The 69,181-nt window shown below is 51.7% G+C and overlaps 2 protein-coding genes, 1 long non-coding RNA gene and 1 other non-coding gene across 5 annotated transcripts in view; 1 reads left to right on the forward strand and 3 right to left on the reverse strand.

Annotated features, from left to right (window-relative positions):
- The first annotated feature begins 21,761 nt into the window (after positions 1–21,761).
- On the forward strand, positions 21,762–21,843 carry TRNAL-UAA (transfer RNA leucine (anticodon UAA)). Its single transcript has one exon. It is a non-coding gene; the product is annotated as a tRNA-Leu (tRNA).
- A 9,523-nt stretch (positions 21,844–31,366) lies between these two features.
- On the reverse strand, positions 31,367–59,727 carry LOC128823058 (zinc finger protein 501-like). The gene is made up of 3 exons (XM_054005121.1): positions 59,502–59,727; positions 35,975–36,086; positions 31,367–35,596 (listed from the first exon to the last, which is right to left on the reverse strand). The coding sequence occupies exons 2-3, from the start codon at positions 36,012–36,014 to the stop codon at positions 34,419–34,421; spliced, it is 1,218 nt and encodes a 405-aa protein (XP_053861096.1). The 5' UTR covers positions 36,015–36,086; positions 59,502–59,727; the 3' UTR covers positions 31,367–34,418.
- Positions 59,728–67,406: 7,679 nt separating this feature from the next.
- LOC128823134 (uncharacterized) lies at positions 67,407–68,378 on the reverse strand. Its single transcript, XR_008441686.1, has 3 exons — positions 68,285–68,378; positions 67,806–67,876; positions 67,407–67,590 (listed from the first exon to the last, which is right to left on the reverse strand). It is a non-coding gene; the product is annotated as an uncharacterized LOC128823134 (long non-coding RNA).
- Positions 68,379–69,083: 705 nt separating this feature from the next.
- The window catches only part of LOC128823068 (uncharacterized), a 3,040-nt gene continuing 2,942 nt past the window's right edge, over positions 69,084–69,181 (reverse strand). For both annotated transcript variants that reach the window (XM_054005145.1, XM_054005144.1), the window contains one exon: positions 69,084–69,181. This exon is cut by the window's right edge. The gene's annotated coding sequence lies outside the window, so the exon portion shown is untranslated.

The raw sequence follows: 69,181 nt of genomic DNA on the forward strand, positions 1-69,181 counted from the left end.
CCGGCATTCTATGGCACATGTGAGCAATAACAGCTTTTATACCTGTCTCCTGTAGAAGCCAAGTTCCACGGTAATTAGAGATATGCCAGGTGGTGGCAGAGATTTTTCTCCTGCTTTACAACACCTGGCAACATGAAATATTTCTAGTTATCTCCGTCAGATCTTGTTTCACATTTAGCCAGCTACAGGGGTGTGCCTAAGACCCAAGGGTGAATGGTGAGTTTATTTCCCTGTGTTGGGATGGAATGAAAATGACGAGATACAGAACCTCTAACCAGAGCTGAAAAGAGCAGTTCTGAACAGGATGCAGTGCAGCAAGTGACATAGAGGCTGACTGATTCCACTGCAGAATTTAGCAAACCACACCCGAGTGCAGAAGCAGCTACAGAGCCAACAGTCTCAACAAGATGGAGTTTAGGATCACCAAAAGCTCCCTGTGTCCCCTCTCTGCTGGGATCTCTGGGTCCTGCCATCAGCTGGGGAACCAAGTCCCAGGGTCTCTGGCTCTTCACCAGACCTGAACTTGGAGGGGTCCCCCTCAGGGGTGAAAGGGACATTCAGTCCTTGGCCTGACATTGCTAAAACGTGTCCATCAGTGAGGGCACCTTTCTTATTTTAAAAGTGTATAAAACAGATTGAAAAGGGGGGCTGAAGCCTTGGACTCCTGCTCTCAGCTCAGGCTGAGTAGAAGCTATTCAGGCCAGTTGTAATGAGCATCTATGGATGGCACCTTCCAGGAAGCATATGTGTTATGATATAGTCTTTAGTTGCACAATCACACACTTTCCCACAGGATCCCGGCCTCATTCAGTGCACAGAATGGATAGTGCTCTGGGGACAAATCAAGCTGTGGACTGAAGGAGGCTGTAGTCTGTAGGACCCCAGCCTCATATGCTGCAGAAGTTGGAAAGTGAGCAGTGAATAAGGCAGAGAATTTCCAGAGGAGAAAGGGTGGTCCCATGATTTAGACAGATGAATGCTGCCCTGGTAAACTGAATTTTCTCCCTGCCTCTGACACAGAGGTCTTGTGTTACATTTGGCAAGCCAAAACTTTCACAGGAGGCCACTGGGTTCATTTTCTGGATACCCAATTTACTGCATTAGAGGGAGATCTGCAGATGGAGGGAAAGCAGGACAAAGTGCAGCAGCTCTATGGGCATCTATATGGGTAGAAATATTGGGGGAAAAGCATTAACTGTTCGATCATGTAATGTTATTGTATTAATATTTAGTTACCTCAGAACTAAAGTGTCTGGCAAAGTATTCACCATTTCCAAGCTGAAGTGGGGAAGGCTTCACAGCCCTCAAATGGCATCACCCTAGTTATACAAATGAGAGAAAGACATTGAAGCTGTATCTTAAACTGCATGGAGCATGAAAGAAATGGTGCCTCCGCACCCCAGAGATCAGCAACTGAGAATTAAATGTGAGCAAACCAAACCTCACTCAGATAGATAGATAGATAGAAAGAACATGAATCTAATCTATCTATCTAATCTGATTGGTTTATGGCCATGTGCATATATTTGTCTGTTTTAGGGCTGGTCTGTACTTACAATTCAGATTGACCTAGCTATGTCTCTTGGGGGGAGAGGCAGTGATGAGCTCCCAAAATTCTAAGAACCGGTTCCCTACCAGGTCCTCAACGGCACTTCGGCGGAAGGGGGGTCTTCACTTGCTCCGGGTTTTCGGCGGCATTTCGGTGGCAGGTCCTTCACCCGGAGCGAGTGAAGGACCCGCCACCGAAGTGCCTCCAAAGACCTGGTAGGGAACCGCACAGTGAGTACAAGCCCCACGTGCTTGTTTCCCCCCCCATCTGACACCAACCCACATCCTGCCCCGACTGCCCCCCTCAGAACTTGCAACCCATCAACCCCCCGCTCCTTGTCCCCTGACCACCCCCTCCTGAGATCCCCACCCTAACGGCCCCCCAGGACCCCACTCCCTACCCAACTCGCCCCACTCCCTATCCCCTGACTGCCCCAACCCCATCCACCACCACCCCCGACAAACCCCCGGGACCTCCGCCCCCTCCAACCACTCCCTACCCCTTATCCAACCCCTCCTCCCAGCAGAGGCGGCTCCAGGAACCAGTGCTCCAAGTGCGTGCCTGGGGCTTCCCCAGAGGGCAATTTAAAGGGCCTGGGCTGGAGCCCCAGGCTGGAGTCCCAGGCCCTTTTAATTGCCACCAGAGCCTCACTGCTGGAGCCCTGGGGTAGCAGCAGCGGGGCTCTGGGGGCTATTTTAAAAGTCCGGGGCTCCCACTGGTTCTACCGCCCCAACCCTTTAAACAGCCCCCGCAGCCTAGGGGTAGCGGGGGACTCCAGGGGCTATTTAAAGGTCCAGGGCTCTGTGGGGGGGGGGATGCAGAGGAGCTTCCCCAGCTGGGAGCTCAGGTGGGCCAGACAGGACGATCCCGCGGGCCAGATGTGGCCCACGGACCAGAATTTGCCCACCCGCCCTCCCCTTTAGGAACCGGTTCTACACTGGCTTCTAAATTAGGGTTACCATATTTAAACATTAAAAAAAGAGGACACTCCACGGGGCCCTGGCCCCACCCCTTCCCCTTCCCCACCCCAACTCTGCCCCCTCCCCTGAGTGCCCCACATTCCCCCTCCTCCCTCCCAGCCACGCGAAACAGCTGCCAAGCGCTGCCGGCTTCACGGTTTGCCGGGAAGCCCCCAGACTTCCAGACCCTGCGCCCCCGGCCGGGCGCTTCCCCAGTGCAGCTGGAGCCTGGGAGGGGAAGCGCCCGGCTGAGGGCGCAGGGTCTGGAGGTCTGGGGGCTGTGCGGCAAGCCATGAAGCCGGTAGCACTCGGCAGCTCCGCTCTTCAGCTCTTCAGCTGCTGGAGCCGCTCTAAGGTAAGCAGGGGACTGGGGCAGGGATGCTGGCAAAACAAAGCTGGGAGTATTTTCCCGGACATGTTTGGCTTTTTGGCAATTCCCCCCGGAAGGGGATTTGAGGACCAAAAAGCCGGACATGTCTGGGAAAATCTGGACGTATGGTAACTCTATCTAAATTTAACAACCGGTTCTTGCGAACCGGTGCGAACCAGCTCCAGCTCACCACTGGGAAGAGGGGTTGAAAAATTCACCCCCCCCCCGAGCGCTGTAGCTAAGCCGACCTAGCCCCTGGTGTGGACATGGCTGGGGGTGATGGAAGAATTCTTCTCTCAACCTAGCTACTGCTACTTGGGGAAGTGGATTCCCAACATGGCAGTAACCCCCATCTCTCAGTGCAGGAAGTGTCTACACTCTAGCGCTACAGCTGCAGCAACGTGTCGCTGTGTTGTTGTAGCACCCACAGTAGAGCCAGGCCCTTACGTTGTGGGTCTCTTTGAAGCAATGATACCCCAAGATGAGCCCCTGTCACTTTGGAGTCACTGGTACTGTCCCGAGAGCAGGTTCTGTCAGTGATGTGACCCACCAGCTAGGCACTGCCCAGAGAAAGACTTTTGAGTACAACGGACCATCCCAGCTTTTTTGAAGTCTTTGAAGTCCACTGGGACAATCCTCTTCACTTCACCAGTCGTGATGCTGGGAGCCCCGTGGATCTGCTTGTCCATCCACTTGCTGCACGTGGGCAAAGAGCTCACAAACTAACAAAACCCAGCTGACAAACCTTTCTGCCTGGTGCAGAGCTGGACTTTCAGGCTTGGGAGCTCTGCTGTGATTCATTCATTTCAAACACCAAATGCAGATTTGGTCATGCTGGGGGAGCTCACAAAATCCCATGTATGAAAAGAGTCTTTTCTGAGTCCTACACGTACAGCAGCACCGCTCTTAGCCCCTTTTGCTGAGAGTCGCCTAAGTTACGCCGTGTACTGCTGCAACCATTCTAGTGACCCCAGTTTTACATACAGGTGTGTGCAGCTATGAGGTGCCTGAACTCTCCAGCAGCCTGGGAGGTGTGTGCTACCTGCCCAGACCTGGCAGAATTGCAGCAGAGGAATTGTTGTGCCCAGGCACTGAGAAGATGGTACTTTGTTCCCAACACGAGCACTGCACCGCAGGGACTGACAGCAGCATGCTGGGCCTGGCAAGGGGGTGTGGGGCGAGTGCTGTTAAGTTGGCTCGTTATACAGACAGTTGCACACGCTAAATAAATTCTCTCCAGTGCAGCGCAAGGAGCAGACCCGACCTAGGAGGCTGCCAAAGGCTGCCGGGCAAAGAGCAGCTGGAGAATTTCTCTCTCATAGAGACTCTGCCTCTCTTGTGCCATTCCTGCTCCAGGGCAGCACCACGTTGGATTTTGCACTAAGGCGGCTCTATGCCATGGGCTGGAACAGAACCAGAGATGCCACCTGCCCACTTTGCATTGCTATAAAGAGAGGGGACTCCAAACTGGGGCCCAAACAGCCCGTCCCCTTTGTGCTGAGCCTGGAACGATGTCTCTTGGGAGGGACTGCGCTTGCTGGGCCACCTCTGTCCCTGCCGTGTGGAGCGGGTCAGACACGGGCGTGTTTCCAGGGGAAACGGTGACTTTTTGTTCTCACGCTGAACATTTTCATTACAAACCCAAAAGGTTTTGGTTGGAAAGTTTTCAATTTGGGGGCTTTCGAAAAATGCTGATGGCTCCTATTGACGTGAACTCAATCCGCTTCCACTGCCCCAGTGGATGGTGCCGCATGCGCACGGCCAGGCCTGTCCCTCCAGCAGAGTTCACATGGGCAGGGGGAGGAATTGGGAGCTCCCCACCAGCTCTGCGATCGCTGTATCTCTGGCTGAAGCCTCTGGGGATCCGGCTTGTCAGGCTTCCAGCTGAACCCAAACAGGCAGCTGCTCGGCTGCTCGGCAGGCTCCCGTTCTTGGCGCACGTCCGATGGCTCTAAGGACTGGAGAGCTGGAAGCAGGGGCTCCCCTGTGGGCTGCTGGCGGGTTTGGTACCGGTGAGCGAGACACAGTGTGTGCGTCGGCTTCACTTGCAGCCCCAGCACCAGCCATCGGCCCCATTTCCCAGCCTGGAGCCAAAGCCGGTTTCCCCAGGAAACCCCTGATCAGAGCTGCAATGCTGCCGTGTGGAGCCTGGCCAGGCCGTCTCTCCCTGGGCTCCATCGGTTAGTTCTGTTGGGCCCATGTGAGCGCGGTGCCCCCCAGTGCACATGCTGCACATCTGCCCAGGAGAGCTCAGGAGTTAGAGCTGCGGCTGCACCAGAGCTGGGCGCCCCCATCCTGTGGAGAGGCTGGATGTATGTGACTGGGGGAGACAAGGGGGATCCTCGCTGTGCTGCTACCAGGACAATTAGACCTTTTCCTTCTCTCTTTAGGGGGCAGAATGAATCCCTCTTCTCCAGCCAGCTGGGCTCCCACCTTCCCCCTCTCCCACACGTTCATCAGAGAAACCAACGACTTCTGAGTGACGCCCAGTGCTTGGGGCCTAGACACCAGAAGTGAGAGCCGGATCCCACCCTGGGCCAGGACGGTTTGTGTTAAAAGGCCCCATCGTTGCAGTGGACGCATGCCAAGGGTATTAGTTGGCTCAGACTGGTGACCTAATGGATGTGGCCACACCACACACCCCTCATCCCAGGGCAGTCCCATCCGAGAGCCTGAGAACCAGGATCCATGGAGCGACATTCCCCCCCTGCCCCCACAGTATGCTGATGGAGGGCAGCAGGAGGGAAGGTTGCACTAGCGCTGCCTGGGCTGTATCTGCACCAAGGATAAATGGAGGGGGTCACGCAGCCTGTGCCTGACACTCAACAGTGCTACATTCACGCCGAGCACAAGTCAAATGCTGCACGAAGGGTGGTGAGTTCCCCTTGAATTCTCATGTGAGCGCACAGTGCCCCTGTCCTCCACACACACTGCACATAAACACACACAGTGCCACTGTCCTCCACACACACTGCACATACACACACAGGGCCACTGTCCAGCACACACACACACACCCCGCTCATGCGGCGCACACATCGACTGCAACGAATAGGGTGACAGTCCCGATTTTTGGATCTTTTTCTTATATAGGTTCCTATTACCCCCCCACCCGTCCCGATTTTTCACATTTACTGTCTGGTCACCCTAGCAACGAAAGAGACACAAACTGCACACTGCGGAGACGGCTGGTTTGTTTCCAGGTTGCTTTTATTTACAAAGGTGCTGACATGTGATCGCTTCTTTTCCCCTGGGCAGAACCGCAATGGGTGAGAGTCTCACACCCCGGCGCTGCCAGGGGACAGGGGCAGGAGACAAACGCAGCGCAGTGACATTTAAAAACACTCACAAACAATGTAACCAGGAGAAGTAATTAAATAAACACGAATCCAAATGGCGTCCTGAGCGCTGCACCCACTTCCGCTTCCCACACCTTCCGCTTCCGGCCTCGCCCTGGGTATAAGCATTTCAGGGCTGGGGCACTGGGGAGGCAAGAGGGGGCGTGGCAGAGGGATGGGGTGGGAAGGGGGGAGCCTGGCAGGCACGTGGCAGCCTGGCACAAGGCAGGGGGGCCAGGGCCGGAGCTGGGCTGGGGCACTGGGGAGGCGGGTTACAGGGGGTGGGGCATGTGGGAACTGGAGGGCGGAGCAGAGGGAGCCCGTGTAGCCTGGGCCCGGGCCCGCTGGGCAGCGCGTGTATCAGACGCTGCGTGGGGGGCGGGGCCGGGTCAGTCTCCGCACCCCAGAGCAAGATTCCAGCCCCAGCTCCCGCCCCTCTGGCGCTGGGCGCCTTCCCCGGCAGCAGCTAGGCCCGAGCGGCTCTGGCCGGTCCATTCTCAGCCCGGGGTCGGGCTCCGCGGCATTTTCTGCCCCGGCCAATGAAGCGGCGCCGCCCCCGGGAGGGGGGAACTCGGCCCGTCCGACCCCGGGGAAACTGCAGCCCAGAGTGGTGCCGTGACCTGCCCCAGGCTGCGCAGCGGGGCCGGGGTCAGGGCCGGGTTCACTTTCTGTGGGGCCCCCGGGAATGAAGGCGCCGGGGCAAGAGCCCAGCTGTCCGGGGGCATCGGAGTTAAACCCTGATTTCAATCACTAGCCAGGAAGTCTCGAGTCAATCCGGGTTTCTACAGAAAAGTGAATTCTTGTTATAACCGTAATACACGTTCTTCACAACTCAGAGGTGGACGTAGGGTTCATTTTTAGAAGATACACACGATATATTTTTAAACAGTGATTTATTTTGAAAACTTTTCAGATGAGTTTTACAGCTATATCAGAAAATGAAGGATTGTTTGGTTATTTCATTTACCAAAGATAATTGAAGCAGATATTTATGAAGTCATTCGGAGGTGAACTATCTCCAATGCAACAGGTCAATCATTAATATTTGGAGGATTTTCTTGCCAGACTGTATTAGGAGAACATCACCAGACAGACATTTCAATTGTTTTATTTAACTAAAACAACAACGTTAAGTATTCTGGATTGTTTTCTTCAACAGCAAACATAATATTTTAACGAAAAAGCATATGTCCCTCGCTTCTCACATTTATCTACAGATCTATTCCACCCCCAATAATCGTCTATTCATTGAACTTTTTGAAACTTTTCACTTTTAAAGAGAGGTAAGGGATTGACTCTGTGTACACACATTAGCAGAGGGACAATAGAGTTGAGGTCTGTTATTTCTGACCTCTATATATTATTTATTTATTTATTTAAAACATTTTTGCTGTTAACAAGCATGTTACCTCTGGAGACACAAATCCACAGTTTGAGAACTACAAAACTAAGCATCTCTGATGGTATCTTCTAGACTCAGCACTGAGTCCCATTGGGTAGATAGAAAGAGTAACCTAAATAATCTATTCAGAACCTCTGGAACCCCATAAGATTGGGTCCCTACTCCATGAATTATTAGAACTCATTTACAAAACTTTTCTTAAACATTACATGAATATATTGTCTCATACTATAGAATTAGAATTTATAATCCCTATTCCATGATGAGATATAATGTATCTTAATTAAAACGATCTTTAGATAGTTTTTGTCCTCAAAAATCCGATTTTTTTCTAAAGAAGGGCTTGGAGGGTCTTTTCTCCTGTGACCGTGTGGCCTAATGGATAAGGCATCTGACTTTGGCTCAGGCATTTGAGGGCTCAAGTTCCTTCATGGTTGTGCTTGTGCAGTTTTCCCATTGTGCTGAAAGTCCTGCTCCCTTCAGGACTGGAGCCTCTTCTTGGCTGCTCAGGCCAATCCTCTGGCTTCAGCTACAGCCCTGGGAAGGAGTTGGGGGCTGGACGTCACAAAGGCTGGGGAATGAGCCCCAGGTGCTTCCAGTCTAGCCTTTGCCATTCCTGACTTGCCAAAGAAAATGGGCGGCTGCCCAGGTTAGTGTGTAGAGCAGTTTCCCTCTTCCAAATGTGCACCTGTCTCTGTGCTTGAGGGGGTTTGTTAAAGAGCACCTTTAGAGCCTGGGTGTTTCTTTGCATCTCGCCAGCTGGGGAAAAGCCTCTTCGGGAATATCTCCTGTCCCACTGCCAAAGTGAGCACCGTGAGTGGGAACGGTCAGAGGCCCCACCAGGGGGGCTGGCCCTGCTTTCCTACCGTCTTCTGATGTTGGCCACAGAGCATCAGCAGCCGCCCCACATGCTGGTCTGTGGGTGGCCTTCAGTGGGTGTTTGGCATGCCAGGGAGCAGCCTGGCTGGGTGTCTTGTTTCCTGTCTGCTGGCCACACATAGGCATGGTCCTCCCCTCGTCGTGTCCCTCCCTCAGTTGCTCTGTGGCTTATAAACCTTCCCTTGGAGCTGTCAGCAGCAGCTGCTTCTGCTCTAGGTGCCCAGAAGAGGAAAGGTGTGCTGGGCTCCAGCCTGGGATTCTTCCCCCTCCTGCCTCTCCCTGACTATCAAGCCTGGCCCTGGCACTCCTTCCTTTAAATACCATGTGGGCAAGAGGAAAAGCATGGTAGAAAGTGCAAGGGCCAAACTTGTGGGCATTAGGTGAAGCAGCGAGAATCCCAACCATCAGTAGCCACTTCTAGACCCCATCCCAACCACAGACCTGGCTTCAGTCAGCATGAATCACCCAGCAGGAGAGAAACAACTTGGTCTTGCACAGCTGGAGACAGGAAAATGAAGCACTTTGAGCTCTAGGGTTTTACCACAGGGGCCCACTGAGATTTGAACTCAGATTGCAGGATTCAGAGTCCTGAGTGCTGACCATTACACCATGGGACCAGCTTGTAATGCCTTTTCTGGACATCGGTGAGCCTCATGGGGCTGGCTTGTGTACGGGGACTGTTGGCCCTTTACTAAAACTTAGTGGGGTTTTTTGGTTGGTTAGTTCCCAGTACCAATAGAAGGGGGAAGGGCCAATGGGAAATCAGGACCCTGAGACTGACAGTCGCCAGGGGCAATGGTCACCAACTGGTAGGGAACAAGTGAGGCTCGTTTTGGGTATGGGGTGTTTAGATGGGCTTGTTACTGGGCTGTGGACCTTTTTTCTTCTAGAAGCAGCAGTGACTAGCAATTGCTTCCCCTGCCCTTAATCTGGAGTTGGCATCCTTGTTACCTAAATAGAGAGCAGAAGGGTGGGGGAGGGGAATTGAGTTTCTTGCCCTGGTGGTTGCTGGCAGGAATGACACCAGCTTCCTAGTGCAGGCTCTTGGTGCGGGGCTGTCTGGGTGCTTGAGAAGAGGGGCAGTTCTTCTTGGTGGGCTGGTGTCGGCCTGCCTAGTGTTTTCTGACAGATGATCTTCCATTGGCCCTAGTGAGGGTTGAGTCTCTGAAAGCTAGTCTCCCATGGGGGTCTTAGTGGGGGGAGGGATAGCTCAGTGGTTTGTGCATTGGCTTGTTAAGGTTGTGAGTTCAATCCTCAAGGAGGCCACTTAGGGATCTGATACAAAATCAGTACTTGGTCCTGCTAGTGAAGACAGGGCTGGACTCAACAACTTTTGAAGGTCCCCTCCAGTTCTAGGAGATGGGATATCTCCATTTATAACAACAACAAAAAAAGTGAGAATTTGTTGATGGAGAAAAATTCCTGGTGAAAATTGGCAAAGCTGTGGATATTTTGAAAATTTACACATGAAGTTACAAACAGAGAGACAAATACACAGAGAAAAGAGAAAATCACACACTGCACAGGCCCACACAGACATAAACAAAAACCACACACACAAACCCACACATTGCCATATACACATCAGGGAAAGCCACACAAAACATAGAAAGATCAAATCAACACCAAAAAATACAGCAAAAGCACACAACAAGAAAGCACAAAAACAACATACCAAAAGAATACTTAGCAAAAAACAATATTCATTGAAAAATCATACACACACCATACAAAATTATGCAAGGCATCCACAAAAATCACACAGGACCCACATGCACATCAACACAACAGATGAAAAACACATCAACTATGCAAGGTTTTCCCATCCCTGTAATAGCTGCATTGACAGAACAATTCTCCCTCTTATTTAGCACTATCTAACCAGGTCTTAGGTCACCTTAACTATATTGGTTTGGGGATGTGGATTTTTCACACCCTGAGAGACGTCGCTCTGCCAGTTAAGTGCCCAGTGTACACCAGCCCTTAGATCCCTCTTGGTATTTCAATGCAGACACTGACCTGTGAGAGGAAAACATCAGCTCACAAACACAGAGACTGAATTCCCCACATTTAGTCTCTCTGCACTTTCCAGAAAGTTACAAAAGTAGTTTTGGCCGAGTGGTTAAGGTGATGGACTAAAAATCCATTGTGGTTTCCCCGTGCAGGTTCAAACCCTGCCAGGGGAGGGATAGCTCAGTGGTTTGATCATTAGCATGCTAAACCCAGCCTTGTGAGCTCAGCCCTTGAGGGGGCAATTTGGGGCAAAAATCTGTCTTGGGATTGGTCCTGCTTTGAGCAGGGGGTTGGACTAGATGACCTTCTGAGGTCCCTTCAATCCTTGATTTTCCATGATTCTTGCTAGGAAAGAGGGAAAAAAGTGACACTAAGTTTTAGGCTTGATTAACTAAAGTTAAGGGTTTAATTAATAGAGTAAAACTATGTCCTGATTCCTCTAAATAACACCAAAGCGTGAAATAAGAACAGAGACAAATCTTGTCAGTGATGACTAATTTCGCAAATGATCTTCCCGTTATTAATTTCCACGCCAATCCCAGTGGAGGTCTGGGCACTTCCAGTGTCACTGCTCTGCATTCACCTTCCCCTTAGAATTGTTCTCGGCCATTCCCAAATGTGGAACATTGGGCAGTTCAGAATGTGACTAGTGATCCCGGCTCCTTCCTGCACCGGCTCTACATTGCTCCACAGCAGCGTCTCCCCCTGCAGAGTCACCCCAGCACTGCCGTGCAGCCACCCAGGGTTCAGCAGAGCCCCTGGCAAGGACAGTGGGTGCAGCTAACAGCCCGGTGTGCCTGGCAGTGAGGCAGGGGCAGCCCGAGGCTGGAAGCTGTGAGTCAGCTGTAAAGAAACAACACCCCCGACAAGTACAGAGATTTAATTCCCCAACGTTAACATCATGACACCCTGTAGAAAGCCACATGTCAGTTGTGTTTTCACAGGGAGATGCAAAATTCAGGTGACACCAATTTTTAAATTTGAGCAAATAAAGTTTAGGACAGGGGTCAGCAACCTATTGCACACGTGCCAGAGATGGCACGCGAGCTGATTTACTGTAGCACGCTGCTGCCAGCCTGGGGTCCCCGCCGCCGGCCCTGCTCAGCCCGCTGCCAGTCTGGGGTTCCATCTGCCAGCCCCTGTAAATGTAAAATGTGTTACTGGCACGCGAAACCTTAAATTACCACGAATAAATGAAGACTTGGCACACCACTTCTGAAACGTTGCCGACCCCTAGTGTAGGAGATAGTTATTAAGCTCTCAAAAATATACCAGAGATCCCTCTACATAACACCTGAAGGTGAAACATGAACAGAGACAAACCTTGTCAGCAAAGGCTAATTTCCCAAACCATCCTCAAAATGTCACTAGTTCCCCACAGGAGCTCTGTGCAGTGTAACTGTTCTGAGGCAGCTTCCCATTAAATGCTGTTGTGGGACATTCCCAGACCTGGACATTTATGATCGACAGAATTTGAAGAGCAAACCTGGCTCCTGGCACCAGGCAGGATTTGAGGATTTTGTCCCTGTCACTTAGTCTTTGTCAATAGTACAGACCCTCCCGTGCCCAGCCAGCCAATGAACTCGGGGGAAAGGTTGCAGGAAGCAGAGACCTTAGAAGCAATGCAATAAGAGGCCGTTCATCAGGCAAGGTGGCTGAGCATTAAAGCAATAGTCTGCTCATCTGATGCCATTCCTGAGCTGCCTGTTATAAAAGCTGGTTCCCCAGTTCAGTTCCAACGGCTCTGCTAGAAACACCCCCAGGTCCCTGCTCACCCCAGCGGGAGCAAGACGAGAAACCCCCCATGGGCACTGCCCTTAGCTGCAGGCTGCTGTCGCAGGGGTGGGGGGATTGATTGCTTGGTGCTGAGGAGGGAGCCAGTACAGCCTCTGGTGCTCTGCTCCTAGCATCTGCCCAGCCCAGGCTGTCTGCTGGCTTCAGCAGCTGCCCCTTCATGCTCTGGAGCAGGGGACTCATCACAATTGTTTTGGTGGCCTCAGAGTGCGGCCACCAACTCTTGCTGGTGGCCACTCTGACCATTTTCCCAAGCCGGAGCCCCACCACCCCGGGGGTTGAAGCCTGAAGCCATAGCCCATGGGCTGTAGCCCAGAGCCCGCTGCTGAAGGCCTGTGGCTGGAGCCAGGGAGGGGTGGAGGTGGGAAGGCTGAAGCCCAGAGCCCCAGGGCTGACGCGAGGGTGGGAGGGGCACTGAAGCCCCAAGCCCACTCCTGGAGCCCTGGCAAGCTGAAGCCCAAAGTCTTCCCCCAGAGCCTCTCAGCCCCTGGTAGGTGAGTTGGGACCTCACCAGCTGCCTGCGGAGTTGAAGGTTCCTACCCCATCAAGAACACCCCAGCCCCACATGCCTGCAGATGTGCTGCCTGGATCCCCCAGGAGGCTGGGTGGTACATGATGCCAATCCTGTGCTGGTAGCGCCAGCAAACACCCAGGCAGTACATCCAGGAGCAACAGCTGGACGCTGCAGGGAGGGGCTGCTGCTTTCCCCCGACCTGCATCTCTGCCCAGGAGTCTGTCCTGGCTGCAGGAAAAGCCCCTGGTGGCTGAAGTTGAGAAATGCTGCTCTAGATTCACAATGCAGGGCCCCAGTGGGGCAGAGGCTGGGGCAGGGCAGCAGTCTGTGTTGGGCTGGGAAGATGCTGGGAGTTCTGGTGCCCAGAGAACTGGCCTGACTCTCTTCTCAGCAACCAACAAGTCAATTCCACGTAGCTGGAGTTGCATAACTTAGGTCGACTTAGCCCCGTAGTGTAGACCTGCCCTTAGGCTGTCTACACTTAAAACACAGCTGTAGCACTTTGGAGTAGACAGTCGCTACAGTGATTGCAGGGGTTTTCCCATCGCTGTAGTAGCCAGGTTGACAGAAGACTTCTTCCATCCACCCAGCACTATCTATGCCAGGGCTTAGGTCAGCTGAACTACACTGGTTAGGCGGGTGGCTTTTCACACCCAGAGAGATGTCGCTACGCCAGTTAAGTGTCCAGAGTACATCAGCCCTCAGATCTCTCTTAGTATTTCAGTGCAATGAACTGTGAGAGGAAAACATCAATTCACAAACACAGAGATTGAATTCCCCACATTTAATCTCTCTGCATTTTCCAGAAAGTCACAATATTCAGTTCATTCTTGCTAGGAGAGAGAAACATTAAGTGACACTAAGTTTTAAGCTTGAATAAATAAAGTTATGGATTTAATTAATATAGTAAAAATTAGGGCTGTCAATTAATCGCAGTTAACTCAAATCCACGATCATAAGCAAAACTCCCACCCCAGAGTGCGCTGGGCAGTGCCCTTCACCTCAGTTTCTCACCTTGAGGTGTGACAGGCTAATCCAATGTTCTTTTAACAGACCCCTCCGGTCTCCTTCCCCCAACCCCCACTCCCCTTGGGCAGCAAAGCCCCAAGGATGAGGGAGGGGAAGGCATCGAGTGATACCTCAGCTTCTGCTGCCGCCACTCCCTCAACTGGCTCTCGGTTTGCCCTGTTCACTCTGCGTCGCTGCTGCTCCACGGCATTGTCCTTCACCCTGCTGCTGAGAGCTCCTGTGTCGCCACTTCCCAGCTGCCACCTGCCTGTCTCCTGCAGCTTCTGCGCGACCACGTAGTGGGGGAACCTCACTACAAGGGCAGACTGGGCAGCCTCTTTCATTGCAACAGCATGGGCGGGGCACGAACCACCACCTGGGGAAGATTAACCTCCTGCCCCACCCCTCCCACCCGAGGCTCCGCCCCTTCCGCAAACCTCACTGGAGCCCCGAGCCCCCCCCCCCACAAGTTACCTGAGTATTTCACTCTCTGCAGCTCCCCAAGAGGGGAGCAGAGAGCCGAAATCATACACACACGTACACAAAACTATGCAAGGCATCCACAAAAATCACACAGGATCCACATGCACATTAACACGACAGACAAAAGACACAGCAACATACAGAAAAGCCAGGCAGGGTTTGAGTCTCACAGTGAATAGGGTGGCACAAAGGTGGTTTGGGGAGCAAAGATTGAGGGGGGGAGTCGGGGGTTGAAGAATCACAGGATGGGCCATGCTCTGGGCTCTGCTTGACCCCTCCTGACACAGGCGCTGGTGGAGAGCAGAGCCTGGTAGATCTGTAGAATCTGCCCTGCTCTCTGTAAAGCAAGGGGATCTCGGTGTCTTCTGAGCTGGAATTGTATTTTCTGCAGGACAAAATGATTGGCAGAAACCATTTGCTTAAAGAAAATTAGTGCTTTAGGAGAAGGTTTGAACTCACAACATCAGTATCACTCCACACAGGACTGCTCTATAAGTAATGTATGCTAACCCATTGCACCATTGGAGTCCACGTTCAGGAAGTTGTCGCCTTGTTTCATGGCTGGATTAGGGAGGTGGGGGGGTTGCGTTAGCTAAAACAAATCCATATTAAAGGCTGCAGGATGGCAGCAACAGACATGGGGAGCCTCCTTCCATCTGTGATAGAACTGGGTCCCCCCTTCCGTTGCTGAGGGGAAGGTTGGTGGTTTGAGCCCACCCGGTGCTGGAACATCTCATGGGTGAGATTAACAAGACTTTTAAGAAGGGAAGGGAAGGGAAGCCTTTTCTATACCTGTCAAGCTCCATTGGTCTTCTGTGGCCCTTTCGGCTCTCTGCTCCCCCGCTGGGAAGATGCAGAGACAAGCCCCCATCTGGGTGAGTCACAGAGAGGCTGTAGCCCATGGAGTGTGTGGGGGGGAGGGGTAGCGTTGGATTGGGCTCAAGGGGAAAAGGTTGTGTGTGGGGGAGGGAAGGGTATGTTTCTTAGGATAGAAATGATGGAAAACACAGGGGTAGTGACAGTGAAGCCCCGTGTCTGAGTGTTATGACCCTGTGTGGCGCTGCCATTCACCTTCCCCTCCTATGGTCTCATTTTTCATTGAATCCAACATTTTTTCAGCTGTCATCACCACAGAGGTGTCCCACATGCCTCAAATACAGAGTGTCCCTCTTAGACCCTGAGGACTGGAACTGATTTCAGCTGCTGGACAGCTCTGCTCGGTTTTTATACATTTGCACAGGAAAATGCTGAGTGTTTAAATTCATTTCAAGCCCTCCCCCCCCTTTCAGCGAACTCCTGAACACACTGGAGATGGGTCTGGAAATCGATTTTCATTTGAAAAAGTTTTTAAAGGGAATCACTTGGATTTGAACAAGGAACCTATTGCCCTGTAGGCAAATACTCACCCACTGAGCTATACTCTGAACAAAGAAGGCCTTATACAGCGTAGAGCAGGAACAGTGCTGAATGTGGGAGTTAGTAAACTTTATCTCTATACAAACACCACAGCTTACAAAATCCCCACCCCCGCTCTGTGTCACCAGAGCACAACTCTCCTTGGCATACACACGGCTCCCCAGCTCCGTGCCCATCAGTCTCTCCAGCGTTGCTCCAATCCCTTACAGCAGGGGCCCCGTCTTCCCATATTGCAAGCTCCCAAGACCAAGCAAAACGTGCAGATGATACAAAACTACTCACACTAGTTAAGTCCCAGCAAACTGCGAAGAGCTCCAAAAGGATCTCGCAAAACTGGGTGACGGGACAACAAAATGGCAGATGAAATTCAGTGTTGATAAATGCAAAGTAATGCACATTGGAAAACGTAATCCCAACTATACCTAGAAAATGATGGGGGTCTGAATTAGCTGTTACCACTCTAGAAAGAGATCCTGGAGTCATTGTGGATAGTCCTCTGAAAACATCCACTCAATGCACAGGGGTAGTCAAAAAAGTGAAAAGAATGTTGGAAATCATTAAGAAAGGGATAGAGAATAAGACAGAAAATATTATATTGCCTCTGTATAAATCCATGGTACGCCCACATCTTGAATGCTGCGTGCAGATGTGGTTGCCCACTCTCAAAAAAGATACATTGGAATTGGAAAAGGTTCAGAAAAGGGCAACAAAATGATTAGGGGTATGGAACGGCTTCCAGATGAGGAGCGATTAATAAGATTGGGAATTTTCAGAATGGAAAGGGGGGATATGATGGAGGTCTATAAAATCATGACTGGTGTGGAGAAAGTAAATAAGGAAGTGTTATTTACTCTTTCTCATAACGCAAGACCTAGGGGTCACCAAATGAAATTAATAGGCAGTCAGTTTAAAACAAACAAAAGGAAATATTTCTTCACACAACGCACAGTCAACCTGTGGAACGCCTTGCCAGAGGATGTTGTGAAGGCCAATACTATAACAGGGTTCAAAAAAGAACTAGATAAGTTCATGGAGGGTAGGTCCATCAATGGCTATTAGCCAGGATGGGCAGGGATGGTGTTCGTAGCCTCTGGCAGAAGCTGGGAATGGGCTACAGGGGATGGATCGTTTGATGATCACCTGTTCTGTTCATTCCCTCTGGGGCACTTGGCATTGGTCATTGTGGGAAGACACGATACTGGGCTAGATGGACCTTTGTTCTGACCCAGTCTGGCCATTCTTGTGTTCTTAAGCATGTCGGGATGCAAACCTGCCCATGTCCTATGAAGGGAGACAGTATCAGGCAGACAAGGAGAGCGTGTGTTGGCCAACAAAATAGAGAAGAGACAGTGGGAAGAAGGAGGAAATTAACTCAGAGCCGGTGGATACTTTTCTGGATCCAGACCTCAGCTGGGGAAGACACATTACTATCTGTCCTGGGGATCAACAGCTCCCCCCATCAATGGGGAAGTTATCTCTGCCTAGAGCCACAGCCAATCAGCAACCTTTTCCTAGTAACCCAGCCTGTAGCAGGGTTAGTGGCCCCCAAAGCATTGTCTTGTGACCTGAGGTGGATCTGCAGAGCTCTGCCTCAGTTTCCCTTTCCGCTCAGGGCCCTTTAATAAGTCCTCACGAGTCAGATAAATAATCAAAGCATTCCCCTTCTGGGGCCCGTTTTAATAAATCCTGCAGCTTCTCCACCTCAATCCCAAGCTGAGCACAGGCCCTCAGCCCTGAGCGTCTGCCTGTCCTGCAGAATTCAAACACACTCCTCCTCCCTTGAATCAAGAGTCCCCAGCCTCCTTCCCAGAGCTGGGGTCAGTTCAGTCTCTCTCCTGGTCTCTGGAGCCCCCAGCTCTCCTGCTCAGAGAGGGCTTCTCTTCCTTCCCTCCCTGCACGAGCCAGTCTTGCTCCCTGCAGCTACTTCCTCACTCCAGCTACCACTTCTCAGGCATCTTCTCTGCCTAAAACACTGGATACAGTTACACAATTGTTAGACAAGCTTTTTAATTCAGAGATCTATTTTGAGCCCCACATTGGACGCTAGGTAAATATGGGATCATTACTGTTTGAAATGGAAAAAGATCAGAGAGCTTTGGTTATTGCTTGAAAACAAGTTTAATATGAAATATATTTTATAAACAATGGGTTAATAACATGGAGCTTCCCTAAAAGTGTTATTACTGGGGGGAGGAATAGTTAACAATCAAACCCAGGGTCTTCATTTTTATTTCAAGGGTCCATTTTCATATTATTCTAAATAAGGAGGATTTTTGACCACGTGTTTGTAGATTTACTATGAAACAAACGATTTTCTGTCCTCACCGAGCATGTGTGAGCGTTGCCCTCGGGTGAAGGCTACTGAAGAAGACAAGCAAAGAGGCCAAAAAGCCAGCAGAGTGGTGCAGTAGAAACGTGCTGGGCCCCTAACCCAGAGGTTGATGGATAGAACCCACCCTTTGCTATGCATGTGCTTGTTTCTTTTCGCTCTGGGCCTTCAAGCGAGGCGGTGACCAGCAGAGCACCAAGAGCCTCGGCCATGAGGCAAAAGGTGGCTGAGGCGGCAGCCTGCCAGGGAGCTCCTCGGCACCTCTGGCTGCCTGGGCTGAGGGCAAGCCTGGGCGTGGTGAGGGCTTCCTCTCCCAGCCTGAGGCAGCAGTACCCAACTGAAGATTTTGCACTTGGATTAAGCCCGAGTCCCCGGCGTGGCTGCTCGGAGACGGACTTTTGCGGCGCGGCCCCCACACTCTTCCAGCCAGCAGGTGACCCCACTGTGTCCAAGAGGGAGCCTTCGAGGCGGCAAAAGGGGGACATCACGGCTCCCAGCAGACTTTGAGGCGCCCACGAGGAGACTTCAGTGGCATCCCTGGGGGAGCAGAAACCCCCCTCCTTTCCATTAACAGCTGAACTCACTGACCCAGGATACCACAGAGACACCAACCAGCAGCTGGTTTGCCAGGGTCACTGCCCAGCACCCTGCACCGCTTCCTGCCAGTGCCAGAGCTCGCAGGGCACTAGCCTGGAGCCAGGTGCTGCTTACGAAAAGCCAGCAGAGTGACAGAGGAAGCGTGCTGGGCCCATAACACAGGTTCATCAAAACCCTCTTCTGCCAGCACCAGGCCTCCTTCTTCTCACACTGGGACTGCAAGCGAGGGGGCGGCTGGCACAGCGCCAAGAGTCTAACCTGTGAGGCAGGAGGCGGTTGACGCCCGCAGCCTGCTGGGGAGCTCCCAGAAGATATTAAGGGACAGAGACGCCTCAATGCCCTTAGTAACAAGGGTTTGGGGCTCACCGAGGCCAGTAAGGGGGTCACTATGTCTACCTTATAACCCTGAGTGTTAGTTCGCTGTGCAGCTTTGATCTAGAGCTCTGATCCCAACAACCGACAATCTGTGCGTGCTGCCCTGGTCCAGAACTGTTCCCGCAGCTCCTATTGGCTGGTCAGCAGCTGGCTGCTGGCACATCTGTGCATGCGGCCCCTGGTAGGAAGCGGGGCAGCTGGTCTCCGTGCACTGCCCACATCTGCAAGCGCCACCCCCACAGCTCCCATTGGCCGACAGGTTAATTGGTGGGAGTGTCCCTGTGGCTGCCAGCACTCATGACTATGGGTAACAGGACATGCGTATCCTTGAAGTGTTTTCAGCATCGGGGACAGAACGTAAGAACGGCCAGACTGAGTCAGACCAAAGGTCCATCCAGCCCAGAGTCCTGTCTGCTGACAGTGGCCAATGACACGTGCCCCAGAGGGAGTGAACCTAACAGGTAATGATCGAGTGATCTCAACCTGCCATCCATCTCCACCCTCTGACAAACAGAGGCTAGGGACACCGTTCCTGACCCATCCTGGCTAAGAGCCATTAATGGACCTCCATGAATTTTTATCTAGTTCTCTTTTAAACCCTAGTTTAAACCCTAGTCCTAGCCTCCACAACCTACTCAGGCAAGGAGTTCCACAGGTTGACTGTGCACTGTGGGAAGAAGGACTTCCTTTTATTTGTTTTAAACCTGCTGCCCATTAATTTCATTTGGTGGCCCCTATTTCTTATATTAGGGAAACAACTAAATAAATTTTCCTTATTCAGTTTCTCCACACCACTCATGATTTTATATACCTCTATCTTATCCCTCCTTAATCTTCTCTTTTCCAAGCTGAAAAGTCCTAGCCTCTTTAATCTCTCCTCATATGGGACATGTTCGAAACCCCTAATCATTTTAGTTGCCCTTCTCTGAACCTTTTCTAATGCCAGTATATCTTTTTTGAGATGAGAAGACCACATCTGTACACAGTATTCAAGATGTGGACATCCCATAGACTTCTGTAAGGGCAATAAGATATTCTCTATCTTATTCTTTATCCCTTTTTAAATGATTCCTAACATCCTGTTTGCTTTTTTGCCTGCCGCTGCACATTGCGTGGACGTCTTCAGAGAACTATCCACGATGACTTCAAGAGTGTTGGCAACAATGATCTCTACATTCCCAGTTCATATTAATAATGTCACAGCAGCCTACAGAGAAGTCTCGTCCATTTCTCCCTTGCCGCTTCAGCGGATTGAGGATTAAGCCCAAACCCCCGGCATGGCTAGTTTTGGGTTGTCACGGGCTCTGTGGCGGGATAGCTCAGCTGGGAGAAGGGGCAGACTAGGGGAGTTTGTCTCTGATATATAAGGGCTTTGTCAGCAGGAAGATGTAGGTCACATGCTGGGGGTGACAGTGGGGTTTGAGCTGGGGCAGCAGCTGCAGCGGAGCAAGTGTGTGTTTGTGTGTGTGTGTGGGGGGGTCACTTGGTAAAAATGAACCTGACAAGCCTCTCCCTCTGCTGCAAGAAAAGCCTCATTTATCTCCTAAACTCCCTGCCATGAAAATCTCCACCTCTCCCCCATGCTGAGAGACCCTCTCACTCCCATGGAGATTTGTAATTGTTCTAACTCTTCCCTGGCCTTGTCCAAACAATTTCCCCAGAAAAATTATCAAGGACATTTCAAATGAGAAAAAGAAAACAAAACAAATGAAAACCAGAGAAAACCCCCACTCCACACAGTTTGGGTCTGAATTTTTGTATTGAAATTTGAAGACAATAAAACTCATCCCTCTGTTGGCCAGAAACCAAAGCTAGACCTCCCCCGCTGTATCTGTGACTTCTGCTACCGAACCACCAATGCGCTAACTCCTCTTGGGAGACATTTCTCTGCACAATACTGTGGCTATTCCAATTATTGACTCCAGGAAACATTTCCCTTAGCCTGGCTCTGTGTGTCACTGGATTCTCTAGCAAAGGTCAGTCCTTGGCCCCAGGGCCAGTACTACCATTAAGGCAAACTAGGCGGTTGCCTAGGGCGCCAAGATTTGGGGGCGCCAAAAGGCGGCGCCCCCAATTTTTTTTTACAGCGTTCCTGGGCTGGGCTGCCGGTGGCGCACTGACACATGCGGCTCAGACTCTCTCTCCCAGCGCAGCGACTGCTCCACTTCTCCCACCTCCCAGGCTTGCGACGCCAATCAGCTGTTTGGTGCCGCAAGCCTGGGAGGGGAGGAGAATTAGAGCGGGGGCGGCATGCTCGGGGAGGAGGCGGAGCAGAGGTGAGCTGGGGTGGGGAGCTGCTGCATGGCTCCTGGCGGGGGGGAAGCTGCTGAGTGGGGGGCGCCTTAGGGCGGGGGGAGCTGCTGCGGAGGGGCACCTCAGGGTGGTGGGGCAGGGAGCTGCCGCAGGGCTGGGTGGGGGGGCGCAAGGAGGAAGTTTCGCCTGGGGCGCAAAACTTCCTTGCATTGGCCCTGCCTGGCCCTGTGGTCCAGACATCCTCATTCACATCAAACTTCCAGTTCAGAATCATTTCCTATTCCCGCTCTGTGGGAGGGGAGACTTTTCAAAGCGCTCTCTGTGTGACTGCACATGGCTAAGCAAAGAGAACAAACCCCAAATTGCCCCTGTGCTTTGGGAGCCAGGTTTGCTGTGTGAATTCTGGATTTCAGATGACTTCACGCCTGGGCATTGTGATTATTTACCAGTTTCTGTGGCATTGGTGGGATGTTGTGCTCCCAGCGGTGATGGCCGAGGGGTTAAGGCGTTGGCGTTAAAATCCAATAGGGTTCCCCTGCGCAGGTTCAAATCCTGCTCACAGCAAGGCCTGTGTTTTAGCCAGTCTCTAACCCAGGCAATACCTCTGTAAAACCCCCTGAGACACTCTCAATTCTCTCCCCACCCCAAATAAATCCTCTTCTGCTCCTTCCATAGAGATCCCTGGGACACCACCTCACACTGTGTCCCTGAGGTGTCAGGCAAACTCTCAGCACCTGAAGCCTCTGCCACTCACCTAGTGCCCCATAGATCACGCACAGCCCTGGCTGCTGCTCCTCTCTATAGAGTGTGAAAGGAGTCAAGTCAATACAGCCAGAGGGGCCGACTCCATGGGTGTTATGGGGCTGCAGCACCAACAGAAAAAAAAAATAGGTGCCCAGCACCCACTGGCAGCCACCTCTGCCACTGCAGGGACACTCCCACCAATTAACAATTCACAGAATTAAGTTTCAACCAATTATTTATTACGGGAATTTTTCCTACTGGGGGCCAGGGAACTGCCGTAGAGATGCGGTACTGGAAGAAACGGGGGATAGGGGTTTTCTGGGCACAGAGCGCATCTGCCCTGGAGCAGCAGTGACACCTGGTGGCCAATCGGGGTAATACACAAAGAGTGTTTCCCAGAGAGAAGTGACAAGCTGTGGCCAGCAGGGGCAGCACCAGCCCCTTCCCAGTTCGGGGCGGGGGCTGAGGTGGAGTAGACAGAAGATTGTGGCTGCTGCGCTCCCCTGTCGCCATGAGTCCCTGCCACTCTCTGTGGCCCCACCCCCTGCAGCCCCTCAGTGAAGTGTCAGCCCCGCCTCCTCCCCTCTGAGGCCCCGCCCCCTGCCCAGGTCAGAGGCCAGAAGCCAGAGGCGGGAGGGATGGCTGCTGCGCTAGCTGGTATCATGAGGTGGGCAGCCGCAGCGCTGCCCCGTCTAGTCCTCCTGCTGTTTGGAGCTATGACTGCTCTTCAGCTCCCGGCTGCCGCCCTGTGACTGCTCGCAGCCTGTAAGAGCTGCCTGGATGGGGGGCCGGGCCGGGCCGGGCCCCGGGGCCAGCAGGGTCCCCAGACAACAGCAACCACGGGCAACTGACATCTCCTTGAGAGGGCACAAAGGGCCCCCCAAGCTTGCCAGGCCCCAGTTAGATGCAGAGGCCTTTCCTCAGGGACCCCCAGGCTAACAGAACCAATTCTCTCCACAGACAAGAGTCTTTGCATCCCTCTCGCAATACTTACCAAGCAAATTTCTGCAGATCACTGTCTGGTTTCCATCCCAGCGATGGGCTCACGGTGGCCGCTCCTTCTTTTGGTCTCTGCCACAGGCTGGCAGTGTTTTTTTGTTTGGCTGCTTGGGGTGGCCAAAACCCTGGAGCCGGCCCTGCCAGAGAGTCTCGGCCCCCTCAGTAGATGACCCGAAAACACAGTGTCCGTCTTTTCCAAAGAAGTGCTTGGAGAGGCTTTTCTCAAGTGGCTTTTAACCATGTGGCCTAATGGATAAGGTGTCCGAATTCAGCTCAGGCCATTGAGGGCAAGAGTCCTTTTGCAGCTGTGCTTGTGAAGTTTTCCCTTGGTGCTGAAAGTCCAGCTCCCTTCAGCGCTGAGAACCTCTTCTTGGATGCTCAGGCCAATGCTCTGGCTTCAACTAGAGCCCCGGGATGGAGTTGGGGGTTGGGCGTCACAAAGGCTGGGGCATGAGCCCCACATGCTTCCAGTCTAGCCTTTGCCATTCCTGACTTGCCAAAGAAAATGGGCGGCTGCCCAGGCTAGCGTGTAGAGCAGTTTCCCTCTTCCAAATGTGCTCCTGTCCCTGTGCTTGAGGGGACTTGCTAAATAGCACCTTGGGAGCCTGGGTGTTTCTCTGCTTCTCGCCAGCTGAGGAAAAGCCTCTTGGGGTAAAATCTCCTGCCCCACTGGAAAAGTGAGCACCTTGAGTGGGAACGGTAAGAGGCCCCACTAGGGGGGCTGGCCCTGCTTTCCAACCATCGTCTGATGTTGGCCACAGAGCATTAGCAACCACCCCACATGCTGGCCGGCAGGAGGCTTTCAGTGGGTGTTAGGCATGCCAGGGAGCAGCCTGGCTGGGTGGAAGGACAGAGGGTAACGGACACACAGACACATGGCTAGCTCAGTGGTTTGAGTATTGGCCTGCTAAACCCAGGGTTGTAAGTTCAATCCTTGAGGGGGCCATTTAGGGAACTGGGGTAAAAATCTGTCTGGGGATGGGTCCTCCTTTGAGCAGAGGGTTGACTAGATGATCTCTTGAGGTCCCGTCCAACCCTGAGATTCTATGGCTAGAGCACCTGGTGAGGGAGAGCTTTCTTATCTCTGTCTGAGGCAGGTTGAAGGGGAAAGGATGGACATTACTCATCTAATCGTAACCACCTTGAGACACTGAAGGGAGTAGAGCGAGGGGTTGTTACTAGCAGGAATCCAGCCAAATGGGCAGGAGTTAAATATAAAGAAAAGGGTCATGTGGAGAAGAGGGCTTGCTCTCAGGGCCTTGGAGAGAAAAGAAATCTTCCACTTTCTCTCTCTGAACTCAATTTGCTTTTCTTGTTCCTTTCCCTTATAGTGAAGATACAGAGAATGGAAAATGGTTAAACTTCTCCCGAGGGAATGAATCACTTGGCTTGGTTTCCTCTCACCATTGCCACTGCAGACAGGAGGGACATGGGTTGTTTTAAATGAGTCATGGATAGTGGATATTTTCATTGTTTTCTTTCTACGCATTTAGCTCGGGGGTCAGCCTCACAGCCCAGTTAGTACTCAGGGAGCAGTATTAATTAACGGGCAAAACATTTCCTTAATGCAGAGTTAAGATTGTCTGGTGCAATATCAGCCCCTTGCAGAACCTCTACAGCTGCCAACCTCAGACTTCCGAAAAGCAGGAGATGCAGTTCCAGTTGCCAGCACCACCTTCATCCTGTCCTCTTTCAGCAACATCCCGTTAACACACACACATTTACTCTGCCAACACCCTGCTGGCTGAAATCTACAAGCTGTTCACGGCCTTTTAGAGCCCTTCCAACCAGAGCGCCAACCCCCGTCTTGGCCTGGCGAGGCCCAACCCCTTGGGAAACCAGACTGGGGTAAGGATTGGGCATGGCCATGACAGTGACTGCAGAACAAGACCCCTGACCCCTACTCAGATCAGCCCCACCTCACTGATCTCTCCTCACTCGGACACACTGATCCCCCTCCTGAATTCCTGAAAGCCTGGGTAGGGAGCTTATTTTCCCTTGTGATGGTCTGAGCTCTCCCTCCTCCCCCCCCGACACAGCTGGAGCTAAGATAGATCCCCCTCCATTGCTCCCCTTTGGGGGAAACAGTGTTAATTTAGAGGACTCTGAGAAGGCTCAGACGTGGAGTGACTGATCTCCACTCACATTCTCCACAGTTCCAGCCCCTGCTGCTTATTGAAATAAATGACTCAATATCCCAGTTACATGTATTATTAACATGATCAAATAAAACCAAGAACACACATCACTAAGGCTAAATGACTATAAATACTACTCAGCTAACGAAGGGTTAAACAATACAGTGAAAGTTCAGGTCAAATCAGTAAATCGATGAGTTAACAAGGATATTGCATTGGAATCAAGTCATCAATTTAGTCAGACCATCAGATGAATACAGCAGAAAATCAACCCTTATAAATCCTAAAACAGCAACCCAAGGAGGCAGGTGCATATTTAATGATGCCAAAACCCCAGAGATTTTCACCCAGGCAGTGCATCCCAGATTTAGCCAGCTGAATATTTCAATACCGAAACCAAATTATAGCTTACATTTAACCTACAACCTCAAAGCGAATTAGTTTTCTCCTTAGATTTCACTATTGCATTGCTAATATTTCTACTCACTTTCTCACCCCAAAACACAGATACAGACCTTAGAGAGACAGCAGTAAAAGAAGTTCAAACAGCTCTCGCTGAACAATGTACATCTGACAGCTCAATTCCTTGCAATGTTCCATAGGGAAAGGAGCTGCCTGAAGTCATTTCATAGGGCAGAGTGTTAAGGCTATTAAGATTTGGGGAACTATTCTTAGCATCTTCCCTGTGTAGATTTCAAAGGTGTTCACACACACACACCCACTGAGCCACACTGTTACACCCCAATCGAATAGAAAGGCTGGAAGGCTCCACATCCATAAAAAAAATAGACAAAAATAGAAAAAGGAAAATAAATGTCAAAGATTACAAGGGGTTGGATCTCTGCAGCTCTTCGGCTTTGGAGTCGCATGGAGTAGGAACTGTAGCTGCAGTTGAGGAACCAGGTAATGGCATAGATGGCCCAGCACTTTGGGTTGCAGGCTTTTCAGGTACAGGAGACTAGTGAAGGCTGCATAGCCTGTCGCCGTTGTGCTTCATTCCCCAGAGGGGATCAGTCCTGGGATCCTGGCAGTCAGTCTCTCTTAGATGACTTACATAAGAACACAAGACTGGTCATACCAGGTCAAACCAATGATCCATCTAGCCCAGTATGCCGCCTGAGAGTGACCAGTGCCAGATGCTTCAGAGGGAATGAACAGAACAGGCTTGTTGATCTGAAAGCTGAAGGACTTCCACCCTTACCTTTAACTTTATTGTCGTAAATTCCAGCTTACCCCACCTTACCACACCTCCCGCGAGGTCTCTGGGCAAATCAGGTGTGAACTAATCCTTTGATACAGATGTGGAGGAAAAATGGACTAAGACCTAAACTTTGGTCAAGTGAACTCTATGTGTGACCTGGAGGGAAGGGGGGAGGTAAAAAGGAGAAGGGTAGACAGAAATCATAAAAGCAGAACTAACTGTAGAAATTATAAAAGTAGAATTAACCTTTGTAACAGACTATGAGTAATAGATGTCAGGTGACAGAGCAAGAAACTGCACAGCGCAAACTAAGAATAACAGGAGAGCTTGCTATGCTATATTCCCTTTTAAGGATATTGTATTCCAAATATGGCAATAATGTTGATAAGAAAGTATGTATTACTAATTGTGGTTTTATCCTATATAAGCTCTCGTATTTTATCTGTTGGGTGGGTGTTCGGCTGCCTTAGCTGACTCCCCCATGCATGCATGTTTGATTGATCAATAAAGGAGCCTCAGGCTGTCTGATCCAAAATCAACCATGTGGTCAATTTTCCACAACACAGACATGTCCCACTCTAGATGAAGTGAGGCAGAATTTGGGCCAACGTCAGTTTGGAATAGCCCTGCTTAACCCAGCAGTTTTCTCAAAGTATCTGCTGCCGTAAACCGCATGTAGAGTGCGAACCCCAAAGGTATCAAACATGAAAGAAACATAAGGCCAGTTATGGGGAGGTTTCCATGGCCAGGTCTGAAGGTTAAACAGCTGGGCTCGAACAGCTGGCCTCCTCAAAAGGAAAAGGGGCCTCAGCACCCACAAAAATAACTGGTTGCAAAAATCAATCATCCTGCATCCATCACCATTTTAAATTCTGACCTCTCCTGCCTGATGTGTCTTTTTTAGCAAACAAGCGGATTGGGGAACTCTGTGGCTGTTACCCTCTAACTGAGTAAAAGGTTACCCATCTTGTTTCAAGCAATTTTCCTCTTAACAGAAAATTTATTTGAAAGTTTATCAAAATAAATTCCATTTGAAATAGAAATAATTACAGTCTACACTGGGTCTCTATTTTCATAAATGCTGTTCCCCCACTTGAATTCCTTTGGAGTGAGGTTTTACTTTTCAGGATTAGCCACCATTTCCGATATAGTAGGAGGAGGTGGGGAGAGAACTAGAAGAAAACCTGAATTATATTGTAACACTGAAAGTTATCACATAATCAGCCTCTTACTTTACACTAATTAACTTCATGTTTAATTTCATTGTCGGTGGCAACAACTTATTCAAAGATTACAAAATATAAACCTATAGTGCAGTTTTCTCTTAATTCCCATTTCCATCCAGTCAGCTTTGTGTGAAGTCACATTCTACAGCAACCTAGGAGCCTTCCATTTCTGTGAGTTCATTTCTCCCTGGCTCTTCTCCCAGAAGTGTGGGTGGAAGGGGTCTCACACTATGAGGGAAGGTTGCATCATGAGAAAAAGCACCTGTGCTCTATTTTCACACTTTCTAATCTTTCAAAGTAGCAGCAGGTGGAGAAGTGATACAAATGCATAAGATTTAATAGCAAAGCTAAGAGACCAAACCACAGACTCTGGACTCAACATTCATGTATCCTGCAGTCTGAACTTGGAATCTGATACATTCCCTCATTGGCTACCATCATTTGCCCAGCATGGAAGTGCTTCTTGTCCAGCAAGTCAGCCAGATTGGGATCCATATTCATGAATGGCTCTGATCAGCTGTTTTTCTCTCTGCTTCATGAAACTTTGGATCCAAATGGTAAAAGACAGTTGTGCCCAATTTAATCATGGCATCCTTTAGGAGTGTGACCAATGCCACTTAACTAGGGAGCAGTGTTCTAAAAATAGTTTACCTGTGCCACAGGTCACCATAGCTTCCATCTCTGGGGTGAAAATCAACCACTAGTACCTGCAATTTCTACCTGAGTTCTTGTCCAATCTTTGACCTTTCTTGGAGTAATTTTACACTTCTCTGGCGTAGAATTCTTCAACAAACCACACAATATATCATGCCTGGTCTACACTAGGAGGTTATGTCGAATTTAGCAGCGTTAATTGGAATTAACCCTGCACCCGTCCACACAACGAAGCTATTTATTTTGACATAGAGGTCTCTTTAAATTTATTTCTGTACTCCTCCCCGACGAGGGGAGTAGCGCTAAATTCGACATGGCCATGTCGAATTAGGGTTAGTGTGGATGGAATTCGACGCTAATAGCTCCGGGAGCTATCCCACAGTGCACCACTCTGTTGACGCTCTGGACAGCAGTCTGAGCTCGGATGCTCTGACCAGCCACACAGGAAAAGCCCCGGGAAAATTTGAATTCCTTTTCCTGTCTGGCCAGTTTGAATCTCATTTCCTGTTTGGACATCGAGGCGAGCTCAGCAGCACTGGCAACGATGCAGAGCTCTCCAGCAGAGGTGACCATGCAATCGCAGAATAGAAAGAGGGCCCCAGCATGGACTGATCGGGAAGTCTTGGATCTGCTCGCTGTGTGGGGCGATGAGTCCGTGCTTTCGGAGCTGCGATCGAAAAGATAGAATGCGAAGATCTACGAGAAGATCTCAAAAGCCATGACGGAGAGAGGATACAGCCGGGATGCAATGCAGTGCTGCGTGAAAATCAAGGAGCTGAGACAAGCATACCAGAAGACCAAAGAGTCAAATGGACGCTCCGGATCCCAGCCCCAGACATGCCGTTTCTACGAGGCACTGCATTGCATTCTAGGTGCGGCCACCACCACTACCCCACCACTGTCCGTGGACTCTGACGATGGGGTATTGTCGATGGCCACTTCCTCGGAGCTGTTCGCAGATGGGGAAGATGAGGAAGGAGATGAGAGGACGAGGCAGTCAACAGCACTTTCAACTCTGATTTCCCCGATAGCCAGGATCTCTTCATCACCCTCACGGAGATCCCCTACCAACCCTCCCAAGGTAGTAACCCAGACCGTGAATCAGGGGAAGGATCAGTAGGTAAGTGTTTTAAACATTTATTTTGAATAGAATAGGCATGGTATGTTAGCAATGGGTTTTTAATGATTAGTTTGCCCTAGGCGCTTAACTTTTTAGTTCTTGCCAGTGCAGCTACTGGAAAAGTCTGTTAACATGTCTGGGGATAGAGTAGAAATCCTCCTGGGACATCTCCACAAAGCTCTCCTGGAGGTAATGTGAAAGCCTTTGCATCAGGTTCCTGGGGAGAGCGGCCTTATTGCCTCCTCCATGGTAGGAAACTTTTCCACACCAGGCTAGCAGCAGGTATCATTGCCTGGCAAAACATGGCGGCATACGGCCCTGGTGTTTGCTGGCATTCACGCAGCATGCGGTCTTTCTTTGTCTCCGTAATCCTCATCAGAGTGATATCACTCATGGGGACCTGCTTTGAATTAGGGGAATTTTAGTATGGGGACTGATTGCCTATTCCTTTAAATAACGGTAACCGGCGGTTTACAGCCACGCGGTGGGGGCGGGGAGGCGAACCGTTCCTGCTGAGCGGTTCGCCGGCAGCATGCAGGGATCTTTCCCGGGGACAGCCGCGATGGGGGTGGGACAGGGGCAGAGTTCATGCTGGCCGGATCGCCGGCAGCAGGAACTGGCCAACGCTAGGACCATTGCTTGGAACGTGAAAGGAGGGCACTGCTGTAAATTAAGCTTTAAGCAGCCAAAAGTCTACGGCTTACTATGGCCGCCTGCTAGCAGAATTCTGTTGTCTGGCCCCGCTTGTGTGATCTGTACAGCAAGAGCGTAGGCACTCAATGTGAAGACAGAAAATTCAACCTTGTACTGAGTGCACGTGATGGGTACGGTGCATGGTCTCGTTCACAACGAAAGACTATATTCATTGTTTGCAAAAATGTATCTTTTTGAGGAATTCACTCCCTTTTTCCCATCCCACAGCTGCGAGTGTCTCCCGAGCTACCCCGGCATCGCCCTCCCAGAGGCTGGCACAGATCAGGCGGCGAAAGAAAAGGACATGTGACGAGATGTTCTCAAAACTTATGGTCTGCTCCCGAGCCAAGGCAGCACAACAGACCCAGTGGAGGGAAAACATGTCACAATCACAACCAGCGATCACACAGCGACGGGAGGACAGGTGGCGGCAGGAAGACCAGCTGGCGACTCAAACGCTGATTGGACTAATGAGGGAGCAAACGGACACGCTCCGGCACCTTGTAGATATTCTGCAAGACCAGAGGCAGGAGGACAGAGCCCCGCTGCATTCTATCGCTAACCACCCTCCCCCGCCACAAAGTCCCATCCCCCCCTTACCCAAAGTCCCAAGAAGGAGGGGTGGCAGGGGCCGTGAAAACAGTCACTCCACCCCTGCAGACTGCTCAAATTGCAGAAGGCTCTCATTCCCAACGATCTAATACATCCTTTCCTTCCCTCCAAATGCACCTCACCCAAGCCCACGTCCCAGTTTCATCCCCTAACTGTGTCGTTCTTAATAAAAAATACATTTCTGTTAATTACTGTTTCCGTCATGTTCTTTTAGAAGACAGTGTGTTTGAAGGGGGGGGAAGAGGGTTGGTAATTGGAGAGGACAGTCACCTTTACCAGGGTACAGACACGGGGGCAGGTTCAGCAGAAGGTCACACACACATTGCAGTCACTAGGCACATTGGTCAGTCTGGGAGGTGGTTTTCATGTTCTGTGTGTGGGGGACTATGTGAGTTTGTGGCGGGGGAGGGTGGTTACAGATCTTATGCAGAGGTCCTTAGCCTGGATGACAGAGCCACGCAGCAGGAGATCTGTAACCGCCCTCCCCCACCACAAAGTCACATAGCCCCCACACACAGAGTCCCGAAAAGGAGAGGTGGCAGGCTCCGTTGAAACAACCAGTCCACCACTGCAGACCGCTCTAGGAGCAGGAGCCTGTCATTCCTCGAGTTTAGAAGCATCCTTTCCATCACTACACCCACTCCCCACCAGTCTGCGTCCCAGTTTCAACCCTTTACCACGAAATCCTTAATAAAGAAAATGGTGTTAATGAACAAAGTTTCATTTATTTTATTTTTAAAGGTGTGTTGGAAGCGGGGAAAGGGGGTTGGTAACTGGAGAGGATAGTCAACATTAACTGGGTAAAGAAAAGGGGGCAGGTTCAGCTTCTGTTTAAAAAAACGTAATAGTCACAGGTTACCCTGGTCACTCTGGAACCTAGCTTTCAAAGCTTCCCGGATGCACAGCGCGTCCCGCTGGGCTCTTCTAATCGCCTGGGTGTCTGGTTGGGCGTAATCAGCAGCCAGGCGATTTGCCTAAACCTCCCAACCCGCCATAAACGTCTCCCCCTTGCTCTCACAGAGATTGTGGAGCACACAGCAAGCTGCTATAACAATGGGGATATTGGTTTCGCTGAGATCAGAGCAAGTCAATAAGCTTCTCCATCTCCCCTTCAAACGTCCAAAAGCACACTCCACCACCATTCTGCACTTGCTCAGATGGTAGTTGAAGAGTTCTTTTTCACTGTCCAGGGCGCCTGTATAGGGCTTCATGAGCCAGGGCATTAGCGGGTAGGCTGGGTCCCCGAGGATCACTATAGTCATCTCCACATCCCCAACAGTTATTTTGTGGTCCAGGAAGTAAATACCTTCCTGCAGCCGTCTAAACAGACGAGAGTTCCTGAAAACACAAGCGTCAAGAACCTTGCCTGGCCATCTGACGTTGATGTTGGTAAAACGTCCCCTATGGTCCACTAGTGATTGCAGCACCATTGAAAAGTAACCCTTTCGGTTAATGTACTGGCTGGCCTGGTGGTCCGGTCATCCCAGGATAGGGATGTGAGTTCCATCTATAGCCCCACCGCAGTTTGGGAATCCCATCGCAGCGAAGCCATCTATGATCACCTGCACATTTCCCAGGGTCACTACCTTTGAGAGCAGTAGCTCAACGATTGCGTTGGCTACTTGCATCACAGCAACCCCCACGGTAGATTTGCTCACTCAAAATTGATTCGCGACTGACCGGTAGCTGTCTGGCATTGCAAGCTTCCAGAGGGCTATGGCCATTCGCTTCTGGACAGTCAGGGCTGCTCGCATCCGGGTGTCCTTGTGCTTCAGGGCAGGGGACAGCAACTCACAAAATTCCAGGAAAGTTCCCTTACGCATCTGAAAGTTTCTCAGCCACTGGGATTCATCCCAGACCTGCAGCACTATGCGGTCCCACCAGTCCGTGCTTGTTTCCCGGGCCCCGAATCGCCGTTTCACAACATCAACATGACCCATTGCCACCATGATGTCCACGGCGCGGGGTCCCGTGCTTTGTGAGAGGTCTGTGCCCCTCTCAGACTTCATGTCCTCACCGCGCTGCCGTAGCCTCCTCACCCGATTTCTCAGCATCTGCCTCTGAAAAGGGTGGATGATAAGGCACGAGCTGTTGACAACGGCCATAACTGCAGCGATGATTGCAGCGAGCTCCATGCTCGCAGTGCTGCGGCATCCGTGCTGTCAATCACCAGAAAAGTGCGCAAACTGATTGCTCGCCAGCACTTTCACGGAGGGAGGGAAGGAGAGAGGGTTGAATGACGACAGTTACCCAAAACCACCCTTGACATATTTTTTTGTCCCAGCAGGCATTGGGGGCTCGACCCAGAATTCCAATGGGCAGCGGGGATTGTGGGAACTGTGGGATAGCTACCCACAGTGCACCGCTTCCAATGTCGACACTTGCCCCATTAGTGTGGACTCACAAAGTCGAATTACTTTCCTTAGTGTGGATACACACGTTCGACTTTGTAATATTGGTTCCACAAATTCACTTTAAGTAAAATTGAACTACTCTCGTAGTGTAGACATACCCTCAGTAGTGAAAATGAGGTATAACTCCCTCAAATATGCCCTTTTATTTCCTTAATCTGGTGGCACAGATTCAAATTAGGGACTAAATTCAGGAGTGATTTAGAATCCCTGTAAGACACCACATGTCAGGTATCTATTGAAAATAGGTATCTTTCTGCAGCTATATCACATTCAACACGGATTTCATTTTCTACACATTTGCAGCATCTGACAGCGGTGAGCTGAATAGAAATGTCACTTCCATTTTCCCCATCCCTACCTAGATAGGGATTGCATTTCCCAAATAGTAAGCACATGATTCCTAACGGATTAGGAAGGAGATCTCTTCAGGAATGACCTCCTGCAGGGCCTGGGACACAACTGCTTTGGGAGCCCAATGCATGGGTACTTTGCCTAGTTCCAAGTCATTACAAGGAAATTCTCTTCCCAGCCCTTTAGAAAAAATATTGACCTAACCAGTTTAACAACAGGGGGGTTGGGATGGTGATGGCGAATAAGGGAATCCCTCTGACTTACCCTATCTTCTTGTGTTGTTACAGAGAGTGAAATGACATTTTCCTATCCGTGCCCTGTTCCTGCTCTCTGTTATAGTTCAATATATTTTAAGTGAGGAAAATGGTAGTAAAAATATCTGGACTCCAGCACAACCTGAAGCAACATCAGAGCAAATGGGAATGAAAAAAATTGTTCCCAAAGGGGGAACTTGATAACTAACAATTGTTTTGAAATGCAGGGACAGTATAACCGTGATGCTCAGGGTTTGTTTAGACTAGGAAAAGTGATGGAGTTTAGGTCAGGTCAAGGGGAAAGCTAATGCCAACCCACTGCACCTGGGCTGCATCTGCACTACAATTAGAATTGTCTTTTTACACCAAGATCAATAACTTGAACAGCCAACGCCACGTACAGTCCTAGTGGATGTCAGGCCCAAGTAGTTTTTGCCTCAGTGTAGCTTGTTGGGATCAAATCTCTCTCCCCCACTTGGAGCTGATGAACATTCCTGGCTGGAGGGACACACTCCTACGACTCAAAAGGAAAAGAGTTGATAGAAAAAAAAAAATCACAGGACTGACCCCAAAGAATGGGGAGCTGCAAAAGGCAGAAGCAGGCAACTCATCTAGGGGAGCTGAGAGACCACGGTGCAGATGGTGCAAAGGTCGCTATGTGGGAATTCGCAAATGTGATTTTTTTAAAAACAATCTTTGGCCAGCCGGAGTCGAGGCATTTATTACAGTTCTCTCATGCGTGGATTTTCTGATGTCTAATAAGGCTTGAGCTCTGCTTGAAGCTTTTCCCGCACTCAGAGCACGTGTAGGACATCTCTCCACTGTGGATTCTCTGATGTGAGCTGAGGGCTGAGCTATAACTGAAGCATTCCCCACACTCAGAGCATGTGTAGGGCACATCCCCTGTGTGGATTCTCTGATGTGTGATCAGGGCAGAGCTCTGCTTAAAACTTTTCCCACACTCAGCGCATGTGTAGGGCGTCTGTCCTATGTGGATTGTCCGATGTCTGATAAGGTTTGACCTCTGATTGAAGCTTTTCCCACACTCAGAGCACATGTAGGGTCTCTCTCCTGTGTGGATTCTCTGATGTGTGATGAGGGCTGAATTATCCATGAAGCGTTTCCCACACTCAGAGCATCCATAGGGTTTGTCACCTGTGTGAATTCTCTGATGTGTGCTAAGGGCTGATCTATAACTGAAGCATTTCCCGCACTCAGAGCATGTGTAGGGTGTCCATCCAGTATGGATTGTCCGATGTCTAATAAAGCTTGAGCTCTGATTGAAGCTTTTCCCGCACTCAGAGCATATGTAGGGTGTCTCTCCTGTGTGGATTCTCTGATGTGAGATGAGGACTGAGTTATAACTGAAGCATTTCCCACACTCAGAGCACGTGTAGGGTTTTTTTCCTGTGTGAATTCTCTGATGTCTAATAAAGCTTGAGCGCCGATTGAAGCTTTTCCCGCACTCAGAGCATTTGTAGGGCATTTCTCCTGTGTGGATGCTCCTATGTCTGATAAGGTGTGAGCTCCGAGTGAAGCTTTTCCCACACTCAGAGCACATGTAGGGTTTCTCTCCCCTGTGGATTCTCTGATGTGTGAGAAGGTCAGAGCTCCCATTGAAGCTTTTCCCACACTCATGGCATATGTAGCGTGTCTCTTCCAAGTTGATTCTCTCGCATGTAATAAGATCTGAGTGGCTACTGAAGTTTTCCTCTGGCCTGTGCTGAGTCTCACAGGCTTTTTCTTTTTCTGGGAGTGCACAACTCCTGGAAACATTCCCTTTGGATCTTCCTGATAACATCCCATGTGGTTCTACTTGCTCAGCATCTTCCTGCTGGGGTGTCTCCTTGTTCTCACTCACCATCCCGTCACCTGATGGGAGACAGAGGGAATCCAGACGTAGGTCACTCCCTGCACCAGAGAGAAAAGAAATCTCAGCGAGAGGAATGGAAAAAGGTGTGAACAAACCAAAATGTGTGTGGGAGAGATCAAACCTATCAGGAGCTGATTTTCCCCAAACCCTTCCCCCGAGGAGAGAGAGGAAGGGATCAGTTCTGGGCGTGCATCTCACCAGAACTCTCAGGGGAAAGTGAGATTGGGGAGGGACCTGCTGCCAACTGTCAGTCAGGATAGGTGGGAAGCCATGAATGACATCTGCCTAATGATTCCACATCTGCAGGGAACAATCCTGAACTTGAGGAGCTTACAACTTGGAGAGTCTTTGTAGGGCATCTCAAATGTTTCCTGTATTCACGGACAGTTTTTGAGATGGTTTACCCAATTCCTCACCTGTGCAGGCAGCTCTCCGGAGCACTTTTTTCAGAGCCATAGAGGTCTGAGATCCACGGCTGTTCCCCTAATTCCAGCTGGGAGATCACATCAGGTTTGGAAATTGGAAACCCTGAGAAGGCAAAGAAAACAAAGAAGGTCTATGGAATTTGTGCGATATTTGTCACGAGGAATATTCCATGGTTTTAACCCCAGCTCATTTTTAAGACATAACATCCCAAGGTCAGCGTCCTTGGCTCAAAGTGGCAGGAGAGTTATTATTATAAATCATATTCATTACCTTAGTGCGTAAGAGCCAACTAACCGTGGGCCCCTGTTGTGCTAGGCACAGTACAAACCCAGACTAGTAGATGGCCCATGCCCTGAAAAATTTACAATCTAAATAGACAAGCCAGACAGAAAATGGGGGAAGAGGTAGAACCCACCAGCAGAGTGAACTATGTGAAGGCAGAGTGACAGATCTGATGAACACAGGTCTATATCTTGAGACTATTGTATTTAATGTTATGACTAGGGCCAGTGTTTTCCGGAAATTGCTACTATTACTGCATTTTTTCCTGAAATTACTCTTCGTTTCTGGAATCACCCTTCATATCCGGAATGGCTGAACAAAGGGTGGGTGGGGATGCAGGGTCACAAACCCCAGATTTCTGCCTGGAGACACCTGACTCCTCCCCAGGGCACAGGCAAAGGCTGGGGGCTGGCTGCTTTTGAGACTTGCTGCCAATTTCTTCCCTCCTCATACAAGTCTGGCCTCAGAAAAAACACTGCGGAGCTTCCCCTTGGGAGGCGGGGCACTTGGCAGTGGGACGCTGGGCTCACTCATCAAGCTGCAGAGTAGACAGCGCTCACACCTGCTCTCGACTGCGTCAACAGCACCTCTCCCCCGCTCATCTCCCCTGCAAACAGCTGGTTCATGCCCCGTCTCCTCAGCACACAGCCGGCTCTAGGCTCTCAATGCCCAGTGCCTGGGCCCCACCTCCCCCACACAGCTGGCTCCTGTCCTCTCTCACAATGCACTTTCGGGCTGTAAAGGGTTATATATTTCTCATGTTTGTCACCGAAATACCGGGTCCACCTAGCTGAGAGCCAATAACAGCCAGACAGGGATAAGGAGGAGTTGCTTTATTCTGCAGAATAAAGAAGAGCTTTGCACCTTGGTACAAAAACTCTGTCTTACACACATTTTACACACTCAGACAAAGGTCCTTGCAGTGTTAACACTTGATTGGTGGTTGTCAGACCCGTGCTTTTCCTATCTGGTCAGTGAAAACCGGCTTGGGACCAGCTCCAACTACCTTAAGGCCTTGAAGGGAAGACAGTTGAAAAGTTCAGGCTACTGTGTCCTTAAGGTGTCTGCTTCCCCCTAATGGCCGCTGGCTGACATAACGACTGCTCTGTTAAGGGGGGGGGAAGGGGTCACTAGTACCTTTCACATGTTTATCAATGGCCTGGTCTACACTATGACTTTAATTCGGATTTAGCAGCGTTAAATCGAATTAATCCTGCACCCGTCCACACAACGAAGCCATTTATTTCGAAATAAAGGGCTCTTAAAATCGATTTTTGTACTCCACCCCGAGGAGCGGAATAGTGCCAAAATCGATATTGTCATTTCGAATTAGGGTTAGTGTGGCCGCAATTCGATGGTATTGGCCTCCGGGAGCTATCCCACAGTGCACCATTGTGACCGCTCTGGACAGCAATCTGAACTCGGATGCACTGGCCAGGTAGACAGGAAAAGCCCCGCGAACATTTGAATTTTATTTCCTGTTTGCCCAGCGTGGAGAGCACAGGTGACCACAGAGAGCTCATCAGCACAGGTAACCATGCAGGCCAATAATCGAAAAAGAGCACCAGCATGGACCATACGGGAGGTACTGGATCTGATCGCTATATGGGGAGAGGATTCAGTGCTAGCAGAACTTCGTTCGAAAAGACAAAATGCCAAAATTTTTGAAAAAAATCTGCAAGGGCATGATGGAGAGAGGCCACAATAGGGACTCAGATCAGTGCTGCGTGAAAGTCAAAAAGCTCAGACAAGCCTATCAAAAAACAAAGGAGGCAAACGGTTGCTCCGGGTCAGAGCCGCGGACATGCCGCTTCTACACCGAGCAGCATGCAGTTCTACGGGGGGCCGCCACCACTACCCCACCTCTGACCATGGATTCCAAGGCGGGGGTAATCTCATCAGCTACACCTGAGGATTCTGCGGACGGGGACGAGGAGGAGGGAGGACGAGCTTGCAGAGGGCACACAGCACTCCGTTCTCCCCAACAGCCAGGATCTTTTTCTCAGCCTGACTGAAGTACCCTCCCAACCCAGTATCCAAGACCATGGAAGGGACCTCAGGTGAGATTACCTTTTAAAATATAAAACTTGTTTTAAAAGCAAGCGTTTTTTAGTGATTACTTTGCCCTGAGGATTTGGGATGCATTCGCGGCCAGTACAGCTACTGGAAAAGTCTGTTAACGTGTCTGGGGGTGGAGTGGAAATCCTCCAGGGACATCTTCATGAAGCTCTCCTGGAGGTACTCCAAAAGCCTTGCCACAAGGTTTCTGGGCAGTGCAGCCTTATTCCATCCTCCATGGTAGGACACTTGACCACGCCATGCTAGTAGCAAGTAATCTGGTATCATTGCATGACAAAGCCTGGCAGCGTATGGTCCCGGTGTTTGCTGGCATTCAAGCAACATCCGTTCTTTACCTCGCTGTGTAATCCTCAGGAGAGTGATATCGCTCATGGTAACCTGGTTGAAATACGGGAATTTAATTAAGGGGACAGAGGTGGCCGTTCCTACCGGGCTGTTTGCCTGTGGCTGAAAAGAAATCCTTCCCTGCAGTTAGCCAAGCATGGGGGGAGGGGGAGGAATTGGCCCTGAGCTTTTCGCGTTTGGCTAGCAGGCATCTTCCCTGATACCAGCCATGCGGTGGGGGGAGGGATACAGCGATCATCCCTGATAATTCATGGTATGTGTGTGTGTGTGTGGGGGGTAGTTTGGTTTCTGCAGGGATCTTCCCTGATACCAGCCACGCAGTGGGAGGAGGGATAGAGCGATCATCCCTGATAATTCATGGTGTGTGTGTGTGTGCGTGTGTGTGTGGGGGGGTTAGTTTGGTTTCTGCAGGGATCTTCCCTGATACCAGCCACGCGGTGGGAGGAGGGATAAAGTGATCATCCCAGAGAATTGGATGGGGGAGAATTAGTTTGTTTTCTGCTGCTGAAGGTTAACAGGAAAACCGCAGCAGTCAACGGGCTTTGCTTGGTATGTGGGAAAGGAGGGCGCAGAAGGTGAAAGACAATGGCTTACCATGGCCGCATGCAAGCTGAATTCTGCTGCCCGGACCTGCATCTGTGATCTCTAACACCAAAGCCACAGGCACTCAATATTAAGATGGAAAATGCAACCTTGTACTGAAATCACTTGTGCTATGTAATGTGAATAGTTTTGTTCACCATGAAAGACTATAAACATTGTTCTGTAAAATGTATCATTTTAAAAACTTCTCTCCTTTTTTTCATCCCTCCATCCAGCAGCTGCAAATTTTTCAAGCCTCCCTCCTCCGTCCCGAAGGCTATCTCAGATAAGGCGGCGGAGAAAGAGGACGCGAGACGAGATGTTCTCAGAAATAATGGAATGCACCTGCAATGCAAGTGCTCATTTGAATGAGTGGAAGGACACGGTATCTAAATACAGGAAAGATGCCAGTGAACATGAGGTCATGAGGGACGCTTGAGATGAGAGGTGGCAGGCTGCAACGCTGGGGCTGCTGCGTGATCAAACGGACATGCTCTGGCATCTGGTGAAGTTTCAGGAACGGCAGAAGGATAGACTGCCGCTGCAGCCGCTGTATAACCTCCCTCCCCCCTCACCATGTTCCATATCCTCCTCACCCAGACGTGTAAGAACGTGGGCGGGGGAGGCTCCGTGCACCCTCCCACTCCACCCCAGTGGACAGCCCAACCAAAAGGCTGCCATTATATTGAATTTTTTCAGTGGCCTTTTACTTCCCTCCTATCATCCTCCCAAACCTCACCCAGGTTACCTTGTCAGTTCTTTCCCTATGTTTATAATCAATTAATAAAGAATACATGATTTTTAAAGGATAGTGACTTTATTTCCTTTAAAAGCAAGCTGTGATTTAAGGGGGGAGGGTGGTTTGCTTACAGGGAATGAGTCAATCAAGGGGGCGGGTTGTCAACAAACAGAACTTTCACACCGTAGCCTGGCCAGTCATGAAACTGGTTTTCAAAGCTTCTCTGATGCGCAGCGCTTCCTGGTGTGATCTTCTAATCGCCCTGGTGTCTGGCTGCATGTAATCAGCAGCCAGGCAATTTGCCTCAGCCTCCCACCCCGCCATAAAGGTCTCCCCCTTGCTCCACAATCTCTGTGAGTACACAGCAAACAGCAATAACAATGGGGATATTGGTTTGGCTGAGGTCTGAGCGAGTCAGTAACGAGCGCCAGCGACCTTTTAAATGGCCAAATGCACATTCTACCACCATTCTGCACTTGCTCAGCCTGTAGTTGAACAGCTCCTGACTCCTGTCCAGGCTGCCTGTGTACGGCTTCATGAGCCATGGCATTAAGGGGTAGGCTGGGTCCCCAAGGATAACTATAGGCATTTCAACATCCCCAACGGTTATTTTCTGGTCCAGGAAGTAAGTCCCTTGCTGCAGCTGTTTAAACAGATTAGTGTTCCTGAAGACACAAGCGTCATAGAATCATAGAATATCAGGGTTGGAAGGGACCTCAGGAGGTCATCTAGTCCAACCCCTTGCTCAAAGCAGGACCAATCCCATGAACCCTTCCCGGCCAGCCCACGTTGATGTTGGTGAAACATCCCTTGTGATCCACAAGGGCTTGCAGCACCATTGAAAAGTGCCCCTTGCAGTTTATGTACTGGGTATCCTGGTGCTCCGGTGCCAAGATAGGGATATGGGTTCCATCTATCGCCCCACCACAGTTAAGGAATCCCATTGCAGCAAAGCCATCCACTATGACCTGCACATTTCCCAGAGTCACTACCTTTCATAGCAGCAGCTCAGTGATTGCTTTGGCTACTTGCATCACAGCAGCCCCCACAGTAGATTTGCCCACTCCAAATTGATTCCCGACTGACCGGTAGCTATCTGGCGTTGCAAGCTTCCACAGGGCTATTGCCACTTGCTTCTCAACTGTGAGGGCTGCTCTCATTTTGGTATTCTGGCACTTCAGGGCAGGGGAAAACAAGTCATAAAGTTCCAAGGAAGTGCCCTTACGCATGCGAAAGTTTTGCAGCCACTGGGAATTGTCCCACACCTGCAACACTATGCAGACCCACCAGTCTGTGCTTGTTTCCCGGGCCCAGAATTGGCGTTCCACGGCTATAACCTGCCCCATTAACTGCATGATCTCCAAAGCACCGGGGCCCGCGGTTTGATAGAATTCCATGTAAATGTCCTCATCACTCTCGCCGCCGCGCTGCCGTAGCCTACTCCTCGCCGCCTGGTTTTGCAGGTTCTGGTTCAGCATAAACTGCACGATAACGCGCGAGGTGTTTACAATGTTCATGACTGCTGTCTTGAGGTGAGTGGGCTCCATGCTTGCTGTGGTATGGCGTCTGCACTGTTCACCCAGGAAAAAGGCGTGAAACGGTTGTCTGCCGCTGCTTCGCTGGAGAGGGGGGAGGATGTACCCAGAACCACCCACGACAATGTTTTTGGCCCCATCAGGGATTGGGATCTCAACCCAGAATTCCAATGGGCGGAGGAGACTGCGGGAACTATGGGATAGCTACCCATAGTGCAACGCTCCAGAAATCGATGCTAGCCCTGGTACATGGATGCACACTGCTGAATTAATGTGCTTAGTGTGGCCGCATACATTCGACTTTATACAATCTGTTTCCAAAATTCGAATTATATGAATTCAGATTAATACCGTAGTGTAGACATACCCCTAGACTCTGTTTTCGCTGCCAGCAAACACTGGCCCTATCTATGATTGTTATCTGTGTCTCTGAGCCAGCCCTTGAAAGCACGAACACTCCACAGACTATGATGCTGAGATGGGCCAGATAATACCGGGGAGGGCTGAGGGATGGGTTTCCTGTGCAATCTGGTATCACTAAGGCTGGATCTCAAGGCTCCATCTTTTGAAGCTTTGCCCCATACAGAAATGGGCAGTGACTTATTTTACCTCTTTCAGGAGACTGAAGACGACAGACAGACTTTTTGGGGAGAAACAGCTGAGTTTGAGCTGACTGAGGGGGGTCTTTTTGGGCTACAAATTGACATGACCTGATAACCAAGAGGCAAGCTTTTAAAGAAGGTTTTAATACACTTTGGAAATGATCGGGGATTCTCAAGAGGACTGATGGTAAATATGCATTCTAATGCTTTTCTTGCTTCATATCTTTTCCCCATAAGGCACACTGACACGGTCATGGATCCATAGGATCTGTGCAATGCCCTGGCTTTTAAACAGACCTTGGGAGGTGCCCCTTGAGTGCGCTAGACCCCCAAGGGGTCCCACTTTTCCACAAGGATAGGCCATGTAGCTTCAACACCTGAGACTGAGCCTCTGGCTTCAACATTCCTATTTCAACCTGTGAGCTCTGCCAACAGGTCCAGCTGAATGACACTCCTGTTCAGAGACTGTTCGTCAGTCAATGCACAGAGCAAGTTTGTGCTGTGACCCTGGGCAGACTTTTAAAACATAGCAGGGTCTATTAGTCAATTGAAACACAGCATTGGAAAGTCCTTAGCTTAGCACAGAGAAGCAAAGAAGACAATATAGTCCATACTGGCCAATGCCCTTCAGCCACACTGCTGTAGAAAACAGTTTGGTTTCCATTCACTGTGCCTGTCCATTTGTCTTCTCTCCAATAGAGCTCCCTGCATCTGCAAGCCCAGTTCTTCCTGCTCCCAAAAACATAATGAGTCCATAAATGCTTCACTCAGCCAAGGGGAGATCCTCCCGTGGACAGGTGACAATTATTCCCTTGTCTCTGTCGGGTATTCCATTGATGTAGGTTGATCCCAGCCAGTCCTTAACAACCCATTCATATCACCCCATGACAGCTACGTGACAAAACACCTCATGTCTCCTGCTCTTTATAATCATAGCAATACCAATCACAGAGGGAAACTGAGGTGTGTATTGGCATCATAGAAGTATCACCAAAATTCCCACCTCTATCGCACACACACTGCTCACAGCCCTTGGAGAGAAAGCAAAGCACAGGAACTGGATGTTAATCCAGTGAACACAGTGAAGGACAAGCTCCAATCCTCAAACCTGGTCAAAAGGGAGAGTCATATGGGTCCCTACCCATAGAGAGGTGCTGGCTAGAGGCCTGATACTTGAGAGGCCATTCCTTGAGCAGACCATGGAGGCAGGTCAGAGGCTTACCTACCCCAGAACTGTGATATCACAAAAGCACATTTTGGGGAATTAGGAAATCTAGTGACTCAGGTGTAATGGGAGGGAGAATTAAACTTCCCCAGTGTGTGGAAAAGGCTGGGGAAATAAACACTGAAATTCAGGAGCAACAGCCTCTAATTCTTCCAGAAAAGGAGAATGTAAGAAACAAGAACTGGGCCACACAACCTCAGGAGGGACAGGCTCCAAGATCCAAGGAGCCTGGAGGGAAGAGAGCTTGTGGCTGCTGCAGATGAGAGACCGGGGCCAAGAGTCTCTCCAAACTCTCACTCCTGTTGACCCCAACCTGATTTTATGATCTTTGACCTAGTCTCAAGTCTTGTGGGCAATTTTATACTCGCTAGAGATAAAATGTCATTACCAGAAAATTGCTTATTAGCTTGGAATATGCATGGAGGGGCAAGGAGCTGAACATAAATAAATGGGCTATTAAGGGCAGGTCTACACTACAGCCAGGATTGACGCTGAGATCGATCCACTGGTGGTCGATTTTGTGGGTCTAGTTAAGACCTGCCAAATCAACTGCAGATGGCTCTCCAGTCAACCCCTGTAGTCTACCCCGATGCTCTCCCATTGACCCCGCGCAGTGTACACCCTGCAGTAACTCAACCTAAGTTATGTTCACTCCAGCTACGTTATTCACATAGCTGGAGTTGCGCAGCGTAGGTCAACTGACCACGGTAGTGTAAACATAGCCTAAGCTTGCTACAGTTCAGGGCCTTATATTAGGTGGAGGCTTTGTGGGAGTGATTATGCTGAAGTCTGGGATTTACGTGAATAGGCCTCAGGATAAGGAGAGAATCCCAGGTGAGATATTTTGACCCCACATTTTGAAAAACTAACAAGTAGTCACCAACAGGTGCAATACGCCACAGGATTCTGAAAGAAGGGTCGGGCTTTAGCAGTTAGGTTGCTATGCAGTATATCAGCAGTTGGGCCGCATTCATATATTGGAATTATTAATAAATAAGTGATGTAAATCATGAGTATTAATGCTTGATACTTAATTATGGACTTCCCAAAGGCCAAATATGGGTTGGGGCATTTAAAGAAGGCAAACGACTGTTGTTGTGCTCTTGACTTCCCATTAGCTGAGTTTGCAGCTCAGAGCACATGGCAGGAAGGGGATAAAAACCCCATACAGAAGGAACTGATTATCTGTATGCTGCTTGGACTCTCAGGGGCAAAGTTTCTAGGCATAAGCAAGAGATCCCCAGCTGCTTAGCCTGGGTTAGTCCTAAAGAATATGTAGAGCTTGATTATTATAGAAGCTTCTATAACCTTTTGAAATTTAAGACTAACTCGTCTGCATCTATAGGATTACCTGCTTTAACTTTGTAAGCAACTCTCGTTTCCTTTTAAATAAATCTTAATACAGGTTATTACAGGACTGGCTACAAGTGTTGTCTTTGTTGTGAGATCTAGATTCAATTGACCTAAGTGGCTGGTTCTTTGGGACTGGCAGTAACCTAAACATTGCTGTAATTCGTGGTGTAAGGCAGTGGTTTTCAATGAGGGGTCTGGGGCTCCCGGCGGGCCAAGAGCAGTTATCAGGGGGGCTGCCAAGCAAGGCCGGCATTAGACTCACCGAGGCCCAGGGCAGAAAGCTGAAGTCGCAGCACATGAGGCTGAAGTCCGGGGCCCTGAGCCCCACCACCCAGGGCTGAAGCCAAAGCTTAAGCAATGTAGCTTTGTGGGGGCCCCTGTAGCATGAGGCCCCAGGCAGTTGCCCTGCTTGATACCCCCTAACACCAGCCCTGGTTTTATATGCAGAAAACCAGTTATTGTGGCCCACATGAGCTGTGGAGTTTTTATAGCATGTTGGGGGGGCCTCAGAAAGAAACAGGTTGAGAACCCCTGGTGTATGGGACCATCTGTCACAAAGGTAGGCTCCCCTGCATGGTGAGATATATGGGATGACCCAAGGGGCCTGTCGGTGATCCCATGTTAATGCTGTTACAGTGCCTGAAGCGTTTACACTGGATACTTGGTTGGTAAAATCTACATATAGACCTCACAACCAATTTGGGGTTTGTTCCCTGCTTCTTCCCAGTCTGCCTGAGGCTGGTGCTCATGCTCTCGAGTCACTGAAGACAGCGTTACAGAGACTTACGGGTGCAACGCCACCAGCAGCAATTGGCAGCAACGCAGAACAGGCTTTATAGTGCAGTGTGGGCCAAATGGTCCATGGACTCAGTCAAGCCCCAGTTCTCCTCCAGTGCACGTCAGCATCCCGGCAACCTTCAAGGAGGGTCAAGGCTGCCACTCCTTCAGTGATGATGGATCTCCAGCATAGCATCACCCGTGCCCCAGGACCCGCCTTCTCTCCTGAGACAGAGGTGAGTGACAGAGGGTGCACAATGGATCCTGAGGGGAAAGGGATAACAAAACACACCTTCTGGGGGTCACCCTTCAGGAAGTGAAGGTGACAGGCATTGTGATGGCAGTAAAGGGGAAGGGGAGGAAGTGGGAGCAGGAGGGAGCAGCACTCTCAAAGGCAATGCTGCCAGTAAGTCACCCCACCACATCTGGCATGGGGCTGATAGGGGGCCATTCCCTGGGTCTGGATGCCTGTGAAGGGCTATATAATCCCCACGCTGGCATAGAAGGGGTTCAACTGCTGCTTTAGTCTGGACTGGCCCAGCCCCTCCATACCTGCAAACCATGCCAGGACTGGAGCAGGAGTTAACAGGAGAGACCTACTCTACTCAGACGGGAGCAACCCTAGGAAGGGAACTGTCTGTGGAGCATCTCCAGCCCCAAAGAGAGGGCTGGCAACATTTGGGGCTCTGGCCTTCACCGAGGGATCCCCGGAGCTCAAAGGGGGAGGAGGCTGAAACTTGCGCTGGAGACCCAGTAAACTCTGCAGGGGACTGAGATGCTCCCAGGGCCCCCAGAAGTAAGAGGGGCCCATATCCTGATGGGATCTGTCCACAGTCCCGCCCGCCCCCGTTTCTTTTCTTTCATTCCTTTATTTACCCTTGTTTGCCGACAGTCGGCTCTTTTGCTGTTTCACCTGGTACCCCGAGAGAGGAAGAAGGTGCCCCAAGGCCTCAGCCAGAGGGTGGAGCCCTGACACACTAGAAGGACATGCCCCTGTACCACCCCTGGGGCAGGGTGTGTGACGTTATTGACATAATCTGGGATCATATAGAACATGGTTGCAACCAAGGTCCTGTAGTGGCACCAAATCTTGCATAAAGGAGGGTCAAATGAGGTGTCTAAGACAAGGTTAGGGTTTGCTGGTTATAATTATGCTGTCTGTATGTGTGTATCAATTTTGTAGTTGAAGTTGTGAATATTGGCTCTATACTGTCTGTATTTCAAACTTATGCTATGCTGCTGGGTGATGTCCCAGACGAGTTGGTGTTAGCTCTGCCTAGCCTGCTTGATGGCCCATTAAGGACCATCAGCTATACAACTGACCCATGGAAAGAAGGCAAATACACCTTGTAACTCAGCAAAGTATGCAGGAACTTGCCCATGTGACTCCAGACTCCATTTTGCTGTAATTTTCCACAGTAAAAACAAAGTGGTGTTCTTACACCTGGAAAAGACTATATAAGGCTGATGCCTCATCTCCATCTTGTCTTCAATCCTGCTTCTTACCTCTGGAGGGACTTTGCTACAAACAGAAGCTCTACACAAAGGACTAATGACCCATCCCAGCTGGGGATGTTCTCCAGAGACTTGATTTGAACCTGCAGTTTATTCTATCTCTGCTACAAGCATGAACCAAGAACTTTGCCATCACTGTATGTAATTGATTCCATTTAACCAATTCTAACTCTCATCTCTATCTTTTTCCTTTTATGAATAAACCTTTAGATTTTAGATTCTAAAGGATTGGCAACAGCGTGATTTGTGGGTAAGATCTAATTTGTATATTGACCTGGATCTGGGGCTTGGTCCTTTGGGATCAAGAGAACGATTTTTCTTTTATTGGGGTATTGGTTTTCATAACGATTTGTCCCCATAACGAGTGGCACTGGTGGCGATACTGGGAAACTGGAGTGTCTAAGGGAATTGCTTGAGTGATTTGTGGTTAGCCAGTGGGGTGAGACCGAAGTCCTCTTAGTCTGGCTGGTTTGGTTTGCCTTAGAGGTGGAAAAACCCCAGCCTTGGGCTGTAATTGCCCTGTTTTTAGCAATTTGTCCTGAATTGGCACTCTCAGTTGGGTATCACCAGAACCAGCATTGTTACAGTTACACAAAATACCATGCTGCCCGCTAACTCTTTAACAGGCTACGTCTACACTACCCTGAATTGGCGGGTAGAAATCGATCTCTCGGGGATCGAATTATCGCATCTCGTCGGGACGTGACATTCGATCCCCGAATCGACGCTTGTACTCCACCAGCGGAGGTAGGAGTAAGGGCCGTCAACAGGGGAGCCGCGGAGGTCGATTTGCTGCCGTCCTCACAGCGGGGTAAGTCGGCTCCGATACGTCGAATTCAGCTACGCTAGTCGCGTAGCTGAATTTGCATATCTTAAATCGACCCTCCCCCCCTGTAGTGAGGACGTAGTTTCAGTTGGGTCCCACCAGAACTGCATCGTCACAGGGGACAATTGGACTCACAGAGGTGCACCCCAGAAGGCCTGAGCCCCAGCAGTTTGGCACCAGTTTGATGGGCTATCACTGGGTGCTGCCAGCAGCCTGGCACATGGAGTAGATACGGGGTGGCCTGGGGAGCAGGAAGCGGGGCAGCATCCCAGACAGCACACCGAGAAGGGAAATGGAGAGGGGACGAGGGGCACTGCAGTGAACTCAGCACCTGTCCTGAAGGCCATTGGCAGAAATTTGTCCTGTCCCTGGCCTAAGGGGGTCAGACAGTGACACAGAGATTCCTCGGCAAAGGGTCACTTGGCCTTTGCCAGCAGCTCTCACCTGAGACCTGACAAACCCATCACACCAAACATCTCTTGGAGGATGGTCACATGAGGTGTCTACAGAAAGCTCATAACTGGCCAAGACTCAATGACAGATTAATGTATGGGTCACATGTAAGGAACAAAGCATTTATATTGAAAATCTACTCTATGGACTTGGAATGGAAAATCAATCACTGAGAGGTAACAGGCCCCGGGATTGGCCCATCCACCCAAGAGGGAGTCGTCACTTCTCACTAGTCAGCTGGCAAGGTAATGCAAGGCTCAAGTGACCAGCCTTGCTCCCTCCCAAACTATCCATGGAAAACCATCGGGGCACCACCAAACACCTGGAACTGGGGCGGGAGGGGGAGGGGGGAGCTGAAGGCAACATAAATTTAATCATCCCAAATCCAAAATATGAATAGTTTAAAGGCACATGTCACCCGTGTATGGTGTGGAGGGGCAGGCCAGAGTGTATGGGGGAAGGGGCCTGTTTGGAGGAGGGGCAGACTGGGCGGAGCTAGGGCATAGCTGGACCAGGGGCAGGGGGCCCAGCTCAGGCTACATCACCAAGGTGGCATGTGCCAGACCATATGCTGCTGCTGCTGCCTGTAATACGTGTGCAGCAGCCTAGGGCAGGAGACAGCTACTGGCTCCTACAGCGCCCAGAGAGGACTGGAGGGGATGGACAAGAAGGGGAGGCCGAGCTGCAAACGGTGGCAGGAGGAGGAGGAGGTGAAGGAGAGAGACATTTGTAGCATGACCATTATTCCCACTGCACCATAACAGAAAGTACAGGAGAGGGGAGCAGCACTTCAGAATCACCCAGCAACTACGCGGTGAGGGCATTGGATGGGGACTATTCCTGGCTCTGCCACAGGCCTGCTGGGTGACCTTGGGTAAGTCATTGCACTTCTCTGTGCCTCTGATTGCAAACTTGTGTGAGACCCACAACTGCCTATAGGGCTGCTAACTCCTCCCGCCAACATTGCTCTGTGCAAAAGTTAGGAAATTCACTTACAAAAAACTTTATGAACGCAGGAGTTAAGGTTGCCCGGAGCTGTCTGGTGCCCCTCCAGAACAGACATCAGCAAAACTCAAACTTGTACTAATCAGGAAATGCAGAGATAAGGTACACACCAATGTAATCCTAATTCTGACCCACGTGAGCAATGACCCTTTCTTTACTCCTACAACACACCTGTGTGTGATAGGCCATTTGAGATAGTGCCCATCACTAAAGTACTAGGGAAAATGAATACCATGGCACAGAATCAAGCACTTTATCTTTGCTAAGACAGAATTGGGTTTTAGGTGAGCTGCATTGTACAGGAACTACTGACACCTGTTCTACACTCAGACACTGAGCCTGCTCCCCAGAAACAGCCGCACACTTGGTCAATTGAACTCCTCTTCACCCCTTTTTACAACTCTTTCATCCTTACTCACAGACGTTCCAGCTAACATTCTACATTCACTTACCCATCGTTAAGCACAGATTGCTCCCAGATCCCATCTCACTGCTGACCATTCCCATGGCAAACAGTCCCATTTCCTCCTGACAATATGCACAGCTCAGTGCAGAAACACCACAGACTGGAAGCTCAAGGTACACATGCATCTCTTTCCTTTCATTGCACACGTGGGACTCAGACCCAGATCGTCTCATATCACAATCACGCTTCCATCAAGCTGTTCTAACACCTCTACCTTTCAGTGCAGCTACACCTAACACAGGGAGTGCAGGCAGATACCGCCCAGTGGCTGTTGCCAGCTCCAGGGGGCAGAGTTAAGGTTGCATTGGCATGTACATTAGCTCTGTATTTTTGAGTTTTTGGAGGTTTGACTTTTGCAGGGCCCAACATATTGCTGGGCAACCTTACCTCGGCATTAATGAAGGTGTCAGTGACTAGATGAATGTTCAGCAAATACACAGAAAGTGATGGCTCCCCATCCCTACCTGCCATTCACACAGGCAGCGAAGCCCTGGGCAAGGCAACTTGTAGAGGCAAAGAAAAGGGGCTAGAGTCAGGAAGGGGTAGCAGCGAGGGAAGACCGGCAGCTGACAGTTGGAGAGTGAAGAGGTTCGGGATATGGTAAGGGGGCAGAAGCGGCTGGGACTGGGTAACCTGGAGCTGGGCAGTCTCCATGTGGGACCACATGCTCCTCCTGTGCCCCCTTCCACACCCTCTTGTGAGTAGAGAATGACCACCCTGTCCCCACCCCCAGAGGCAGCCGTGTCTCAGGACTCTCCCAAGTTGCACCCACTAACTCTCTTCCCATTTGGGGTATAGCTCAGGGCAACAATTTCCCACCAAGATGAACCCAGCTTACTGCTGGCTGTTCTGGTGCCGCAGGGGCCTCTGGTGGGTGAAAGGCAGAACTGCAGCACTTATCAGGCAGAATGTATCTTCTTCAGGCAAAAATAAATAAATTTTGCGCTGGATGTGAATTCTGTGCATACACAGTGGCACAGAATTCCCACGAGTAACTCACACCCTGCACATTACATAACCTGCTCATTCCCATCTCTTCTCCCTATGTCTCCGAGGCCCAGAGCTGCTGCTGTCATTAATGCACACAGGCTTTCACTCCCGTCAGTGCTGGCAAGACCCAATCCAGTGACAGGACTGAACCCTTATTTTCCCATCACATGGGACAGTCTCAGCTGAGGGGGAGGTGAAAGTGGGAGGGGGTACAAAGGGAAAAGAGTTGTTGCAGCCATGTTGATCCCAGGATATCAAAGAGAGGGATTTTTAATTGGTTCTAAAAGAAATGATCTCACCCACCTTGTCTCGCTGAGATCTGAAAGTGGCAGAAGGAGACAAACAGGAAGACAGAGCTCAGGACTCTAAACCAAACATTTATAAGCCTCTGGAAGAAAGTACATTTCCCTTCTGCGCCTGGGTATGTTTGTGTCCTATATGAGGGACCACCCCATTCCTCTCACAGCAGCAAGGGGAGACTGCAGCCAGTCCCTGATGGTCCTTCCGCATCCTGGGATGTGTGTTGTGAGGAAGTTTCTGTGTGATGGGTGCATGGGCGGGGTCCCCAAACAGCTGGATCCATCTGCAGATTGGAGAGCCAGGGCAACCCCAGCACAGCATGGTGGCTGTGGGCAGGGGTAGCCGTTCTGGAGCTGGGCCTCTGCCGCCTCTAGGTCCCATGGCAGATGGCTCTGGCAGCATCAAGTGGGTCCATCACTGCAGGGGAAGGTTGGGGTAGTGTCTGAGATCGGGGTGAGGATTGCGGGGTGGGGGGTCCATGCCCAGGAATGGGGGATGGAATTCACCTCCCCACCCTTCTGCAGAGCCCAGAAACCAGGGATTTATCCAGTGAAGTGAATTTCACTCTGGGTGACTTTGAGCCAGCCACAGAAAGATCCTCCTGCATTAGGTTCCACACTGGCCCAGGAGTTTACTAGTACTCCCTCCCCAGACTCCCCGCGGCAGCCAGGGATAATTAGTGGGTTATAGGAATTAGAAAATGAAAATTCATTAAGAACGATGATATTTGTGTGTTTATTATTAAATCCCCAGACACCTACCAATCCCCATCCTTCTTCCGATGAGCTATAAATATCTAAGGGACTCAGCTACTGATCCTGCAGTGAGTTCCTGCCCCTCCCCACTTTCTATAGCAGCACTTTTAACAACAGGCCAGGGAAACATGGAAATACTTTCAATCAAATTCCAGAGCATGCACAAGTTAAAATGAAACCAAGGTTCCATCTCTCCAGGGACCTGGCCCCTAGTGCAAAATAATTGACACTCACCAGAAATCTGAAATGGCCACTTCATAACGGATAGAATGTTATTTATCTATTGACTTCAGGGAATTATCAATAAAAGAAACAACCCAGTGAAGGTGATACTCTGAGAGAGAGATCTCATGTGTCTTTACAAATCGGTATAATCTAATCTGGGACTTTATAAACTAACATGCCTTATTCATAGCCCTATGGCGATTGCCTGGTGTCACTACAGGGAAGAATTAAGGTTGGGTGCCTTAGCTGTGAAATTCCATCCCCTATCATATTGCGATTGCTGTTCAGTGGGTTTAGCAACATTCATTTTGTCGATTTCTTTTTTTTTAAATTTCAATAGATGATGTATTTATTTTAAGCCCTTTTTTCAATGCTTACGATTTCAACGTTCAGAGCTGTGGGAAGTTATGGGGGTCATCAGACAACAATTATTTAATTACAGTAAATGAGATTCCCAAAGCCAAATCTTTATAACTGTTCAAACACAAATTGTCAATGTCACATGCAAAATATAGTGTAAATATCCTTAAATCAAACTCTACTTTCTCCAGAAGCATTTCTGTATTTTACCTACATAAATATTTTTTCATCTGTGTGTGTGTGTGTATATACAGAGAAATCAACATTTACTGCAATTTATTAATAAAAATCCAATCTTTTCAAGTGTACTTTTAACTAACTAAATACTTTAATTCTTTCACTTCCGGGACTGTAGTGCTTCCTTTGAGGATAATTACATCTTCCCTGTGATGTATTTTACTCTCAGTACCGTTACCCCATTGTGATGTAGCTCCTGTCTGGGAGCCCTGCTGAGGCCAGTGGCATTATGATCAGAAGGTGACACACTGACATACGGGCAGAGACACATGGGGGAGGGTGGAGGATGAGGTAACATGGAGGTTACCAGGGTTGAACATGGCCCTACAGAGTGTGGGGAGCAAACTCACTCTCTTATCTTGAGACTACTAAATACGATCCACCGCACCACTCCTGAAAGACTGCAAGCCTTGGCCGGTGTCATGCTGCCTAGAGAGCAAACACCTGACGAGCCCTTTCGCCCTAAAATCGTTTTTGGCTCTTTAACATTGCTTTATGCACCACACCAGAAAATGCTACAGGTAACCAGGTAATTACAGCAGACCTTCACTAGGTATCGTTTTCAGCTTTGCAATTATTAGATCCCATTTAAAAACTGGAACTGAAATAACCAAAGCAAGTTAAGAAGAGAGTGGCATCGGGCATAGGTGGGGGTAAAACAATAAAGGGAAAGAACTGACTATGGGAAAAGGAACATCCCAAACTATCAGACCCCGGGGCCCCCAGTGTGATGCGGCCGTGAAATAGGTGAATGCAGTCCTAGGTTGCATCAGGCGAGGTATTTTCGGTAGACCCAGGGAAGGGTTAGTACTGTTATACAAGGCACTGATGAGACCTCATCTGAAATACTGTGGGCCATTCTGGTCTCCCATATTTAAGAAGGATGAATTCAAACTAGAACAGGTGCAGAGAAGGGCTACTAGGATGATCCGAGGTATGGAAAATCTGCCATATAAGAAGAGACTCAAAGAGCTTGACTTGTTTAGCCTAACCAAAAGAAGGCTGAGGGGAGATATGATCGCTCTCTACAAATACATCAGAAGGATAAATACCAGGGAAGGAGAGGAGTTATTTAGGTTAAGCACCAGTGTTGGCACTAGAACAAATGGATATTGGCCATCCACAAGTTTTGGCTTGAAATTAGGCAAAGATTTCTAACCGAAGTGAAGTTCTGGAACAGCTTTCCAAAGGGAGCACTGGGGGCAAAAAACCTAACTGGCTTCAAGACTGAGCTCGATACCTTCATGGAGGAGATGATATGATGGGACTGCCTACAATGGCATGTAGCCAGTCTGCAACTGCTAGCAGCAAATATCTCCAAAGGCCGGTGATGGGACACTAGATGGGGAGGGCTCTGAATTACTAGAGAATTCTTTCCCAGGTGTCTGGCTGCTGGGTCTTGCCCACGTGCTCAGGGTCTAACTGATTGCCATATTTGGGGATGGGAAGGAATTTTGCCCAAACTCAGATTGGCAGAGACCCTGGGGTTGTTTTTTTTTTGCCTTCCTCTGCAGCATGGGGCATGGCATGGGTCATTGCAGGTTTAAACTAGTGTAAATGGTGGATTTATTTGTAACTTGAAGTCTTTAAATAACGATTTGAGGACTTTGTTAACTCAGCCAGAGGTTAGGGGGCTATTACAGGAGTGGGTGAGTGAGGTTCTCTTGCCTGCGATGTGCAGGAGCTCAGACTAGATGATCATGAATTTCCCTTCTGGCCTTAAAGTCTGGGAGTCTATGAACTGTGCCTTGCGTTGCAGACACTGGTGGAGATCAGGTCCCCATCGTGCTGCGCATGAGAGAGAACCTGACTGAGATCAGCATCCCATTGTGCTGGACACTGCACAGACAGAGAGGGACAGTCCTTGCCCCAAAGAGATCACAATCCAAGTAGACAATGGGTAAGAGGAAAATAGAGAGGGGCTGTAACTTCCCCAAGGTCACCAAGCAGGTCAGTAACTCCAGAGCCCCGACACCTGCAGCCTGGAAAGGTCCCCAGACCCCATTGTATTAGGCTGCAGGAAGAGGTGGTTTGCCAATGGAGGCACAGGCTGTCTTGGCAGGGCAGCTCAGCTGCCGTCCCTGCACACAGCTGGGGGTGTGTGTCCTGGGTCAGGAGAAGTCAGTGTCCAGTCCTGTGCTCCTGGCTCACACCTCCAGCTCTCACTGCTGCCCCTCCGTTACCAGCTGCACTGTTCAGTCAGCCCCAGGCCTCAGTGAGGTCACTGTCCCCCCGCACCCCAAACCTTCGAACTGGGACATGGTGCACCAGTGCCAATCAGAGTGCACTAGTGTAAATTCTGTCTACACTAAGGGTTTGCACCAGTGCAGGGGCAGGCAAACTTTTTGGCCTGAGGGCCACATTGGGCTTCCGAAATTGTATGGAGGGCCGGCTGTGACTCCCCAAACAGCCAAGCGTGGCCCAGCCCCCCCCGACCCCCTCCCCCGCTTCTCGTCCCCTGACGCCCCCCTCCCCGGGACCCCTGCTCCATCCAACCCTCGCGCTCCCTGTCCCCTGACCGCCTCCGGACTCCCCACCCCTGACTGCCCCCCCGCCGCCCCATCCAATCCTTCCTCTCATTCCTGATTGCCCCACACGGGACCCCTTCCCCATCCAACCACCCATTCTCCCTGTCTGCCCCTGGAACCCCTGCTGCTGACTGCGGCCTGCCACCCCATCCAACCCCCCCTCTTTTCTGACTGCCCCCCCAAGGACTCCTACCCCCATTCAATCCCTTGTTCCCCGCCCTCTGACCGCTCCGACCCCTATCCACATCCCCGCCCCCTGACCGCCACCCCAAACTCCCCTGCCCTCTATCCAACCCCCCCTTCTCCCTGTCCCCTGACCGCCTCCAGAAGCCCTGCTCCTGACTGCCCCATGCCACCCCATCCAACCCCCCGTCCTTCCTGACTGCCCCCCAGTCCCCACCCTCTGACCGCCCCAAACCCTATCCACACCCCCGCCAACTGACCACCACCCCGAACTCCCCTGCCCTCTATCCAACCCCCCCTGCTCCCTGCCCCCTTACCAGGCTGCCTGGAGCACCAGCGGCTGGCGGCTCTACAGCCACGCTACCCAGAGCACCAGGACAGGCAGCGGCGCCGCCTGGCTGGAGCCTTCCATGCCACCGCGCAGCACAGAGCACTGAGTCAGGCCGCAGCTCTGCAGCTGCGCTGCCCGGCAAGAGCTCACAGCCCCGCTACCTAGAGCACTGCGCCGGCAGCGTAGTGAGCTGAGGCTGCGGGACAGGGGGAGCAGCAGGGGACGGGACGGGGCTAGCCTCCCGGGCCAGGAGCTCAGGGACCAGGGTCCCACCCATAGTTTGCCCACCTCTGCATCAGTGCCTAAAACACCAGTGTGGCAGAGACCTTCAGTGCCCAAAACAGCAGTACGGTGGCACTAGAACTGGGATCTATTTCTAGCTCTGTCACGGACAACCTGGGTGACCTTGGACATGTCAATGTTTCTCCTCCCAACGTTAGTCTCTTTACCCAGCTGCCCACTCACTGGGGTCTCCTCTCTCCAGAGCTGCTCACCACTCAAATCTGTGTGGTGTCCCCAGAGCTAAGGTTGTTACACTCTGGAATAGTCTTACAAGGGTGGCTGGGGAGTCTCGTTCCTTGGAAGTTTTTAAGAACAGGTAGGACAAACCTCTGTCAGAGATAATCTATATATACTTGGTCCTGCCTTGGCAGGGAGAGCTGGACTTGATGACAAGTTGAGGTCCTGTCCAGCCCTACATTTCTATGATGTATACATATAAAAACACAACATACAGAAAAAACCCCACCACAACATAATGTCAGGAAATTCAGAAAAACAACAAAAACGAAAAAACTACACTCCACAGCATAAAATGACACAATACAAAGGAGAAGAAAGCAACACAATGCAAACTAACACACCTTAGGACAAAAGTACACAACGCAAAAGAGCTCAACTCAAACCAACACCAAACAAGCTGAGGCAAAACAATGCACCATAAAACTATGCAGCACAGCATGGGGCGATCACAGTTCCAAATGGCACCATGCAAAACAGCTCAGCGTAGAACACGACAGCACAAAAGAGAATGATTTCAATGTATGCATGGAAGGGATCTTGAGAGGTCGTCTCCTCAAGCCTCCTGTGCTGAGGTAGGACCAAGTATCCCTAGACATTCCCAGACTGGTGTACCTCTAACCTGGTCTTAGAAACCTCCAATGAGGGAAATTCCACAGGCTCCCTTGGAAGTCAATACAAGGCAAACACAGCCCAAAACAACGCTGTACACGCACACGCTGGGCTTGGGATTAAGGGGAGAGGCCAGAATTCAAACAATCTGGGTTCAGTTCCCAGCTCTGCCCCAAATTCTCCATGCAAACTTGAGCAAATTACTGTACTTCCACTCTCTGAGCTTCAGTTTCCCCCTCTGTAAAATGGAGAGACACCTCCCACCATTGGCCTATTTAGCCTTTGAGCTTTTTGTGGCAAGGACTGTCACTGTGGGCATGTCTACACTGCAATTAGACACGGGCGGCTGGCCCATGCCTGCTGACTTGGGCTCACACGGCTCAGGCTGCGGGGCTGTAGATATCCTATCCTATCTCCTAGAACTGGAAGGGACCTTGATAGGTCATCAAGTCCAGCCCCCTGCCTTCACTAGGAGGACCAAGTACTGATTTTGCCCCAGATCCCTAAGTGGCCCCCTCAACGATTGAACTCACAACCCTGGGTTTAGCAGGCCAATGCTGAAACCACTGAGCTATCCCTCCCTCCCTGTTCCAGCTTGGGCTGGAGCCAAATGTCCGGCACCCTCCCACCTCGCAGGGTCCTACAGCCTGGCTCCAGCCCGAGCCCAGACATCTACACTGCAATTAAACAGCCCCTTCACCTGAGCCCTGTGTCAGCTGCCATGGGCCAGCTGGGGTTTTTAATGGCGGTGTAGACATATTCTTGGTATCTGTTCAGCACCTGTCACAATGGGGACCCTGATTTTGGTCAGTGTCTGTGCAGAGTCCTGCACAACATGGGGCCTGATCTCAGTCGGGGGCTCTGCAACTCCCGGCATTACTGGATCCCTGATTTTGTTTGGGGTCCCTGCAGCGCCTGGCAAAATGTGGAGCCAGGATCTCTGTCAGGGACTGTGCAGTGCCCAGTACAGTGGTGGGGCGTGATCTCGGTCGGGGTCAGTGCAGTGCCAGGCCCAGCACAATGGAGGCAGCAATCTGGGCTTGTCTTGCACTGCCTGGCACAAGGAGAGCCGTGATCTCGGTCCAGGTCTCAGTTTTACCCGGCACAATGGGGGCCCAGATCTCGCTCGGGGTCTCGGCGGCGCCCGGCAGAACGGGGCCCAGATCTCAGTCGGGGTCTCGGCGACGCCCGGTGGAACGGGGCCCAGATCTCGCTCGGGGTCTTGGTGGCTCCAGGAACAACAAGGTCCCTGATTTTGTTTGCCATCTCTGCAGCACCTGGCACAATGGGAACCTGATTTCACTTCGTGTTGATGCAGGGCCTAGCACAACAGGGGCCTGGAGCTCAGTCAGGGTCACTGTAGCACCCGCCACAACAAGGTCCCTGCTCTCTGTAGGGGTCTGTGCAGTTCCTGGCACGAATGCCCCAAACTCGGTCAGGGTTTGTGCAGTGCCCGGCACACTGGGGCACCTGATCTCAGGCAAGGCCTGGGCCACGCTCAGGACCATAAGAACCTTGATCTCAGTCAGACACCCGGGGAGAAAAGCAGGAAGATTTTCAAGAATTTGATATCAGAATTTCAGACCTGAGAAGAAAATGGAGCACAAACTAAATATTTGCCAATATAAGAGAGAAGCACCAACATCTGGGGAGATTTTATGTCACCATTCAACAGTTCAAGAGAAAAGAGGGGAAATTTGAGGGGATTATACAGTGATATTCAATCAACAACAGAATGGGACGGATTCTTCTTGCCTCACATTCACAGGGCCAGGAGGGAGCCCTGGGTGATGTGGCTTTCACAGGGGAAAGGAGTGGGGCTGGAGTCAGAAGGTCACTGGATGTGGGGAGGGGCTGGTTATGGGGTCTGGGAATGTGACTAGCAGGGGGGAGGGAAGTAGGTGGGACTGGGAAACCTGGGGCTGGGCCGTCTCCATGGGGGCCGTTTGCTCCTCCCTTCCCTTCCTGGGCTTTTCCATGCCCTGTTGCCAGCAGAGCATGGCCCCCCAACCCAGCCCAGCGTATCCCTGTCTCAGGGCTCTCCCAGCCTCTGCCCATTTCAGAAATCACTCAGCAGATCGATTTCCCTCCTAAACAAGGACAAATCACTGCAGCAAAAAATGGGGGGCAGAAGTCACCCCAAACCTGCGATTTGAACACTGGCCATTGGCGAAGTGGAGGGAAAATGGGGCACAATCGGGGGAGAACAGAGACCTTATCGGGGATTTGAGAGGAAAGGGGGGAGTCACCCTGGATGTGGCTCGTTGCTCTCTAGAGAGAAACGGGGAAGGTCTGGAGAGGATGGGGGGTCCCCACGGGAGGGGGCAGCGGTAAATCCGAGGGGATCTCAGCCCCCCCCCCCCTTCTCTCCCCGCTCCTCGGGGGTCACCTGCTCTTCTCCCCCCCCCATGTCCGGGCTGCACAGACATTTTCCATCCGCCCCTTTCCCAGGTCTCCCGCCCCCGCCCGGCCCCACGCAGGGACCCCAGTGGGGGCTGGTTCTCCCCCGTGGGGCCCCAGGGCAGAGCCTGGCCGGGCCGGGGGCGTTGGGCTCCTGCGGGGACAGCAGCTCCGAGCCCCCCGCGGGCGCTGCCCCAGGGAGCAGATCCCGGCGCTGCGAGATGCCGGGTCCCCCCCACGGACACTGGGGCAGAGTCACCGCCCGGCCCCGCCCCCGGGGCTCGCTCCGGTACCTGGAGGCTGCAGCGCCGCAGCGGGGCGGGCAGAGCCCGGGGCGGCCCCAGCGGGAGCAGGGCGCGGGCCGGGCACGGGGGGGTTAATGGGTCTCCCCGGCACAGACCCTCCTGCTCCGCCCGGCCCCGCAGCGCCAGGGAGCAGCAGCGGGTGAGCGCTGCCTCTGCGCATGCGGGACTTGCCCCCGATCTGCGCATGCCCAGAGCTCGAGCGGCACAAAACCCTTCTCCGGCCACGGGAGAGGCTCCAACGGCCCCGCACGAGCCAGGCAGAGCCGCAGCGTCCCGGACGCGTTCGCAGCCCGGCTCGGCCTCGTCCTTTTCCCCTCCCTATGTCACTTCCGCTCCCGGAAGCGTCAGGAACTACACCTCCCAGCGAGCCCCGGAGATCGCTTCCGCCCTCTTCATCTCAGGGAAGGGAGGGTTTCAGCAGCTGTTACTGCGCATGCTCCTTTCCAGCCTCATTCATCCTCCCCTCGCTCCCGGTTAACGTCACTATCGGTGCTGCTGCCGTTGTATCAGCACAAAGTGCTGCCCTCCCCTTTTGCTACTGGGAGCGGTTTCTGCCACGCAGCGTAGCAGTTTGATAAACTGTTTGTTAACTTGCTACCGCCTGTCCATGGGGTTGCGAATCAGGAGGGGATGGGGTATGTGGTCAAAAACGATCCCGATCTGCTTCCTGACCGGAGTGGCCGCTTTCATTGCATTCGTGAAAGGGGAGGTAGGGTTTGTAGGTATAGAGCGTGCCCCTGAGCCCAAGTTGAGACCACAGTGGCCCCTTTTCATTTTTTCCACTGGCTTCTCCTTGCTTAGTTCCAATGACTGGGCTGCTCATGCACCTGTCACTGGTCCAGGGATGGTTGCAAAACGGGAGGGATGGGGTTGTGGTCGAAAACACTCACGTTCTGCTTCCTCTGGGGGATGGTTGCAAAACGGGAGGGATGGGGTTTGTGGTTGTAGCGGGGCGGCGTGGCTTCCAGGCGCCCCAGGAAGCGATGAGCCAGAAAAGCCGCCAGAGTGGGCGGAGCCACCGCGGCCTGTCCCCGCCCCCCGGAAGTCAAGGGGCGGGACAGGAAGTATAAAGGCCAGGCCCCAGCGCTCAGTAGCTGGCCGGCAGCGGGAGAGGACAGACGCTGGTGCCCGAGCTCCCGCGGACCTGAGCCTGCCGAGAGCCCGGTACCCTGAGGAGGACTGGCCGAGCCTGCCGAGAGCCCGGTACCCTGAGGAGGACTGGCCGAGCCTGCCGAGAGCCCGGTACCCTGAGGAGGACTGGCCGAGCCTGCCGAGAGCCCGGTATCCTGAGGAGGACTGGCCGAGCCTGCTGAGAGCCCGGTCCCCCGAGGAGCGGCCTGAGCTTCCCCCCGCTGAGGGCCCAGAGGGAGCGACAGACCTACCTGGTGCTCGGGGCCCGGAGGAGCCCATGATCTGCGACCCAGCAGACGGAACTCAGGAGGAACAGGTACCCATGGAGGAGGAGATGGGAAGTGGCCCGGGGATAGCAGACCCCGAACCCATGTCAGTGTGTTGCGGTCAGGATCCCCACTGACTGCGCGGCAGACGGACTGCTGCGGATAGGGCCCCGGGCTGGAACACAGTGGAGTGGGTGGGCCTGTGTTCCCCCTGCCACCCTGCGCCAGGTGGCAGTCTCTCCTCCTCCTTGTCCAAGGGGCCTGGGCCCCTGACAGACTATCTGTTGGCTGCCCCGCCCCGCCCTGACCTAGGGCCTGGGCTAACCCAAACTGACCCAGCCCCTGCTACAAGGCCTGGGCCACTGACTGGCTATTGGTGTGCTGCCCCGCCCTGACCCAGGGCCGGAGCTGTTAATTGTGTGCTCAGTCCCTGCATAGGGGCCTGAGCCCTGAACTGTCAATTGTGTGCTTAGCCCCTACCCAAAGGTCGGGGCCCTAACTGTTATTCGCTTTGTAGCGGGGCGGCCTGACTTTCAGGCGCCCCAGGAAGGGACGAGCCCCACCCCGGAACTACTACACGTGGCAAGCCAGGCAGGAGTTCCTCCCAGGATGTGGGCGCGAACCCTCGACTCCGGGGAGAGAGGGGCCGGGGGAGAAAGATCCCCCTCCCGAGACATGGATCTGTCCCAGCTCTTGGCCCTGGTGACAGAAACCCAGGAGCGGCAGCAGGCGGCCCAGCTGCAACAGCAAAGGGAGCAGCAGGCCGCCCAGCTGCAACAGCAGCAGCAGCTCATGGAGCAGTTTGGAACTCAGCGGAACCAGCTCGTGCAAGACCTGGTCACCCAGCAGCAGGAGTTCCAGCAGGAATGTCTCCAACAACTCGCAGCGACGCTGGCCCGACCCGGAGAGGCACAGCCTGGAGGCGCAGCCGGGACTACGCGGCCCAGCCCCCCGATCCGGCTGATGAAAATGGTACCCGGTGATGACCCCGAAGCCTTTCTCGTCCCATTCGAGCGGGTGGCCGTCGTCGCCGGTTGGGCCCCGGAGCTATGGGCTTCCATATTAGCCCCATACCTGACTGGGACGGCGCAGATGGTCTACCGAGGCCTGTCGGTGGAAGCCGCCCAAGACTACAGCCAAGTAAAGGCTGCCATTCTCGATGCCCTGGATGTGAGCCCCGAGACTTTCCGCCAGCGGTTTAGGAGTCTGACCTACCCCACGGGGGCCCAACCTCGGCAGGTGACCCAGGAACTCCGGGAAACCTGCAAGCGGTGGTTACAACCCGAGCACCGAACATCGGAGGAGGTAATGGAACAGGTGCTGCTAGAGCAGTTCACCCATGTTCTTCCACCACGGGGGCGGGCCTGGGTCCTCCGCCACCGACCAGCGACCCTGGCCGCTGCCGTGTCACTAATGGAGGACTTCCTCGCGGCTGACACGCTGATAGGCCCGGGACTCCGAGGGGCCCCACCCGGGGCGGAGCGCCCTACCCCCGAGAAGAAAGGGACACCTGCTCGAGCGGGTTCACGGATTTCCTCCCGGGAAGCAGAGGGTTGGACTCGGGCCCCGGTGGCACCCGGGCGACCCGCTCGGATCCTGACCCCCATAGGGCAAAAAGACCACCGAAGTCCGCCGGGACCCCCCCCCCCGGCGTCCGGCCCCGGACGGGGTGGGCCACCCTGGGGCCCTGTTTCTCCTGTGGGGAATACGGCCACCTCCAGCGGGATTGCCCAGGGCTGGAGTGTACCTTTGGCCAGGTCTGTGCAGGGGAGGCTCGGGCCCGTCCTTCCCAGGCGGCTAAGATCACCGTGCCGGTGGTCCTTGAAGGATATCCGACGGTGGCCCTCCTCGACTCGGGCTGCGGACAGACGCTAGTCCGCCAACGCTTCGGCCCCCCGGCTGACGCCCGATTGGGTGAAATTCGCCTGCAGTGCATCCATGGGGACGTACGGCCCTACCGGAGTACCCGGGCCCAGCTGACGATCGAGGGGGTCACCCGATCAATGGTGGTGGGACTGGCCCCACGACTGGCATACCCCGTGATCCTGGGCCGAGACTGGCCGGAGTTTCCAGCAATCCTCCGCCGGCACGCAGGAGACAACCCGCGGGCCGTGCCCGCCTTAGAAGGGGAGGCCCCCGAGAGTGAAGGAGAGGAGAGGGAAACCCCCGAGCCAACCAGCTCGGCCGGAGAACCAGAGGATGCTCCCCCAGGCGCGGCGACAGATTCCTCGCCCACCACGGACTTCTGCCGGGACCAACGGGCCGACCCCACACTGCAGCGAGTATACGAACAATTGGCCATGGCGAATGGGACTGTCCTCGACCCCAGTCGAGCGGCCCAGTGGCCACACTTTGAGTTGTGGCAAGACCGCCTGTATCGGGTCGAGCGGGACCCCCACACGGGGGAGACCCAAACCCAACTCCTCGTTCCCCGGCGTCATCGACAGTCCGTCATGAAGTTGGCCCACGACGTCCCCGCGGCTGGGCACCTAAGTCACGAGAAAACCCTGGCCCGGATTTTGGGACGCTTCTTCTGGCCAGGGGTGTACCAGGAGGTGAAGAACTACTGTAATTCCTGCCCGCGCTGCCAGTTGGCCGCCCCGGCCTGGACTCCCAAGGCCCCGTTGATCCCGATGCCCCTGATTGAGACACCCTTCGAGCGCGTGGCCATGGACCTGGTGGGGCCCCTTCCCAAAAGCAGTGCAGGGTTTCAATACATCTTGGTGATGTTAGACTATGCTACCCGGTTCCCCGAGGCAATTCCCCTCCGGAACATTACAGCCCGCACCATCGCTGATGAGCTAGTGAAGATTTTTGCCCGTGTCGGCCTACCCCGCGAGATCCTCACGGATCAAGGGACAAACTTTACGTCGCGGTTGCTCCGCCAGGTGTGTGAGCTTCTGGGGGTCAAGCAACTGCGAACGTCAGTCTATCATCCCCAGACGGATGGGCTGGTCGAGAGGTTTAACCGGACCTTAAAAGACATGCTCCGTAAGTTCCCCCCGGAGGACCTTCGCCGATGGGACCAGCTACTCCCACCCTTGCTCCTAGCGGTCCGAGAGGTCCCCCAGTCGTCGACGAAATTCTCGCCGTTCGAGCTGCTCTACGGCCGTCGACCGCGAGGCCTATTGGACCTAGTGAGGGAAACTTGGGAGCAAACCCCCTCACCGGCCCAGGGCCTCTTAAAGTATGTGATCCAGCTCCAGGAGCGTCTTAAGCAGGCTGGAGACCGGGCCCAAGAGAATTTGAAAGCCGCCCAGGAGACGCAAGCCCAGGCCTACAACCGGGACGCCCAAGCACGGGACTTCTTACCCGGAGACCGGATATTACTCCTTCTCCCCTCCAGTGAGTCGAAGGTTCTGGCTCGCTGGCAAGGACCATATGAGGTGGTCCGGAAAGTGGGCCCGGTTACATATGAGATCGACCAGCCCGACCGGAAGAAGCGGATACAGCAGTACCACATCAACCTGCTCAAGCCCTGGCGGGAACGAGAAGGGCTTTTGATTAACCCCTACCCACCAGAGCCCGAGCTAGGGCCCCAGGTAGCCCATACCCGGGACCCTGAGGAACCCCAACTTGGGGAGACCCTGACGGAGGAACAACTCAAGCAAACCCGGTGCCTCCTACGAGCATTCCGTCACACCTTCGCTGCCCAACCAGGAGCCACCTCCCTGGTGTACCATAGGATCCAAACGGAGCCGGGGGTGGTGATTCGCGGCGCGACCAGACCCTTGCCTTATCACCGGAGAGGTGCCGTGGATGAGGAAGTACGGGCAATGCTGGACCTGGGCGTGATTGAACCATCGCACAGCGAGTGGCGAAGCCCCATCGTGTTGGTACCGAAGCCCGACGGCTCCCAACGGTTCTGCATCGACTTTAGACGTGTGAACACCATCTCCAAGTTCGATGCCTACCCCATGCCCCAGATAGACGACCTGTTGGCTCGGTTAGGAGGAGCTCGTTACATCACGACCCTGGACCTCAGCAAGGGGTATTGGCAAATCCCCCTGGATCCTACTTCAAGGGAGAAAACTGCGTTCGCCACCCCTACGGGCCTATACCAGTTTAATCGAATGCCCTTCGGCCTCCACGGAGCCCCGGCCACGTTTCCGCGCCTGATGGACCGCCTCCTCCAACCCCACCAAGACTACGCGGCGGCCTATTTGGACGACGTAGTCATTTACAGCCCGCAGTGGGAAAACCATCTGGAACAGGTTGCCGCCGTCCTGAGGTCCTTGCGGGCCGCCGGGTTAACGGCCAACCCGAAGAAGTGTTGCATCGGCCGACAAGAAACGAAGTATCTGGGTACGCTATCGGGCACAGCCAGGTGAAACCACTGGTGGACAAGGTGCAGGCCATTGCGACCTGCCCCCTGCCCACCACGAAACGGCAAGTACGCCAGTTTCTGGGGCTAGCGGGGTATTATCGACGCTTCATTCCCCACTTTGTGGCGATCGCAGCCCCCTTGACGGGACTCTTAACGAAGGAAAGCCCCCGGCAAGTGGTCTGGACCCGTGAGTGTGACAAAGCCTTTCAAGCCCTCAAGACAAGCCTGTGTCAAGAGCCAGTCTTATATAGCCCCGATTTCAAGCAGGCCTTCATCCTGCAAACCGACGCTTCGGAGGTGGGTCTCAGGGCAGTCCTCTCGCAAGAGGTTGGCGGCGAAGAGCACCCGGTCCTTTACATCAGTCGGAAGCTCTTCCCCCGAGAAAAGAACTATGCCGTGGTGGAAAAGGAAGCCCTAGCCGCGAAGTGGGCTTGTGACACCCTGCGGTACTATCTCCTGGGAGCCCCTTTCATCTTGGTCACTGACCACTCTGCTCTCCAGTGGTTGGCCCGCATGAAGGACCATAATATGCGGCTGCAGCGGTGGTACTTAGCGCTGCAACCTTATGCCTTCACCGTTCGCCATCGGGCTGGGAGAGACCACGCAAACGCCGACTTCCTTTCCCGCCTAGGAGGTATGGAAGGGTCTGGCCCCGGTACCCGGGAGCCAGCCTTGAGGGGGGGGGCCGTGTAGCGGGGCGGCCTGGCTTCCAGGCGCCCCAGGAAGCGATGAGCCAGAAAAGCCACCAGAGTGGGCGGAGTCACCGCGGCCTGTCCCCGCCCCCCCCCCCCCCCCCCCCCCCCCCGGAAGTCAAGGGGCGGGACAGGAAGTATAAAGGCCAGGCCCCAGCGCTCAGTAGCTGGCCGGCAACGGGAGAGGACAGACGCTGGTGTCCGAGCTCCCGCGGACCTGAGCCTGCCGAGAGCCCGGTACCCTGAGGAGGACTGGCCGAGCCTGCCGAGAGCCCGGTCCCCCGAGGAGCGGCCTGAGCTTCCCCCCGCCGAGGGCCCAGAGGGAGCGACAGACCTACCTGGTGCTCGGCGCCCGGAGGAGCCCATGATCTGCGACCCAGCAGACGGAACTCAGGAGGAGCAGGTACCCATGGAGGAGGAGATGGGAAGTGGCCCGGGGATAGCAGACCCTGAACCCATGTCAGTGTGTTGCGGTCAGGATCCCCACTGACTGCACGGCAGACGGACTGCTGCGGATAGGGCCCCGGGCTGGAACACAGTGGAGTGGGTGGGCCTGTGTTCCCCGCGCCGGGTGGCAGTCTCTCCTCCTCCCTGTCCAAGGGGCCTGGGCCCCTGACAGACTATCTGTTGGCTGCCCCGCCCTGACCTAGGGCCTGGGCTAACCCAAACTGACCCAGCCCCTGCTACAAGGCCTGGGCCACTGACTGACTATTGGTGTGCTGCCCCGCCCTGACCCAGGGCCGGAGCTGTTAATTGTGTGTTCAGTCCCTGCATAAGGGCCTGAGCCCTGAACTACCAATTGTGTGCTTAGCCCCTACCCAAAGGTCGGGGCCCTAACTGTTATTCGCTTTGTAGCGGGCGGCCTGGCTTTCAGGCGCCCCAGGAAGGGACGAGCCCCACCCCGGAACTACTACAGTGGTGGAAAACACTCAGTCTGCTTCCTCTGGGGGATGGTTGCAAAACAGGAGGGATGGGGTTTGTGGTTGAAAACACTCAGTCTGCTTCCTCTTGGCTAATGTGCCAAATTGATCTATTGCATGATTGAGGCGCGCTGTTTCACTTTTTTGTGTGAATCCGTGAAAAGGGAGGTAAGGTTTGGGGGAACGGCGCATGCCCCTGAGCCCAAGGTGAGACCACAGTGGCCCCTTTTCATTTTTTCCACTGGCTTCTCCTTGCTTAGTTCCAATGACTGGGCTGCTCATGCACCTGTCACTGGTCCAGGGATGGTTGCAAAACGGGAGGGATGGGGTTTGTGGTTGAAAACACTCACAGTCTGCTTCCTCCTGGCTAATGTGCCAAATTGATCTATTGCATGATTGAGGCATGCTGTTTCACTGTTTTGTGTGTGAATCCGTGAAAAGGGATTTTTTTTACTTTACTCTTCCAATTTGCATCATATACATGGACACAAATACAAAGAACAATTTTTTAAAGTAAAAAACATTTATTATTATAATCTGGTATATACATGAAAAATGTCTTTTGGTTGCATTATGTTTTGAACAAGAGGCATTTAAACAAATTTTTTGGGGGGGTAAAGAAGTGAACTATGCACATTTCTTGCAGTTGTACTCTTTCTTGGCATCAGTCAGGTAGTCTTGATTGGTTCCTTCTGTAATGCAGGGCATATGTGCCCATCTCTTGCAAGAATCACACTGTACCTTTGATAAGTAGCAATTAAGAAATGAATTCAGAGGTTATAATGTTACACATACTTTTCATTCACTCATGCTATTCCTTCTACATGTCAGCATTACCTAACATATGTATGCCTATCAGCATGAAGAAAATGTTTACTGATGTGGATTTTTTACAAGAATCATGATCCTTAGGCAGTTTATGGCATTTATTTATCATATAATTCTATGTTTCTTACCATCGTGCAATCCTCACTTTCCTTTTCACAGTTGACGAGGTTGCAGTATATGCAGTAGTCTTCCACGTTTTCTTAAAAATATATATATCGTTATGAAATGAATACATTATGACCAAAACTGAAAATGCAAATCTTCATTTATTAATTAATGTCAGTATTTTAATCCAGTCAATGGTTTGAACATATCTTTTCCATTTTTGTGACTCATATTTTCTCAAATTTTTAGTTTACTGCCCCTGTATCTAAAAATGCCAATTTCATTTAGCTGGCCGATCAATAGCAATCATCATTCACCTGATTCAAATTTTTGTGTACTTAAGGATATTATTGGTTCATAGTCACCATTACAGAACCAAACCTGTGAGATATCCCACTTTAAGGGTATTAAGATAACTGTCTGCTATGTGACATAAGTCCACTCTTCATGTTATCTTCACATGTGCCTAATGAGACAACAGTACATGGTAGAAAGTAATTACCTGACTCCTTCATTAGAAGAATTGCTATATGTCTTCTAAACGCAATATTAGCCTCTTGTGTTGTTTCTACCATACTTATGTCTTTGTGCTCCAAATATGCTTCTGCAAACTAACAACACTGATATTTAGAATAAACATCATAATTACCAGAGGTGAAAGTGGGCTGGTTCAGCATACTGGTAAGACCTAGCCACTTGTACCGGCCCTTACACAGCTGACATTACACTTCCGCTGTGGTAGTGCTTTATGCTTTAATGTCGCTGCCCACTTTAGCACCCTCCCCCGCCCCCCTGCATCAGCGGCCCTGCCATAGGGTCCGGCAATGCTGTTGGATGCTCCTGGCAGGGCTGCCAACAGTGGGGGGAGCAAAATGTGCTCTAGGTTCCGGCGATTTACAAGGGCCTGGTTCTCCTGGCCACTGCAGCAGCAGCTGTGAGGAAGGGCTGGCTGGTGGAATCTGGCCCCCCAGCACCGCACCTTCCGCTGGAGACCCCATCCCTTCTGGTGGTCAAAGCCCACCCCACACACCTTGGCAAGGACGCTGGTGCAGTGCCCACTGGTAATCTCCGGCATTTACTTTCACCCTGGATAATTACACAAACATAACAAATAATAATGGCAATTTGGTATTCAATACCTTTAAGATGAGTGGTCCGCAGTTGTGGCCATCACTTTGTCTGAGATGCTGAACAATTTTACTCTTCCAATCAGATGAGGATTTTCCAGTTAATCGTTTGTTGAAGTTTCTGAAATTTTTAGAGATTACATTAGCAGACTGCATAAATGAGCTTTGCTTTCCCTTTTTTCCCCCTCCGGTTTATGGACATAGATAAAAATCCATTCTCTCTCTTTTTAATTAATTATGGAAATGACTTATTGCTCACATATATACACACT

This window comes from Malaclemys terrapin, chromosome 15 (assembly GCF_027887155.1).
Source record: "Malaclemys terrapin pileata isolate rMalTer1 chromosome 15, rMalTer1.hap1, whole genome shotgun sequence".
Classification (NCBI taxonomy): domain Eukaryota; kingdom Metazoa; phylum Chordata; order Testudines; family Emydidae; genus Malaclemys; species Malaclemys terrapin.

What these genes read in the sequence shown, in the direction of transcription:
- LOC128823058 (XM_054005121.1), bottom strand. Translation starts at nt 36,014, where the DNA reads ATGGCTCTGAAAAAAGTGCTCCGGAGAGCTGCCTGCACAG. An exon ending in CCGGAGAGCTGCCTGCACAG is followed by an intron (nt 35,597 to 35,974) that starts GTGAGGAATTGG and finishes TCTCTGGTGCAG; the next exon opens with GGAGTGACCTACGTCTGGAT.